The sequence below is a fragment of the Helianthus annuus genome, chromosome 12 (genome assembly GCF_002127325.2).
Source record: "Helianthus annuus cultivar XRQ/B chromosome 12, HanXRQr2.0-SUNRISE, whole genome shotgun sequence".
In the NCBI taxonomy this organism is placed as follows: Eukaryota; Viridiplantae; Streptophyta; class Magnoliopsida; order Asterales; family Asteraceae; genus Helianthus; species Helianthus annuus.
Window position 1 is genome coordinate 48,490,045 of NC_035444.2, and position 72,089 is coordinate 48,562,133.

A 72,089-nucleotide genomic window follows, 5' to 3' on the forward strand; every position below is an offset into this window, starting at 1 on the left:
TTAATTCCAACACTTAGGAAAGCGTTCAGGACCATTTAGTCAATACTCTGTATAACATGAGTGTGTTAAAAGCTGAATTGTTACAGAAAATTCAGAATTTTGTACTTAAATTGAGTTTTAGGCACTTTCCGGCACTCAAACCATCACCTAGTAACGCAGTCTTATGGTCCTCACTTCCCTACACTCCATACTGGTGTAGTGTTTTATCTCTAGCCCATACTGGCCTAAAATAGTGTCTATCTATGTTCTGGCATTGTCAGCATGTGTCTGAGTTATCCGCTCACTGTGCTAACTGTGCTTTGTGCATCAGATTTGTCACTAAGAGTCTGTACGAAATACATGGAGTGACTGTATGTAAAGAATGCACATGTATGTAACATAAATCAGTAAGCAATTTAAAGTGTCAGATGTAATCAAGCACAGTCATTAAGCACATAATTAGGGTTAATTAATTTGTACAGTGCCTGTAATTATGCGGGTAGTCACAAATTCCACACGGAATTAAGTAATTCCGTATGAACCTGTGATTTCGTTTGAGTCTACTTCAAGCGGAATTAACCACACTATATATACATGATCTGTCATGTTCATTTGGCACGGAATTAGCGTGTGAGAGCTGAGGTGCTGCCGGAATTTTGTCAGAATTGTTTGTAAAAAGCTCATGAAATCAATCAGAGAAGATAATTAGAAAGGAACAAGTTGTTTGACATCAATTACATTGATTCTGCCTTTGTTTTTGATGATGAACTACTCAGATTGACTTGTCAGGATCACACGACGATCCAACAAGGACTACGATTCTGTTTTTCAACGGAGATGTAATGCAATGATTCCTCTCAATTGAATAGAAAGACACTTGCTTCATAGGACTCACTTGAATCGTCTTGGATGTAATAACAGTATGTTTAGCATCCGTGCCTGCTTAAATTGTAGGAAACAAAGGATAATGAGGATGAACATTGTTGGTGCAGTTGTCTGACGACTACATCTTTGTTCGAGTCTTAGGTTAGGGCTGATTGTACAGTGAACGAAAGTCAGAAAACACATGAGTTAGATAGGTTCGCTTATCTGTCAAATCAGTAGGTTCGCTTATGTGTCACCATGATAGGTCCGCTTATATGATCATATGCTTGTAGGTCCGCTTGTTTGATCATATGAGGTCCGCTTATATGGACATGTCCATATAAGCGAACCCATCAGCCTATAAATAGGGGACTGATGAGCGGATCTAGGTAGAGCAGTGATTTGGTGTAACGACGAAGCCCTGCCAGTTTGTCTCCAGAGCTTGTAAATTGTCAGCAGATCAATGAAAGAGACGTTAAATAGTGAAATCAAGCTAAACAAAGACTGAATCAATGAATTCCGCCTCTGATTCAGTCTGAGCACTCTTCAAATCGACTCGTCAGGTCGTCTAACGATCCTACATGTGGTATCAGAGCTCAGGAGGAAGAGTTCTTACCGTTTAGCTCGTCCCACTCAAAAATTCTGATTTCTACACCTTCTTTTATCAGTTCAGGGAGTTTTACCGATCAAAATTGAATCAAAATTTCACAGATTGTGTGTTATTGGAGTTAGACAAAACCTGGAAAGTTTCGGACCAAATTATGGACTAAAAATGGGTCAAAACATCTTCGGACTTAGGTTTGCTCTTTCGGACATTTGAGTAGATTCGCTTTTGTGACTAAGTCAAGTTCGCTTATTCAGACACATTTTCAGTAGATCCGCTCCAAATTGCACTTAGGTTCACTCAAGAGGTTCCCTTCAAGGGTCATTTTTGTAGTTCCGCTCTTGTGTTTCGCTTATTGAAACATAAGTTGGTCCGCTTCAGTGAACATCAAACAGATTCGCTCTTGTGATCATCAAGTGGTTCGCTTATCTGTACTTAGTTGGTTCGCTTATTTGAATACAAGTTGATTCGTTCTTGTGGACTTGACTAGTTTCACTTTTGTGAACAACAAAGATTTGTCGGGATTATTTGAATGATGGCAGAAATGTTTGATGAAAAAGATAATGAGTTTGTTGAATGGATAAATAGATTTGGTTGGTATCATACGAGTATGTTTGATCAAGATGATAAGAATATCTGGACTCTTAGACTCGATAACTTTGCTTGTCAACAGAATGAGAACTTGAAAGAGATGAAAAAAAGATTTAATTACTTGATGGACAAGTTAAAATCGTTTGGAATAAATTTCACAGATACTGAAAAGATATCGAAGTTGGAAGATGCTTTGCCTGCCGAATGGGATGACGTTCTAAAGAAATTACAACAAAAGCCTAAATTTTCAAAATTACATCCATCTGATTTCATCGATAAACTTCAAAAACATAGTTATGAAAATTCTGATAAAAAAGAAAAAATGATGAATAAAATCAAAGAGAATCTATATGAACTAAATTTTAGAAATCTGGATAAAGTCAATTTGGATGTAATTACTGAGATTAATAAAAGAATTTGTATATGTTTCACTGCAAAACAAAATATGAAGTATGATTATAAGAGAGGATGTTATATTGATGAAAATTTGAACCCTCTGGATTTTGTTAAAATTGTTTGTGCAGGAACATACAAGACAGAGAAAAGGGAAAGAATGAAGAATTTGTGAAGAATGAAGCTTCAAGTTCTGAATCAGTATGCCCCAAATGTGACAGCTTCAAGACTGAGAATGAAAACTCTTGAAGGATGCTAAAAGTTTGACATTGAGAGTTAAGAAGTTGGAAGACGAGAAGCAAGCTGATTTTAAACAGATTCTTATGTTGCAGGGAAATTGTGAGAAACTGAAAGCTGAAAATGACAAACTATTGGATGGATTGAACAGTTTAAAATTTGAAAACAAAAGTGATAAAGAAAAGGCAAAAGTTTTTGAAGAGAAGATTACAAATTTTGAAATTGGAAATCAAGAATTGAAAAAGAATTTAAAAATCAAATGAAATTCTTGAAGATGGGAGAGATGTGTTTAGCAAAAACAACATTGAAAAACAAAAAAATGATAAATTCCCATCTTCAGAAAATTATAAAATTGGAAAAAGAAGGTGAATGTGCTCAAAGGAAAATCAAAGAGTTGGAAAAAGAGTTTGAAAGCAAAAAGAAATCTTCAGAAGATGCGGATTTTTGGATTAAGCTGGAAAACAAGAATCTGAAAGCAAATGAAACGAAATTTCAAGAACAGATAAAAGTTTTGGAGAATGAAAAGTCTGTTCTTGAAAACTTGAAGAATGAGAATGAAAATTCAATCAAGTCTCATCTTAAAAGAATATCTCAGCTTGAAAATGAAGCTATGAATTCAAGGAACAAGATTGATGAACTTGAGAAGAAATTGATAGGTTTTGTGACTACATCAGACAGTTTGAATTTTCCCTGTCCAAAACCAATCAATTCAGTTCCAATAAGTGACAGTGTCACAAACTTTGACAATGTCAAAGTTGAAGATTGTGATGAGAAATCTGATGATGAAAAAGAAAAAATTGAAAAACAAAAATTGTTTTTGAAATTAAAAGAGAAATTTCAGAAAACTGTTCTACAATCGACTGAAAAGGGAGAATGCTCTAAGCAAAAACCTTTGAAGAAGAAAGTGGAACAGAAACAAAAAGATAATAAAATTTCATCAGATCGATCATCCAATCGCAATGAAAAATTACAAAAAGTAAAAAATGAAAACTCAAAAATTGTTGGTAATAAGTGGTGCAGGTCGGACCACAGTGCTCAAAAGTCAAATCCAACAATCAACAGGAGAAAGGAATATCACCAAGCCAAACAATGTTTTGATCTGAGTATTTGGGCTGAAAATGGTGATTGGTACGATAACAGAGTGTGTTACCGATGCGGTTATCAAGGACACATTGCTGTTAACTGCCAAGGTTGGAGTTATGAGACAAGGAGATGCTTTAAGTGTCAAATCAGAGGTCACATTGCCAGAGATTGCCCAAGGAAATCGAATGACAGATTGAGGGATAAGTCTAAAAAATTGGCAAAGATTCCAGTCAATGTCAAGCCCCATGAACAGAAGGTTCTAAAACCTAAAGTTCAAGAACAGACAATTCAAAAAAAGAAAGTTAAACTTTCACAGGGGCAGAAAAACAGACTGAGGAAGAAGAGGAAGAAGGCGAGAGAGTATCTCGAGAAGATCTTGTCCTCGGGTTCATCTGTTGGTAAGAATAAGAGTTTTGATGAATCGACTCCTTCGATTGCAAAATCAAGCAAGATGAATTCATCAGATACAAATTTGAGGACAGAAGAGAGAAAGAAGAAGGTAAAAGTTGGTGGCAATGAATCTGTTTCTTCGGAAACAAAGGAGCCACATGTCGGCGATGAATCTGACTCATCAAAGTCAGACATGCCACGTTCAGGTAATGATTCTGGTTCATCAAAGCCAGAGGAGCCATGTGTTGAGGTAAAAGTTGAGAATTCAGGTTTAACAATGGATGATGCAAACTTTCCACCATTGTTAAACAAGAATTCAAAATCACCCAAGGACAGTCAGGCTTGGGTGAAACTGTTCAAATGAAAAACCTGACTTGTCGGAGTTCCCAGGTTGGTAAGCGTGGAACATGAATCGGCACATTTCTTGAAAAATTTCACTCTGGTGATTTTTCGTCTTACATGTGGTAAATCAGGGACATTAAGTTGTACTTGATTTTCTACAAGTGATGTTTGAGATTTAAAACTGAAGTTGTCAAATCTGTCATGTGTATGAAGAGAACAAGGTGATGAAGTAACCCCGAACCTACAAATGTTTGGTAAACAAACTAAGTTTTCCGGAAAAACCATTTTAATTAAAACAAACTTAAGTGTTTTGAAATCACAATGGGATAATAGTTTGTTGTGATGGGGAGTTGTGATTGTTTACGCCAGATGGATGGAGAATTGAGGTGATTCTCATTAAGTTGTCAAGTTTATACGGTTTGTTTCAAATTTTCCCAGAAAATCAAAATTGAAACATATTTTGATTTTAGGGGGAGAAAAAAAATAAAAAAAAAATTAGAAAATTTGAAAATGTCAAAAACATTAAAATGAAAAATGAGTTTAGTTGCGAAAAAGAGGAAATGATAGTACGTCAGTGGACTATCACAGCACGCTAAAGAAATGAAAAGTCAATATGTTATAAACAATCTTACTGCGGATGTGTCAGTAGGTTTTTGCACATTTAGTAAAGTGAAACGAGATATAAACCTAAATTCGAATTTGCTTGATTCGTGGGTAACTATTCTTGGATATATGGGTAACCCCCGAAATCTTATTTGAAAGGTCCCGTATTCTGAGATACTAGGTCTTTATACTCAGTGATATCTGGGGTATTATTCCGGGACTTCTGTTGTATGGAAATACTGACCTAGTCCCCGAATAATACTTTCTGCAAAAAGCTTTGAAATATAAGCTCGCCCTCAGCAATCTGATTAAACAATAAAATTGATAATCTTTGCTGTTGTAAGAAAAGATCCTCTAAAGGGGACCCACCAAAAGTCGAAGCCGTCATCTCTCTGCGTATACGGAAGTATCGACCTGAGCTCTCACGGCCCTCGCACATAATCCCTTTACAGATATCATCTATGGTATACTCACCTGTAAGACTGAACATTGGGATCTGGATACAGGAGTATATTCAAGTGGAGTGATACACAATTAAGTTTAAGTCTCTAAAACATTAATATCGTATCTCGAATCGATTGAAATTTGTGTGAAAATTTAAGTGGATAATTATACTGACAATCTAGGTAAATTTTTAAGAACTTAAAATGTAATCAAGCTTTACGGTGTTGATGATATGTCTCAAAACTGATATGATCCTCTTGCACGAACTCACAAAAATATGTTTGTAAATATTTCATTTCTGCATTTAATTTCTGCTATTGCATTTATGTTTCTTATTTTGAAAAATCCAAAAAGATTTTAGACAACTGATGTTGGAGAGCTGAAATTCAAAATCTCAAAGGCTAAACACGATGATCAGAGGTTTGGTTGAATTGGTTTGAAATGATTAAATCAATTTTTGGAAAGTTTAATAAATTGTTAAATGTGAAAATTCTTGAGTATTCTTAGATGATTAGTGGATTCATTAAGTTGAATCACAATTATGTTTGCTTGTAATAGAGTGTTTGATTTGTGCAGGTGTCTGATCCTGTTGCTACGAAAAGCCATGAGATATCTCAGAACCTGAGAAGAAGTTTAAACTGATAAAACCAGGATTTGATTTCTATGGTGATAACCAATTCCAGACGGCGATCCCAGCTCGATGATAGGGGGAGTCTGATGAGAGTTTGAGCCAGCGAAAGATCTGGGTACATGATTCCAGGAGGAAGTTCCTGAAGAAGATATGATTCCAGGAAGAGTTCCTGAAGAAGACCAATCAATACTCAAGAGTTGTCATATTTGAAGATTCTCACTAAAGATTCCGTCAACATCCAAGGGGGAGTCTGTTGGTGCAGTTGTCTGTCGACTACATCTTTGTTCGAGTCTTAGGTTAGGGCTGATTGTACAGTGAATGAAAGTCAGAAAACACATGAGTTAGATAGGTTCGCTTATCTGTCAAATCAGTAGGTTCGCTTATGTGTCACCATGATAGGTCCGCTTATATGATCATAAGCTTGTAGGTCCACTTGTTTGATCATATGAGGTCCGCTTATATGGACATGTCCATATAAGCGAACCCATCAGCCTATAAATAGGGGACTGATGAGCGGATCTAGGTAGAGCAGTGATCTGGTGTAACGGCGAAGCCCTGCCAGTTTGTCTCCAGAGCTTGTAAATTGTCAGCAGATCAATAAAAGAGATGTTAAATAGTGAAATCAAGCTAAACAAAGACTAAATCAATGAATTCCGCCTCTGATTCAGTCTGAGCACTCTTCTAATCGACTCGTCAGGTCGTCTAACGATCCTACAAACATTGTATTTATCACGAAAGTACTGAACAATCGAGATAACAGCTCCAGTTTCATTAGGTGCATTTGGAATAAGAAGTCCAACAATTTGTTCATTATCTGTTGTTGTCTCAACAATATGAATGCATGCAACGAATATCTATAATCCAATCAACGCACATTATGCGTATCAAATCAAGGGTCCCATCATTACAACCACTTGTTTGAAAATGGCCAAGAGAGTTGAAAAAACTGCAATTGGAATTGATCTTGGAACAACATACTTTTGTGTGGCAGCCTGGTTTGATAAGCACAATTGTAGGATCGTATTCACGACCAAATGAGTCGTTCAGAGACAATACACAACTGTTTGAGAGGCGGGAACAAACAAACAGCCTAGAATCAGTGTAGAAATGAGTAGAAAAGGAGTATGATACTTAAACAAGCTTCTCATTGATTTTAGACTTGAATACACGGTGAAAATCGGGCAGCACTTCGTTACACTTCACCTAATTTCATACCAAATGAGAAGCATGACACTCCTATTTATAGGCATCTAATTTCGCATGGAATTACCATTTGTAATTTCATTCGAAATTACACTAGGTAATTTCTTGCGAAATTACCATAAACAAACAAAAACTTTACATATTTGACATTTTTGATCCCTATACAAGCTACCGACATGACCTAGACTTTAGACGTAGGCTATAGACATTATGCACCAACAAACTCCCCCTTGAATATTGCCGGAGTTTTCATTCACGACTTCAGCGCTTTCTATTACAAGACTTGATACAAGACGAAGTCAACAGACATATGCACCAATAGTCTCCCCCTTGGATGTTGACGGAGTCTCCAGTACGAGACTTTAGTATGACAAAACTTCAGTCTTGATCAGTCTTCACGCTTTTTTCAAAGTATTTGACTCTGAAGCATCATTTAAACTCTCTCTTTCACTTCAATCACCATTATCAGCTATTCTTCCATAATCTGAGCCTGGTTCTTTCACTCTTCAAACTCCCCTTTGCTAACAGACTCCCCCTTATGTTGTACCGGGATCGCAGTCTGGAATTTGAAGCTTAGGATCGAAAACCTAGCATTAATCCTCAGGAATCGAAACCTAGCTTTTTCAACGTTTCCTGCACATTCTCTACCCAAAACATAAGTTTTTACCTATATCACTTTGAAAAACTTATTGATAGAGAGCATTCATTCACCAAACATTAATAGTTACATCAAGTTCAAATTAATGACCTTGATTAACTAAACATGCAATCATTCTCAAAAAACATTTCTCATGTAAACAAACTCCCCAACCCAATGTGGTTCATCATATTTAGCACTCGGAATTTTGAAAATCAACTCTTCAACATCAGTTGTCGAAAATAAGATGAAGTAAAATCTTTTTGATTTTTCAAAATTTTATGCTAAAACACATTCTTTTTGGATTTTTGTGTTTAAAGAAAAGCAGTAAAGAAATATTTACAGATAATATTTTTGTGAGTTTGTGTAAGAGGATCATATCAGTTTTTGAGACAAATCACCAACACCGTTGATCTGGATTTAACTTTAAAGCTTAAACAAATTCACTTTTGATTGTCAGTACTGTTATCCACTTAAACTTCTACACAAGTTTCAATCGATTCAAGATACGAATTAATGTTTTAAGAAACTAGTTTACTCACGTGTCCCACCTTAGAATATACTCCTTTATCAAAATTCCCTAGATTCAGTCTTACAGGTGAGTATACCAATCTGATATCTGTACTCTGGGTTGTGCGAGGCCTTGAGAGCTCAGGTACGAACTACCGTTCGATCAAAGAGATGAAGGCTAGACTTTTGATGTGTTCCCTTTAGGGAATCTTTTTTCAACTACCATTGATACATGTCTTTCCATATTTTTCAATTTTTTAGCAGAGGGAGAGCTTTAAAAGCGCATTAAAGTATTATACGAGGTCTAGGCCATTGCTTCCACAACATCAGAAGACCAGGTATAATACCCCAGATATCAAACAGTATAAAGACCTAGTATCTCAGAATCAGGCAATCTCTCAAACAAGATTTCGGGGGTTACCCATATATCCGAGAGATGTTCCCCACAAGATAAGTAAGTTTTGATATTTAGGTTTATATCTCGAATACAATCTACTATTTGTGGGAAGCCTACTGACATATCATTAGTGGGACTTGATTAAAATTATTTGACTTTCCATTTCTTTAGCATGTTGTGATAGTCCACTGATGTACTATCATTTCCTCTTTTTTCACAACAAAACTCATTTTTTATTTTTTTCAATGGTTTTTGGCCTTTTAGATTTTATCATGTTTTTGTTTTTTTTCTCAAATTTTAAAAAATTCTAAAATTTTTTACTCCCCCTAAAATCAAAACTATGTTTCAATTTTTGATTTTCTGGGAATATTGAAAAAAAAAACGCAGTAAACTGTACAAATAAACTGACAAACTGATGTAAAATGCTTCAATTCGCCATTCTCTTGGATTAAACAATCAGAACTCCCCCTGACAACAAACTATTTTCCTATTATGATTTCAAAACACTTAAGTTTGTTTTAATCAAAATGGTTTTTCCGGAAAATTAGTTTTGTGTGTCGTTTCACAAACATGGGGTTTAATTCTTCACACTATTTTCCACCACTTGTAGGTTTATCACAAAAACAATTTCCAATAATCATACCACTTGTGAGATAGTTAAATCAAGTACAACTTAATGTCCTTGATTAACCACTTGTAAGTCGAAATATCACTTAACAACCATCATTCACATATGTGATATATTTCAATTTAGATGCCGATTCCTACTCCCCAAATACCAACCTGGGAGTTCCAGCAAGTCAGGTTTTTAGACAAAGAATGGTGACACCCAAGCCTGGCCAACCTTGGGTGTATCCGAGTTATTTTCACTCGGTGTGTAAGTTTTCCTCTTGGATTCATAGAATTCCTTTACCTCTTTTGCCTTACCTTCAATCATCTTTCCAAAAATTATTAGAACATTAGGATTAAAGGCTTTTTCAACATCAAGATCTTTCTTTTCAGAAAAAAAATTGATTTGAAATCTCAACTTTATCAACTTTTTGTTTAAAATTTTCAGCTCGTAATGGTGGAAAGTTTACGTCATCCATTGGTGGCACTGAATTTTCACTTTTGAGCTCAACTTGTGGCTCCTCTGATTTTGACAAATCAGATTCATTGCCAGAACGTGGCTTGTCTGACTTTGATGAGTTAGATTCATCGCCAAAACGTGGCTCTTTTGTTTCCGAGGAAACAAATTCATCGCCAGAAAATGTAAATTTCACTTTCTTTGGTTTGTTAATCTCTTGATTAACCACTTTTTCTTTCTTTAATATCCCTTTTGTCCTCGGATTTGTATCTGATGACTTCGTTTTACTTGACTTTGCAGTCGAGTGAAGCGATTCATCAGAACTCTTATTAGACCCAACAGGTGTACCCGAGGACAAAATCCTTTCAAGATACTCCCTTGCTTTCTTTATCTTCTTCCTTAGTCTATCTTTATGCCCTTGTGAAATCTTCACTTTCTATTCTTTCACTTTTGGTTCTTTGGGCTTTTCATCAATTTTGACTGATTTCTTCACTTTTCCATGAGATTCAGCCCTCGATCTTCCCTTTGACCTCATTGAGCAATCTCTGGCAATATGACCTTTGATTTGACATTCAAAGCATCTTCTTGTCTCAAAACCTTGACTCTGGCAGTTAACAACAATGTGTCCTTGAAAACCACATTTGTAACACACTCTGTTATCATACCATTCACCACTTTCAAACCAAACACTTAGATCATGACATTGTCTGGCCTTGTGGTAATCTTCACTCCTCTTGTAAGCTTGATTTGACTTTTGAGCACTGTGGTCAAACCTGCACCACTTATTACCAACTTTTTGTGAGTTTTGATTTTCAACTTTTTGTGGTTTTTTATTATGATTGGATGATTGAACTGACGATCTTTTATTGTTGTTTTGAAGATTTTTCGGCTTTTTAACATTTTGTTTTTCTTCCACATTCTTCTTTACAGGTTTTTGCGTTGAGCATTTACCTTTTTCAGTACAATGTACAACAGTTTTTGAAACTTTTCTTTTAATTTCAAAAATATTTTCTTTTTCTCATTTTCATCATCAGTTTTATGATCACAATCCTCAATTATGACTTTGTCATAATTTGTGACATTGTCACTTATTGGAATTCCATTGATCGGTTTTGGACAAATAGTTGACGAAGAATTCTCAAAACCTTTCAAATTTTCTGCTAACTCCTTGATTTTATTTCGAGCACTTTCAGCTTCATATTCAAGCCGAATGATTTTCTGAAGATGAGAATTTATTGCAATTTGTTTTTCAATGTTATTTTTGCCAAAAATAGATTTCTCATCTTCTAAAATCTTTATTTGACTTTGAAAATCTTTTTCAATTTTTAATTTTTCATTTTCAAACATTTTTATTTTATTTTCAAAATCTTTTTCTTTTTCTTTCAAAATTTTGTTTTCTAATGTCAAACTCTCCACATTTTTCAAGAGTTTGACATTGTCTACTTCAGATTTGTCACAGTTTAAGCACTTCTCGGACATCATTTCAGCTTCAGCTTTCTTCTCAACCTTAACCTTGATAGCTGAAATTTCGTCAACTTGCTTCTCTACCACTTGAACATTTTCTTCAGATTTGACTTTTTCTTCAACAGTTGCTGCTTTCTGATTCTTCTCTCTTGCAGCTTGTCTTTGTTTGATCTCTTCATCTTACCTGCAAAATAAAAGTCATAACTTTCTTGTGATAATTCTCTTTGATAATTTTCAAGTATTCGAAATTTTTTCACTGTCATCATCACTTTCTTCATCTGATGATTGATAAAAAAATTTGAGCTATTTCTGAAACCTTTTCTTGTTTGTCAATTTTACTTCCGGGTTTACCAATCTCTCTAGACTTGGACTCAGACTCCTCTCCTGAATCAGACTTCATTTTTCTGATCTTTTGCAGTTCAAGTTCTTGAGCTTCAATCTTCTCGATGAGCGTGCTCAAATTGAATCCGAAATATTCGAAGTTATTCTTCTAAGCTAACAAATATGTGCCCCACTCATCACGCGGTAAAGCATTTGCCAACTTGTCAACCCATTAGTCATCTCTTTTGTTAATGTTCAAACGCTTCATCACTACATATAACTTGCAATACCTTTCGATCAACTCTTTTGTAGATGCTCCCCTGATAGCTGTAAAACTATCAAACTTCTGTTTGATACTTGCTGGAGTCTGAACAAGCATACCATTTCCAAAAGACGAGTTATAAAACTCAGAATACATGTTTCAGTATTGAAAGATTCACAAACACAGATTTTCAAATGATACGAAAATTCACTCAATCTAAGATTAGTTCAATCACTTTATCAAACAACTGAATCAGAAGGTGACAACGGATCGAGTTGGGATTCGCTCGGGTGGGTATCCGATGCTTGACAAATCACCTGAAACACAGACAAATAAAACTGATTAGGATCGGGTGGCAACTCGTTTGGATTGCCACTCGATTTATGGCACTTTAAACTTGAATAAACAAAATCCTTTAACTCGGATTGTGACCCAAACACAATTGATTGATGTCCAATATACACTAAACACAATTCTAATTGGACCGATGGACTAATGTATAATGATTGGGTCGAAAAATCACATGCAAACTAATATCGATGGACTTTAATGAATCTTGTTGACTGACCTCGATCACATGCAACACTTGAATCAAATTATGAACAATATTAAATTTCAATTTGAATTTTATTGGACCTCAATGTCCATTTAACCGACAATTAGTTTTTCTTTTTAATTCTATTGGGCATCTCAATCCTGACAATCACAACACTAAAAACAAATTTGATTAGACCGATTCCTTGATGCAATATGTATAGCAGATAAGAGATAATGAGATCACATGCAACAAGACAATTCCAAATCAAATGGCCGACAATTTATCTTACTTCACATGCAGATATTTTTTTTTTGAACGGCGATTTTATTATCAAAGCTTAAGCAAGTTGCTCAAGCGGGGAAATACAAAATACAGAAGTAAAATAAAGAAACGAGACCCCTATGTGTTTGCTACATTCGGGACAGCAAACACACTTACAGTGGAAACTTGTTAAAACTGAAACCTCGCCATTTCGCCCAATCCAGTTCCTGCACATGCAGATAGTTGGACCGAGATAATGAGATAATACACTCACATGCACACACTTAATATCAATGAATTTCAATTGGACCGAGAATAAGACTTTATCAAATCTAGTGCATCACGTGACTTGCAAGTTCATTGGGTCTCTCACCATTTTCGAAAGTAACCATCTTTTATGATAAATCGATTCTAGCCGACAACTATCTGTCAATTCTTGTGCATCAAATGACTTTTGATGTGATTTATTAATAAAGCTGACACGAATTGACAATTTTAATTAATGTTTCAGAGATGAACTTTTGATGATGTTGACTGACACTTTCAAACGAATTACCAATTTCACGCGGAACACATTCACACGAAATTATTCCCTTCAAACGAAATAGAGGACTTTTCAAACGAAATATGTGTATTTCAAGAGAAATCAAGTATTATTTCATACGAAATACTTAATTTCGTCCGAAATTAGCCAAACGAAAATACTTTTCAAACGAAATCAGATGTATTTCAAACGAAATCAGTAATTTCGTGTGAAATTACCTCAATTTTTTCAAACGAAATAAGATGCTCGTTCAAACGAAATTAACCTTTTGACCCATTTTTTGTCACTTTTAGTCTGAATTTAGGTGTAATTCTTTCAAGGGTTTGTTAAAACTGTATTTTACACACAATATCAAAAGATCAGTCCAATTTGTCCATGATTTTGTCCAGAAGTCCAAAAATAGCCACTGATTCAAGTGTATTGACTCATCCTGAGCTCTGATACCACTTGTAGGTTCGTATTCACGACCAAATGAGTCGATCAGAGGCAATACACAACTGTTTGAGAGGCGGAAACAAAAAAATAGCTTAGAGTCAGGTGTAGAAATGAGTAGAAACAGAGTATGATACTTAAAACAAGCTTCTCATTGATTATAGACTTGAATACACGGTGAAAATTGGGCAGCACTTCGTTACACTTCCACTAATTTCGTACCAAATGAGATGCACACATGCCTATATATAGGCATCTAATTTCGTGCGAAATAGCCATGTGCTATTTCGTACGAAATTACCAACACTAATTTCGTGCGAAATAACAACATGCTATTTCGTGCGAAATTACTACAAAACACATAAAATTTACATTTTGACCCCTGTAAACCCTATTACAAGCTATCAACATGACCTAGACTTAAGACGTAGGCTATAGACATTATGCACCAACAACAATCGATTTCGGAGAATGTATAAGGTAACGTGACCCAAATCGATTTCGAAGAACGTGTAATCCAAAGGTCGGTCTCGGGTGGGCATACATGATCCGTGGGCCATATTTTCGGATTTGTGACTCCATGGAAGATGTGATTAAGGTAACTACCGAATCACACAAATTCGTTGAAACCACATATTCGTGTGTTGCAGTTTGGAAAGATGACCGAATAGAGCTCTAAATAAGATTCTGGAATTGGAGAACCGTTGTGTCTAATCATAACAACTACTGCCTACCGCCTTGGTAGTTGTTACTATATCCATTATCCCCTTGGTAGTTATTACTATCACATGATAATTTTATAAAATAGCCTTAAATTAGAGATAAAATACATACAATGTCAACAACGGCATCAAAATACAGAGCTTCATCCTTATTTTTGTAAATCGTACAAACAAGCATGCCTTGAACTAGTCTAGAACACTTATAATCCTCAACCAGCTTTGAAACTGGACAGAATCTATGAAGAAACTGTGACAACCCGAAATCTAGAACCTTCGTTGTGTCTTGATGCGATATACTTGTACGTTATGTGACTAGTTAACTGATTAAACGTAATGATAAACGTGAACCTTTTTATGTGATATGTGCCTTGTTTATGTGTTAGTATGTATATATGTATGTATTATAAGTGAACCGAGAACCCAACACGAGACAGCGAGAACCCGACTCGAGACCATGTGGTCTCGAGTGAACCGTAACCATTAGGCCGGTTCGGGCCTTTGGCCGGTTGGGCCATTTGGGCCGTGAACCCTCACCCGAAACCCATTAAGGGTGCACCACTTGGAACTAGCATATATATATATATACCACCCTTAGTTATTTTTACCATTTGTTGAACATCACAACACACACACTCTCCTATTCTCTCTCACTAAAACTCTAGAAACACAAACACACCTCCAAGTTTTCGGATCCAATCGGTTGGCACAAGAACTCTCGGATTTGGACTTCGGATCGACACACACACACACTCCACCAACCGGTTAGTATTTCTTGATATGTTAGTGGTTCATGTTGTGTTTTGGTGTTTGGATTGATGATTATGACAATATGATTTATGCATGAATGTTTCTTATTAATTGTTGTCAAAAAGAATGATATCACATGTATGATGTTTTATGTGTGTTAAAAAGCTTTAATGTTGAATGTGTTGCTAAAGAACTCATGATATATTGTGACCAAATATGACACAAACCCTTGAGTATTGATGTTTATGAAAAAAAACCGGCTTGTATATGTGTAGTACCATGTTAATCGGATAGGTGTAGAATTGATTTTGAGATGTTTAGATGAGTATGTTAAGTATGTTACATTGTGGTTCATAAATTTGGTTGAACAAGGGTTGTTTATGTTATGAATAAACTTGATGAATGTGTTTGAATATATGAAGAACAAGTTGAATGATAGTTGAAGATGTGAAAACCCTTATGATTTAATCCATTTTTTACTAATAGACTGATTAGGAAAACTTGTTAGTGAAATCCTATTGGTTGTTTCCTGATTTGGGCCTGATTACATTGTACCATTAAGCTGACTATATCTGAATCAACACTGAACATGAAAACGACAACATTCCGACTCGCAATCACACAGTTGCGACTCGCAACCACAGCGTGATAACTCGAGACCACGCGGTTGCGACTCGCAACCACAGCATGACAAGCCGAGACCACAGGTTGCGACACCGGTTGCGACTCGCAACCATTTATGATCAGCACAAACAGCATGACTCGAGACCATGCTTGCGAGTCCGGTTGCGACTCGAGACCACACTTTTGGGCCTAAGATAGTGGGCCGGACTTATGAACTTCTGTGCTACTGTTGACGTGTTGTTTGGGCCTTGTTATCACGAGCCCAACTGTTTGGGCCTCACACTTGGACTTTGGGTTTGTATTTGACTGTTACCTGTGAACTGTTTATGTTAAACTTGTTGCCATGATTATTACCTGTGTACAATACGTGTTGAACATACGTGCACTGCTTGGCTTGAATCTGATACGAATAATACCTGTGATAGGACCTAATTGATTACCTGCAACTTAATTGACTTTCCGTGAATAACTGCCGAGCAAACCAAGGTGAGTTCACACCCTTTACAAAGCATGGGATTCCCTGGGTTGGGAACGGGGTTAAGGAACGTGGATTCCTCGTCCTCCTTGGGTAGGACGTCAGTGGTTCAGGAATGTGATTCCTCATCCGGATGGACGGATAACACGTACTAGACTAAAACTCTATCACGAAGTCCCTCCTTTTTGTATCGACTAATCGCCGGGCCAATGGCGAGCGGGTCATTAGTTAGATTGCGCTATTTAGGTCTGACAAGCCTCACACCGTGCCGCAGAGGACGGGCGTGAACTAATGGATCTGGGGCACGTCAATGATGATAGACATTGATGTTTTCAGGGCACATAAACATGACTACAGTCAGCAGTCGATATGGTAACGAGTCTAGTGTACGCATGGGGTAGCCCCCACGGCCGAAATGCCTGATAACTAACATGGGGTAGCCCCCACGGCTGGAGTGCCGGAGTAACTGGAAACGAACACGTCACGTTTTTAAACTATGGGGTAACCCCCACGGCAGGATGCCAGTTAAAGGAAAACTGTTTTCGAAACAACTAAAACGAACACCCAACTGTGAACTCACTCAACTAGTTGTTGACTCGTTACTACATGCTTTGCAGGACCATAGGTACTCAGCTGGAGCTTGCATGGAGGAGGGTCGTTGTGGGACACGGATTGCTACGTGCTATGTTAAACTTGAAACTTTTGAACTTATGTTATAACTTTAAACTGATGCTTCCGCTTGTAACTTAACTTGTTTGTTTTGAAACACCAATCGTATTGGTTAAACTTTTATAACTGCTTATATGCTTGTTCAGTATGATTGGTGGCTGGATCCTGGTCAGTCACGCCTCCAAGCGGTAGTACTCCGCAGGTGGGATTTTGGGGGTGTGACAGATTGGTATCAGAGCCATTGGTTATAGTGAACTTGGTTTTAATAAAGGAGAAACGTTTTTGTTAAAACCAGACTATAACCGGTTTAGTGCTCAACGGTCCACAACGACACTTCACTTCGCATGCAAGGCTCGACATTCTAGGTAATATGATGTGCGTATATTGCCTACTTGTTAGATACATAGTACATTGCTCATGGTATGCTTGATTAGTATAACTACTGTTGTTTGAACACGTGCGTGCTTACTTTATCCTACTATCGTACCTTCGCGAACCTCTCTCACACGTATTACTCTTATTATGAAGAATCATGTCTGGACGCGTTAACATGACACAAGCCCAGTTGACGGCTTTGATCAACGAACGAGTTGCCGCAACGCTCGCAGCTGCACACGCAGGAGGTATATCCTGCAGTCCGAAATTGTTCTAGGATCATTTGGATCCTACTCTCGTGAACCAACCTTTGTGTTAAACTCTGTCTTTCTTTCACCTACCTTAGGTCAATATGCTCAGGCACCGGTGTGCACTTTTAAGACCTTTATGGACTGTCGACCCACTACTTTTAGCGGAATTGAAGGAGCAGTAGGTCTCCTACACTGGTTTGAGAAACTAGAATCTGTGTTCGAAATGTGTGAATGCCCTGAAGCGCGCAGGGTGAAGTATGCTACTGGTACTCTCGAGGGTTTGGCCCTCACGTGGTGGAATGCTCAAGTGCAAATGCTGGGGTTGGTTGCTGCCAACGCCACCCCATGGGAGAATTTCAAGGAAATGATCAGGGAGGAATACTGCAGTCGTGACGACATTCACAAGCTGGAAGATGAGTTCTACAATCTCAAGATGACGGGGTCAGAGATTGAGGCGTACACTAAGAGATCGCATGAGCTTGCCTTGTTGTGTCCTACTATGGTGGACCCTCCGTATAAGCGAATTGAACTCTATCTCAAGGGCTTGGTGCCAGAGATCCAAAGTCATGTGACTTCAGCAAACTTGACTACTATCCAGCAGGTTGTTCAGTTGGCTCACCGTCTTACTGATCAGGCGGTGGAGCAGAACAAGTTACCGAAGCGTATAGGTGCTGCAACTACTTCTGGTACTTCTAGTGGGGACAAACGGAAATGGGATGGAACTTCAAGCAAGGGTTCAACTTCTGTGCAATCTCAGTCTCAGCAGAGAAAGACGGACGATCACAAGAGCCCCAGTCAGCAATCGTCTGGTGGTCAAAGTCATGGTGGGTACAAGGGGAATCACCCCAAATGCAATCGCTGCAACTTACACCACAGTGGGCCATGCACCAGGGGCAACTGTCATCGGTGCAACAAGCCTGGTCATGTTGCAAAGGATTGCAGGAGCGCATATCCCGTCAATCAGAATCGTCAGCAACATCAGCAGAACCAGCGACAGCAGCAGGGTAACAACAAAGGATGCTTTCAGTGTGGAGCTGAAGGCCACTTCAAGAAAGATTGTCCCCAACTGAACCAAAACAACAACAACAACAATCAGGGGAATGGTAACAATGGGAACCACAACAACAATGGTGCTAGGGGACGAGTGTTCGTGATTGGTCAAGGTGAAGCAAGGAATGATCCCAACGTGGTGACGGGTAAGTTCCTTCTCGACGACTTTTATGTTACAGTCTTATTTGATTCGGGTGCCGATACTAGCTATGTGTCACTAGAAGTTAGTAAGATGCTTAAGCGTATTCCAACACCCCTGAGCGACAAGCACACTGTAGAGCTAGCTAATGGTAAGAGTTTGGAAGCCTCACACGTAGTCAAAGGTTGCCAGCTTATTCTCGCTAACCAGACCTTCTCTATTGATCTTATTCCTATCGTCTTGGGTAGTTTCGACGTCGTCATTGGGATGGATTGGTTATCCCAACACCGAGCAGAGATTCTTTGTAACGAGAAGATCGTCCGTATTCCTGGTTTAGGTAGTGAACCTCTCATGATTCGTGGCGACAAGAGAAGTGCTGTTGAGAACATCATCTCTCTTCTTAAGGCCCAGAAGTGCTTACGAAAGGGCCACACTGCGATTTTGGCTCTAGTTACTGATACCACAGAGAAAGATAAGAAGCTAGAAGATTTTCCTGTTGTCCGTGACTACCCTGAGGTATTCCCCGAGGAATTACCTGGTCTTCCGCCCCATCGCCAAGTCGAGTTTCAGATTGAACTAGCTCCTGGAGCTGCGCCTGTAGCCCGTGCACCTTATCGTTTAGCTCCATCTGAGTTGGAAGAACTCTCCACGCAACTACAAGAACTCCTGGATAAGGGTTTTATTCGTCCTAGCTCATCGCCTTGGGGAGCTCCAGTATTATTTGTGAAGAAGAAGGATGGTACCTTCAGAATGTGTATCGACTATCGTGAACTCAACAAGGTGACTGTGAAGAACCGTTATCCTCTACCGCGCATTGACGACTTGTTCGACCAGTTGCAGGGGTCGAGCTACTACTCAAAGATCGATCTAAGATCGGGATATCACCAGTTGAGAGTTCGAGAAGAGGATGTCTCTAAGACGGCCTTTAGGACTCGATATGGGCACTATGAGTTTTTGGTCATGCCGTTTGGGCTGACGAACGCACCCGCAGTTTTTATGGATTTGATGAACCGAGTTTGCAAGCCGTACCTGGACAAGTTTGTTATAGTCTTCATCGACGACATCCTGATCTATTCTAAGAGCAAAGAGGAGCACGAACAGCATCTACGGCTTATTTTGGAACTTCTTCGAACAGAACAGCTTTACGCAAAATTTTCGAAATGCGACTTCTGGCTTCGCGAAGTCCATTTCCTAGGGCATGTGGTGAACAAGGATGGGATTCACGTTGATCCATCCAAAGTGGACTCTATTAAGAACTGGCCTGCACCTCGTACACCAAAGGAAATTCGCCAATTCTTGGGATTGGCAGGTTATTACAGGAGATTCATCAAGGATTTTTCTAAGATCGCGCAGCCTCTCACCCTGCTAACGCAGAAAGGCGTTGTCTATCATTGGGGAAATGCACAAGAGTTGGCTTTTCAGCATCTAAAGGATAGACTTTGTAGTGCACCTATCCTTTCACTGCCAGAGGGCACAGACGATTTTGTGGTTTACTGTGACGCATCAATTCAAGGTCTTGGTTGTGTATTGATGCAACGAGATAAAGTCATAGCCTATGCCTCACGACAACTCAAAGTTCACGAGAAGAACTACACTACGCATGATTTGGAACTGGGCGCTGTTGTTTTCGCACTTAAGTTATGGCGGCATTACCTGTACGGAACCAAGTGCGCCATCTACACCGACCACAGGAGTCTGGAACACATATTCAAGCAGAAGGAACTGAATATGCGGCAGCGACGATGGGTCGAGCTGCTGAATGACTACGAGTGCTCCATCAGGTATCACCCGGGCAAGGCCAATGTTGTGGCTGACGCCCTCAGTCGAAAGGACACTGCGCCTAAGCGCGTAAGAGCTCTACAACTCACGATCCATTCTAGACTACCTTCGCAAATACGAGCTGCTCAGATAGAAGCACTGAAACCAGAGAACGTTAGAGCTGAAGCTCTACGCGGGTCAAGGCAACGCTTAGAACAGAAGGAAGACGGTGCTTACTACGTAACAGGACGCATTTGGGTCCCACTCTATGGCGACTTACGAGAACTCGTGATGGATGAAGCGCACAAATCTCGCTACTCGGTACACCCTGGTTCGGACAAGATGTACCACGATATTAAAACTACGTATTGGTGGCCTAGCATGAAGGCCCACATAGCAACTTACGTCAGCAAGTGTTTGACTTGTGCGCGAGTCAAGACGGAATATCAGAAACCCTCAGGCCTACTTCAGCAACCAGAGATACCACAATGGAAATGGGAGCAAATTTCCATGGATTTCGTTACTGGCCTACCTAGATCACAGCGCGGAAACGATACTATCTGGGCGATCGTGGATCGACTCACAAAATCCGCACACTTTTTGGCAATTAAGGAGACGGATAAGTTCTCCACTCTAGCGGAGATATACCTCAAGGAAGTTGTTTCGAGGCACGGGGTGCCCACCTCTATCATCTCTGATCGAGATGCACGTTTTACTTCGGAACTGTGGCAGGCAATGCACAAGTCTTTTGGCTCACGTCTAGATATGAGCACAGCGTATCACCCACAGACGGACGGGCAGTCCGAGCGCACTATCCAGACATTAGAAGACATGCTTCGTGCTTGTGTAATCGACTTTGGCAACAGCTGGGAAAGGCATCTGCCACTCATGGAATTCTCGTATAATAACAGCTACCACACCAGCATTAAAGCTGCTCCATTTGAGGCATTGTACGGACGTAAATGCCGGTCACCTCTTTGTTGGGCAGAGGTGGGGGATAGTCAGATCACTGGTCCAGAACATGTGGTAGACACTACTAAGCGGATTGCTCAAATACGACAACGCATGGCGGCCGCTCGTGACCGTCAGAAGGCCTACGCCGATAAGGGCAGGAAACCACTTGAGCTCCAGGTTGAGGAGCGGGTATTACTCAAAGTTTCACCCTGGAAGGGTGTGGTTCGTTTTGGTAAACGAGGCAAACTCAACCCACGGTACGTTGGACCTTTTGAAATCATTGAGAAAATAGGCAAGGTGGCCTACAGACTGAACTTACCAGCAGAACTCGGTGCAGTTCACAACGTTTTCCATGTGTCGAATCTGAAGAAGTGTCGAATCTGAAGAACTGTCTGTCAGATGAGACGCACGTAGTTCCTCTGAAGGAACTCACGATCGACGAACAGTTGAAATTCGTAGAAGAACCAGTCGAAATCACGGACCGGGATGTTAAGGTCCTCAAGAGCACTAGAATACCTCTTGTTCGAGTTCGTTGGAACTCACGTCGCGGCCCAGAGTTTACCTGGGAGCGCGAAGATCGGATGAAACAAAAGTATCCCCAACTGTTTGAGAACAGTACAACCACTACTGAGGCTGAAGCTACGGAATTTCGGGACGAAATTCCAGATCAACGGGGGGTGGATGTGACACCCCAGGAAAACCATGCAACTTGACTAGCTTTCTCAGTGAGTGCCATCAAATTTCGGGACGAAATTTCTTTCAACTTGGGGATGATGTGACAACCCGAAATCTAGAACCTTCGTTGTGTCTTGATGCGATATACTTGTACGTTATGTGACTAGTTAACTGATTAAACGTAATGATAAACGTGAACCTTTTTATGTGATATGTGCCTTGTTTATGTGTTAGTATGTATATATGTATGTATTATAAGTGAACCGAGAACCCAACACGAGACAGCGAGAACCCGACTCGAGACCATGTGGTCTCGAGTGAACCGTAACCATTAGGCCGGTTCGGGCCTTTGGCCGGTTGGGCCATTTGGGCCGTGAACCCTCACCCGAAACCCATTAAGGGTGCACCACTTGGAACTAGCATATATATATATACCACCCTTAGTTATTTTTACCATTTGTTGAACATCACAACACACACACTCTCCTATTCTCTCTCACTAAAACTCTAGAAACACAAACACACCTCCAAGTTTTCGGATCCAATCGGTTGGCACAAGAACTCTCGGATTTGGACTTCGGATCGACACACACACACACTCCACCAACCGGTTAGTATTTCTTGATATGTTAGTGGTTCATGTTGTGTTTTGGTGTTTGGATTGATGATTATGACAATATGATTTATGCATGAATGTTTCTTATTAATTGTTGTCAAAAAGAATGATATCACATGTATGATGTTTTATGTGTGTTAAAAAGCTTTAATGTTGAATGTGTTGCTAAAGAACTCATGATATATTGTGACCAAATATGACACAAACCCTTGAGTATTGATGTTTATGAAAAAAAACCGGCTTGTATATGTGTAGTACCATGTTAATCGGATAGGTGTAGAATTGATTTTGAGATGTTTAGATGAGTATGTTAAGTATGTTACATTGTGGTTCATAAATTTGGTTGAACAAGGGTTGTTTATGTTATGAATAAACTTGATGAATGTGTTTGAATATATGAAGAACAAGTTGAATGATAGTTGAAGATGTGAAAACCCTTATGATTTGATCCATTTTTTACTAATAGACTGATTAGGAAAACTTGTTAGTGAAATCCTATTGGTTGTTTCCTGATTTGGGCCTGATTACATTGTACCATTAAGCTGACTATATCTGAATCAACACTGAACATGAAAACGACAGCATTCCGACTCGCAATCACACAGTTGCGACTCGCAACCACAGCGTGATAACTCGAGACCACGCGGTTGCGACTCGCAACCACAGCATGACAAGCCGAGACCACAGGTTGCGACACCGGTTGCGACTCGCAACCATTTATGATCAGCACAAACAGCATGACTCGAGACCATGCTTGCGAGTCCGGTTGCGACTCGAGACCACACTTTTGGGCCTAAGATAGTGGGCCGGACTTATGAACTTCTGTGCTACTGTTGACGTGTTGTTTGGGCCTTGTTATCACGAGCCCAACTGTTTGGGCCTCACACTTGGACTTTGGGTTTGTATTTGACTGTTACCTGTGAACTGTTTATGTTAAACTTGTTGCCATGATTATTACCTGTGTACAATACGTGTTGAACATACGTGCACTGCTTGGCTTGAATCTGATACGAATAATACCTGTGATAGGACCTAATTGATTACCTGCAACTTAATTGACTTTCTGTGAATAACTGCCGAGCAAACCAAGGTGAGTTCACACCCTTTACAAAGCATGGGATTCCCTGGGTTGGGAATGGGGTTAAGGAACGTGGATTCCTCGTCCTCCTTGGGTAGGACGTCAGTGGTTCAGGAATGTGATTCCTCGTCCGGATGGACGGATAACACGTACTAGACTAAAACTCTATCACGAAGTCCCTCCTTTTTGTATCGACTAATCGCCGGGCCAATGGCGAGCGGGTCATTAGTTAGATAGCGCTATTTAGGTCTGACAAGCCTCACACCGTGCCGCAGAGGACGGGCGTGAACTAATGGATCTGGGGCACGTCAATGATGATAGACATTGATGTTTTCAGGGCACATAAACATGACTACAGTCAGCAGTCGATATGGTAACGAGTCTAGTGTACGCATGGGGTAGCCCCCACGGCCGAAATGCCTGATAACTAACATGGGGTAGCCCCCACGGCTGGAGTGCCGGAGTAACTGGAAACGAACACGTCACGTTTTTAAACTATGGGGTAACCCCCACGGCAGGATGCCAGTTAAAGGAAAACTGTTTTCGAAACAACTAAAACGAACACCCAATTGTGAACTCACTCAACTAGTTGTTGACTCGTTACTACATGCTTTGCAGGACCATAGGTACTCAGCTGGAGCTTGCATGGAGGAGGGTCGTTGTGGGACACAGATTGCTACGTGCTATGTTAAACTTGAAACTTTTGAACTTATGTTATAACTTTAAACTGATGCTTCCGCTTGTAACTTAACTTGTTTGTTTTGAAACACCAATCGTATTGGTTAAACTTTTATAACTGCTTATATGCTTGTTCAGTATGATTGGTGGCTGGATCCTGGTCAGTCACGCCTCCAAGCGGTAGTACTCCGCAGGTGGGATTTTGGGGGTGTGACAGAAACTGTTCGATTTCACGGTGAGTGGAGAAATTAGCGATGGAGAAAACTTCGTCGTAGACACTTAGAAACTTTGAACAAGATAAGAAGGATGGGATATCGGCAGTTACCTCAAAGAAGTTGTTACCATATGACACATGATAAAAGCGTTTCTCTAGACAATCTGGGATTATGTTCCGTTTTAGGGTTTCATCATCACCTGTAACAATATCAATATCGATAAACGTTGATCGGACAAGGGTGCTGGTTGTGACAACCCAGATAATAAAGGCTAACATTGCTTGAAATACCACAACTTTTAGCGTATGCTTCTATGTTTATCTGCCTATCTCGTGCACCACTAAACGATTACATGATTTCTTATGTTTAACTGGTTAATTATATGTGATTACGTACGTTTAACTAATTAACCTTACATGATTACGTATGTTTAGTGTGCGTGTCATGCAACTGATTTAGAAAACTAAACGATTTGGGCTGTGTACATTTGGGCCACATAACCACACTTCATTGGATCACAACATTCATAACTTGAATCACCCATCATCTGGATATCGGCCCATTATATACTTTGGACTGCCGGCCCACTTAAGCTTATTTAGCACTTGATTAAGATGTTACGTAACCTCTATGTACATATCACATTATCACCACAACAAACCCTATCTTTTTCCCTGATCAACGACTGGCGACCGCCCCCTCCTTGTGTGTTAGCCTTCTAGATCGTCTTGTTCGTTCGTCGGGTTAGTGTTTTATCCCTGTTTCACTTATATCTTTATATAAATACGCTATATGATGTTGTTATGAATATGCATCCTATGAGTGTTCTCCTTTCTTTTAGTTTGTGTTGATTGGTGTCGATATGTGCATGTAATAAGGTGTGATTTCCTGGGTTAATGTATGTCTTCATTGTTAGTTCTTCAAATGATTGTATGTATTGTATATGATGTAGTGATAAGTCAAGTATGAGGAACTGGGGTTCAATTGATGATGTTGAACTTAATTCAATAAATAATGAATTAGGGTTGCATATTAATCAATCTCCTTCGTCTCTTGGCAAAATTCAAAGTTCCATTTGCACAAAGTCATTTGATACACAGTAGATCACGTCAATATATTTGATTAGTGTTAGTCTATTTCAGTTGTGCGGCCCAATTATATTCGAGGATTATGAATTGTATAATTAGATTGCATGTGTTAATAAATTAAATGGCAGCCCACTAACTTCCAATGATAATTGTGTGCATGTAATAATTGTCGGTCATTAAGTACTTAAAAAAATTCAACTTGCCCACTAGCAAATTGTAGTCAATAGTTTACTTTCTTTGGGTATCATTGCTGGCACCATTTGAGAGGATTGTAGGTTGGACAATTGGACCGTATGGGGGTTACAGGTCCACGAGTAATACATGTTGGGTTTGGGAATGGATGCAAAACATTAGGCCGGTACCTGGCTGGGTTGCATAGCAAGTGTATCGGGCTTGGTGTCATCAATGGGCTGCACACCCTGTTGCTGGACCGTAACTGAACGAAGCCCATAACCGACCTGATTGCATATTTGGGCCTTGTTAGCACAGTAATTGGTAATACATGAATGTCTATGTTTATACCTTGGTTTATGATTACATGATGATGTTAGAGTTTTAATGAAGTTATTATATGTACTAACTAATAAATCTAAGGGCATGCTTAATGATAAATGATCTAGAAACCGTATGTGTAATCATTACTGATTGGCTGTGTAATATGTAATCTTGATTGACCGGAACTACATGTATGTTGTATAGATATGAGGAATCTGATGTATAGAGTTGTAAGTAGGTTATGTAATTCAAATAAACATTAGAAGTTCACATTTAAATAGGCCAGTACTTGTTATACTTTACATGTTTGAATTTAAGAAATATTAAGCTTAAAGTATCCGAATTTAGTAGGGAACCGATAATTGATTTATAGAAGAATGTGTTGATCTGACATATATATTAAGCTAATGTATGAATGTTATAATTGTTGTCCTTTCAGAAGGCTATATTTGATATATGGTTCTTGTGCATTATTTCAACAGTTTGCATATATTGAATTATTTGGGAGTCCACACTTAGGGTATTGCATGACCCAACTCGATACGTACTTACATTCATTATACCTTAGGTCGCGTGTAACGGACCTAGCATTCATTAAACACTAGAAGTACATTAACATACCGAGCACTCTAAGGTGAGTTCATCTCTCTTGATCATGCGTCCCGGTGGTTGGGACAGTCAGTGGGTATCCCAGGGAGGGATAAGTCTTTTGGGTAAAAATGGGAATGTTGGATAATATACTCTTCCTATCACCTTTTAAGTCCCTTCGTGTTGTTTGGTTACCTGGGAGGTAACATGGTATTAGTTAGTAGCGCTACTTAGGTTTGGCAACCTCACCCCGTACCTGGGAGGACGGGTGTTGAACTAATGACCTAGTCATGACTAATGCTTTGATAGGAGCATTGGAGAAAGGGCAAAATAATCAGAAGCCGTCTTGTATTTAGGGTATTATCAACATTACTTTCGGAATTTAATTCAATGGATTAACTAAACACTTGGTAACCAAAGTTTTCAGAAAACTATGAACTCACCAGCGTTGTCTGGTACACTTATTGCATGCTCGCAGGTCGTTAGGTATCTTGGATTTGGGAACTTGCTGTCTGGCGTAGCAGGAGTGGTCATGGGTCGACTGAAGAGATTCTTGTGATTGAATTCTTGACATTATACATTGGTTTTGAAATAGTTTAACATTGGTCTACTATTTGCTTCCGCTGAACATGTTGATTTTTATTTAAACTAGTTGATGGTATCTTTCATTAATAATTAAGGATTTTATTTTGAAACTTGTACGTGTTCAATGTAATTAGTGGCTCGTTGTTGGTACGCCAGGGACTTTCCCTAGGTGGTATTTTGGGGGTGTGACAGTTTGGTATCAGAGCCACTGGTTATAGTGAACTTGGTTTTACACGTTAAAAAAAAAACCAGACTATAACCGAACAGATCCAAAATCGTCCATGACACTCAGCTCCAGATTGCAAGGTTCGTCTCTCGTTTACTATTGCGTAGTATCTCTAGTGTTTGCTTATGAATAACATCCCATGTGAATACACACTTGGCACCATAGTATGAGTTATATGTTGTCAACCCATGTTACGTGTTTTAAGAGTGTGGCTCTTCTTGAACTTTCATGATCTATGTTGTGGTGTCATCTGTCTTATTGCTCGAATACGGTGAACCTTTTAGCGCGAGTTAAGAGGCACTGAGATAAGCTTGCAAATTACCTTATTATTATGGGTGCACACATAATAATAACGTGGGGTGCATGTGAGTCCCAGTGAGGCTTAACGAGTGTGAGGGGGGTTTCGCTCTGTTAATTGATGTTATGTTAGAACTCAGCAGTCTATAGGAGTCATAGCAGTGATTGTCTCCTACTCGAACATGATCTTTTCACCCCTTTCTGAATCCTTACGAATCTCGATGCTATCTAGTATCACCTGATCACACATTTGAACGCCTAGCGAACTGTGTAGAATGTTAGGTGCTAGTACGAACGTCCCCCATTTGGATGGCTCAGCGTCAAATGACTGGACCATACTTTCCTCACTTATCTTTGTTTGCTGGAACTTAGCGTGTTGACGCCTTAGACCCCGAAGTGCGATCACTTCTGCAACACTCTCGGGACATACCGTGTATTACTCAGTCAAGTTGCAAGAACGATGGACAAGAGGGTAAACGTAATACCTTACCAAGTTCAGCATTTGAACGACCCTAGTTACCGGCAACGAACAACAGTGGACTCCAATCGAATCCTTAATCCCAACCAGCGACTCATGGGAGTCGACTCTTACGAACCAATCGGGACAAAATCGATGACGATTGACTGTAGAGCAGATTGTGTAACCGCCCGCACCATGAGTAGTGCCTTAGGACGTGGCACGGAATGTGAAAAGATGGACCTTGTTGGTGAAAGGACGCAGGACACCGTTACCGGCAACAATATTAGTGGCAACAGTCGCGGCAACATCAAGGTACGCGTGATCGTAGCTTACAGTATGGAAACGAAGGTGACCTCGACAAGGATTGACTATGTTAAGACAAGGTGACAACAACCAACGGAACGGCGGCAGTACTGGAAATTCTCATGACGAAAACAACACTGGAAATGAAGCTCATGGATGGATATTTAATATTGGCATAGGCTATACTAGGCGTAATAGAAACACGATAGCTTGGATAGGTAGCTATTCGCTTCGTCTCTGTTCTGTTTAACCTTGAAGCTTCTTGAAACCGAACCTGTTGTGGAGTCGGCTGATGCAAGTCAATTGAAGCCTTATATGTTCGCTGGGATGCAAACTCGACCTTGGGGGACAGGTGTTTGACATCGACCTTCCTTCTACTACCCCTGATGGTTACAATGCAGTAGTTAGTGTGGATTGGTTATTCGGAAATCGTGCAGACATACCTTGTGAAAATTTCATGTGGAGAATCGTTATTTGTTCTAAAGCAACAGAGTGGTGCAAAGGTTAGCACCATATCAACTATGAAGGCCCAGAAGTGTCTATGGAGGGATCACCCCGCTACGTTAGCAACCGTTACTGATGTTGAGGCTAAGGAAAAGAGGATCGAGGATCCACCAATTGTTCATGATTCCTGTCAGTGTGCTACCCGAGGAGCTTTCAGATTTACTTCCATCACTGTTAGGCAGAATCTCACTTTGATCTCACGATAGGGGCAACCCTAATTACTCGTGCTACATACCGTCTTCCACCAGGAGGGTTGCAAGGACTATCTACAGGAACTGTTGTACAGGAGTTTTATTGGACATAGTTTTTGTTCGCTTTAGGGAGCCCCAGCTATATTCGGGAAGATAAAGCCTTTTCGTATGTGTATCGATTATCCATACCTCAGCAGGGTGACAATCAAGAACTGTTTGCCTCGACCGTGTATTGACGGAAGACCAACAGGAGAATGTTCCTGAAACGGCATGTCGAACGCAATACGGCCATTGCGACTTTATACACCATGACCATTGAGTTAATCAACACACTAGCAGCTTTATGGACCACATGAATCGACCGTATTTATGGACGACGTTCTGGATCATTCCAAGAGGAAGGAACATCATGGGCGGCATTTGTATCTTGTTTTAGAGCTCCTGAGGGAGGAGCCACTCCGCGCGAAGTCTTGTTAAAGGTAACTTCTGGATTTGAGAGATACCTTTTTGGTCATATGATCAACAAAGTGGGAATACACGTGGATCTCGCTAAAGACCCATTTCGTTAGATATTGTTCGGCACCAAAGATCCCTTCGAGGATGCAGCAATTTCTTGGTCACACTAGACTCTATCGCGGATTCACCACAAGATTTTCGAAGACCGTGCCGCTTAAATCTCTTTAGCACAGTAGGGTGTTGTGTTCGTGAAAGACAAAACAGGAGGACGTCTTTTCAGCTTTCGAATCCCAATTCGGCAATGTTTACACACCGATGCAACACGAGAAAGTGATGACTTACGTAATGGACTTACAGGAAGAACTGCACGAGTCATCACCTGCGGTGGAAGCCCTGGTCTTTGGATTTAAGTTGGAGGCATTACTTGGACGGTACCAAATGCACTACCTAGACCGATCACAAGGGTCTCCCGTGTGAGCTAAACATGTGATGGCACCGCTGGATGGAACTTTTGAATGAATACGACTGTGAAACCTGGACGTGCACGAGCTTTGCAGCCTGCTTTCGACTCTAACATACCTGATCAGACTCGCCTTGCTCAAACTGAAGAACTGAAGGAAGATAGTTCTCAAGATTAACCCATGCAGGGCATGGGGAAGCAACCTTTGGCAGGTCGGATGATATTTGCTACTTCATGGAACGAATATGAACCTCACTATACAACAACCTTAGGAAACTGGTGCAGGCGAAGCACATGGGTCTCGATATCCTATTCATCTGAGTTTTGATAGCATGTATTAAAGCCTGAAGACCATGTACAGGTGACCGGGCCTGAAGGCCCATATAGCCACGCATGGGAACGAAGTTTGACATGTGGGAAAGTCAAGGTGGGATATTAGCAACCAGAAACACATGTATGGAAATGAGAACAGACTGTCATGTATTTGGTCACTAGTCTACTTACAACTCGAAACGGAAACATTATCACCTAGGTGATCATAGATGTACTCAAGTTACCAGCACACTTTCTTGCAATCAAGAAAACTGACGAGACTTCACAGTTGTGAATGTTCCTCTGAGAGAGGCGACTTTTAGGCACGAGGTGCCATCTCCTGTTACCTCTGAATTTGATCTATGCATGATCTGTGTCAGGCAATACACAACACATTGGTAGGGTGTGGAATGCTTGGGAAGCATGGCGAGCTTAACTAACGTCACGATGGACCATTCAACCGTCGGGGAAGAATCGGCAGCGTAACCTACAAACTCGAGTTACCCGACGAATCGGGTAACGTACATGATGTCATTTATGTTTCGGATCTAAGGCAGTGGTTGTCTGATGAAACACGTGCGATACCTTTACTGGAGGAATTTATCGAACACATGGACCAGGAAGTCAAGGTTCGTTAACTTAGTCGAATTCCAAGTGTTCGTTGGAACTTAAGACGTGGACCAGAGTCACATGGGAACGCAAGGATCAGAGGAGATCCGAGTATCCTCGACTGTTCAAGCTGCCGAATCAAACGTTGACGCAACCGGTGGATTTCGAGACGAAATTCCTTTCAAGTTGGGGATGATGTGGCACGTGAGGAAAACCAGCAGCAATCTTGATTTCTCATCTCACTTCTTTGTACTGCTTGTCAAATTTCGGGACGAAATTTCTTTCAAGTTGGGGATGATGTGACAACCCAGATAATAAAGGCTAACATTGCTTGAAATACCACAACTTTTAGCGTATGCTTCTATGTTTATCTGCCTATCTCGTGCACCACTAAACTTACATGATTTCTTATGTTTAACTGATTAATTATATGTGATTACGTACGTTTAACTAATTAACCTTACATGATTACGTATGTTTAGTGTGCGTGTCATACAACTGATTTAGAAAACTAAACGATTTGGGCTGTGTACATTTGGGCCACATAACCACACTTCATTGGATCACAACATTCATAACTTGAATCACCCATCATCTGGATATTGGCCCATTATATACTTTGGACTGCCGGCCCACTTAAGCTTATTTAGCACTTGATTAAGATGTTACGTAACCTCTATGTACATATCACATTATCACCACAACAAACCCTATCTTTTTCCCTGATGGACGACTGGCGACCGCCCCCTCCTTGTGTGTTAGCCTTCTAGATCGTCTTGTTCATTCGTCGGGTTAGTGTTTTATCCCTGTTTCACTTATATCTTTATATAAATACGCTATATGATGTTGTTCTGAATATGCATCCGATGAGTGTTCTCCTTTCTTTTAGTTTGTGTTGATTGGTGTCGATATGTGCATGTAATCAAGGTGTGATTTCCTGGGTTAATGTATGTCTTCATTGTTAGTTCTTCAAATGATTGTATGTATTGTATATGATGTAGTGATAAGTCAAGTATGAGGAACTGGGGTTCAATTGATGATGTTGAACTTAATTCAATAAATAATGAATTAGGGTTGCATATTAATCAATCTCCTTCGTCTCTTGGCAAAATTCAAAGTTCCATTTGCACAAAGTCATTTGATACACAGGAGATCACGTCAATATATTTGATTAGTGTTAGTCTATTTCAGTTGTGCGGCCCAATTATATTCGAGGATTATGAATTGTATAATTAGACTGCATGTGTTAATAAATGAAATGGCAGCCCACTAACTTCCAATGATAATTGTGTGCATGTAATAATTGTCGGCCATTAAGTACTTAAAAAAATTCAACTTGCCCACTAGCAAATTGTAGTCAATAGTTTACTTTCTTTGGGTATCATTGCTGGCACCATTTGAGAGGATTGTAGGTTGGATAATTGGACCGTATGGGGGTTACAGGTCCACGAGTAATACATGTTGGGTTTGGGACTGGATGCAAAACATTAGGCCGGTACCTGGCTGGGTTGCACAGCAAGTGTATCGGGCTTGGTATCATCAATGGGCTGCACACCCTGTTGCTGGACTGTAACTGAACGAAGCCCATAACCGACCTGATTGCATATTTGGGCCTTGTTAGCACAGTAATTGGTAATACATGAATGTCTATGTTTATACCTTGGTTTATGATTACATGATGATGTTAGAGTTTTAATGAAGTTATTATATGTACTAACTAATAAATCTAAGGGCATGCTTAATGATAAATGATCTAGAAACCGTATGTGTAATCATTACTGATTGGCTGTGTAATATGTAATCTTGATTGACCGGAACTACATGTATGTTATATAGATATGAGGAATCTGATGTATAGAGTTGTAAGTAGGTTATGTAATTCAAATAAACATTAGAAGTTCACATTTAAATAGGCCAGTACTTGTTATACTTTACATGTTTGAATTTAAGAAATATTAAGCTTAAAGTATCCGAATTTAGTAGGGAACCGATAATTGATTTATAGAAGAATGTGTTGATCTGACATATATATTAAGTTAATGTGTGAATGTTATAATTGTAGTCCTTTCAGAAGGCTATATTTGATATATGGTTCTTGTGCATTATTTCAACAGTTTGCATATATTGAATTATTTGGGAGTCCACACTTAGGGTATTGCATGACCCAACTCGATACATACTTACATTCATTATACCGTAGGTCGCGTGTAACGGACCTAGCATTCATTAAACACTAGAAGTACATTAACATACCGAGCACTCTAAGGTGAGTTCATCTCTCTTGAGCATGCATCCCGATGGTTGGGACAGTCAGTGGGTATCCCGGGGAGGGATAAGTCTTTTGGGTAAAAACGGGAATGTTGGATAATATACTCTTCCTATCACCTTTAAAGTCCCTCCGTGTTGTTTGGTTACCTGGGAGGTAACATGGTATTAGTTATTAGCGCTACTTAGGTTTGGCAACCTCACCCCGTACCTGGGAGGACGGGTGTTGAACTAATGACCTAGTCATGAATAATGCTTTGATAGGAGCATTGGAGAAAGGGCAAAATAATCAGAAGCCGTCTTGTATTCGGGGTATTATCAACATTACTTTCGGAATTTAATTCAATGGATTAACTAAACACTTGGTAACCAAAGTTTTCGTAAAACTATGAACTCACCAGCGTTGTCTGATACACTTGTTGCATGCTCGGAGGTCGTTAGGTATCTTGGATTTGGGAACTTGCTGTCTGGAGTAGCAGGAGTGGTCATGGGTCGACTGAAGAGATTCTTGTGATTGAATTCTTGACATTATACATTGGTTTTGAAATAGTTTAACATTGGTTTACTATTTGCTTCCGCTGAATATATTGATTTTTATTTAAACTAGTTGATAGTATCTTTCATTAATAATTAAGGATTTTATTTTGAAACTTGTACGTGTTCAATGTAATTAGTGGCTCGTTGTTGGTACGTCACATATCTAACAGGGACTTTCCCTAGGTGGTATTTTGGGGGTGTGACGCTTTTCTCCCACTGTACAAATATGAAGAATCTCACCATAACACATTGTAGACAGGTGGGCTTGAATGGTTTTAATATATTTCATCTTGGATTATCTAGTCTAACATATGAAAATGGATATGATCGTGTCAAGATCTATATCTATCATGTCATCGACCAACTGCTCGAAATCTCTTTCGTTTCTCGGGCTCACATTCGAAGATCCCTGCATTGGACACAACATACCAAAAATAAAATTCAAAAATTATGAAAATAATACCATACTTAACGATAAAAAAATAATAAAGATTTTAAAACTCACTAAAACAAAAATAACCAATAATAAACACCAATAACAAACCCAAAACACTAAAAACCAAACACAACACACCAAAAAATAAACTTCAAAAATTCAGGGCCTTAATATGCATTGTATAGGCCTATACGATGCGTATTAGGCCAGCCACCAGACAACACCTTCACCTGTCTGTCTGCCATGTCTTTTACTTTATTGAATACGCATCGTATAGGCCTATACGATACGTATTGAGTTGAAAAGTATGCCAATAGACAGGCCGGTGTGCCAATAGAATTTCCGATGTTTATACCAAATTTCAAATATTGTCCTTCTTCTTTAAGATTAATGGGATTCGTACTTTATGTTTACAACTCTTACGCATTACGTCGTTTGTTAAAAGGACTTATTGACTTATAACTTTTTGAAAAGTAGTTTTTAGAAAAGTGTTTGGATTAGCTTATGTGGTGGGAAAAGCCAATAAGTCAAAAAGTTTTGAAAAGTCAGGATATTCTAGCTTTTTAAAATGATTTTTCGACCTTAGCCAAAAAGTTATTTTGAAAAGTCTTTTTTTCCTTTATCCAAACATTATTTTGACTTATTGGCTTTTTGGAAAAACCAATAAGTCAATAAGTTGTTTTAAAAAGTAGTAAATTACAAAAATTGTCCTTTATGTTGATACTAGATTACAAAGTGTGTCCTTTATCTTCAAAATGTACAAAAAAACGTACTCGATGTTTGCAAATTTCTACCCATTATGTCCTTTATCCCTAACTTAGTTATTTTTAATTGTTAAGTGGGTGTGAAATGACCTAAATACCCTTACTGTTAAATAAATAACTAAAAAAATAAAAGAAAAATATAATTAATATTTAAAAATTAAACGTACTCGATGTTTGCAGATCTCTACACATTGATTTATATGAGTTTCTGTCTTCAAAAGGAATATTATTGTGATTTAGATGGAAGTGATCAATGGCTCAAGAAGAGCATACCTCTAGGTGTAGTAATTGTAGTGGATGGTGGGAATGCTAGTTCTGCGTCTGTAGCGACGAATTTGATCAGTGTTGGTGGTTGGTGGTGGTGTTGGTAATTGGTCTAGGTTATGGAGTGATGTGAGAAGCAGAGTCAAAGTTATGGGATGGACCACCCAAGATACGCTGCACCTGCACCGTTTTCAGGAAATATTCGGTTTTTATCGGAATTAGTACTCACGATCGTGTGATTTACCGGCGGGGTGAGGTGACGGTCACAGTGACAGTGGTGGATGAGGTTGAAGATGATGGTGAGAGGGTGAGGTGGTGGCGTTTTTTTCGGCGAGTTGTGGTAGTGGTGGTGGTGGTGGAGGTGGAGGTGGGGAAGATGAAGAGGTTGGGGTGGGTGGTGGGTCCCATATGAATTTTTAAATATGAATTATATTTATTTTAACTTTTTAGTTATTTATTTAACTGTAAGGGTATTAAGTCATTTCACACCCACTTAATAATGAAAAATAACTAAGTTAGGGATAATGACATAATGTGTAGGGGTTTGCTAACATTGAGTAAGTTTTTTTAAACTTTTTCAAGATAAATGACACACTTTGCAATCTAGTTTGAACATAAAGGACGATTTTTGTAATTTACTCTTTAAAAAGCTTAGCCAAACATGCCCTAAGCCTACCAAAATGTTTTTCAAAAAAAAAAAAAAAAAAACTCAAAAATCTTTAAAAATCACTTGTTTCAACCAAAAAAATAAAAAAATCTCAAAAATCACTCTGACTCTTCACACCCCTCTTCTACTCTAGTTGTTTTCCACCACCATCCACCGACCCAACACCCTCAAAAATCCAATATGCCCTAAAATGGGTCCTAAGAGCATTCTCATCAAATCCATCAAATTATACATACATTGCACTAAAAAACAACTCCTATATCAATATATTTTCACTAAAAATAAATACTTTTTCTCTCAGCTTTTCAATTAAATAATATTATCATTACACTTTTCTCTCTCATTCACTCAAAACCACTTTCAATATATATTAAAAAAATTATACTGGGTGAACAGTGTCCCCACAAATATACAGATGAATAGTAACATTTTTCTCTCTCCTCCACTCACAACCATTTTTTATACTCTTTATAATATAAAGCCTACCCCTCATATATTTTGTATTTTAATGGTTTGGATGAGAATGCTCTAATAACCACATTATCGAACACACACACCCCAAACATGAATAAAAAACACCTCAAAAGCAATTTCCAGTTACCCCTTCCGATGAGCTGACATACCCTGCCAAAAGAAATTTCCAAGACACTGTAGCACCCAGCCAACCAACACAATAGAAACCTGGCCTCAATACGACTACCACAACCATTCCATCAACATCACGATCTCGAACGACCAAGATCTGCGATTTTACAGATCTGGGTTCTTGACGCCCCCCATCAAGATCACCGAGTGCACCATCTAACAACCAGCTCCTTATATTAAAACCAACCACCACTCCACCCCCGTAATCGAACAAAGAAAGGAAAGGTAAAAGAGAGAATGTTCAGGCGTTGATGGTGCTTACGACAGTGGTTTTAAAATCGCACAGCTGCCACTTCACGCTGCAATTCAAACTGACAGATTGTTTTTTCCACACGTTTCAGAATCTCTTATCCTACTCTTTTCTTTTGTAAAATAGTTTCTTGCCAATTCGCTTACGAAACCGATTTTTCATCGTAAGAATCGGAAACAAAACCTAAGTTTTAAGGTACATACACAAAGTTTGTTACAAAACTGAAGAAGTTTTACTAGACTCCAGATTGAAATTGGATATGAATAAGGGGTTGTGATGACCTAATCTATGGAATTTGAAAAGGGTAATGTTTAGAAATATGATGTTAGGGGTAATAAAAGAGGGATATGGTCGGGGTGGTGGCAAGTATGGGTAATCTACCAGTGGTGGTGAGGAGTAACTAAGATACTTTATTTATTACATTAAGTACATGTAGTAAAAGTAAATCAATTTTTTTTGCACTTGTAGCATTGACACATTTTCTTTTTCACCCTAGATCCCTTACAATCTCCATATATGGATACTTTTTTTCAAACTACGCTCGAGACAATCCAGCGCAGACTCACAAGAAGGATCTTCAATCAAATACCTGCAACCTGGTTCTACCTCTTGCATCATCCTCTCTTCTGCAACTATTAATTTTATATATTTAGTATTATCAAAATTGACAATCTAGTCTCACATGTTTTTAAACGGTCGTTTGAAGGTTAAGTCTTTCGTGGTAGCCTTCCTACTTTTAAACGACTCTTTGAAGGTTAGGACTGTGTGATATTTCTTACCTTTAGACGATCGTTTAAGTTAAGAGGTGGGGTATTTGAGTTTGAGGGTAGCGTATTTTAGTACGGCGCTTAATCCCTTACTAAGACCATAACAAATAATTGTTTTCGTTATATTTTAGATGATCATTAATAGATTAGTATATCAACGCTTTTAATGCAACAAAATCATGTCTATATATAATGTTTTTTGTGTGTAAATATGTAATAAAGAATATCAAATCATAGTATGATTTTGGGTATAAAGATTCACTTGTGTAAAACTATAATCTTACAAAACAAATTACCCTTTCTTCATTTGCTCTACACATAAGGGTTAGAACCAAAAAAAAAAATAGTAATAATATTCAATATGATTGTCACCAATCGGTCTATAAGTATGTTTGTTTACACTTAGACATTCTTGTTCATCAAATAAATACTTACATACCCTTCTCTTCCCTGAGACCTCATTGATCTACCTCAAAAATTATATTTGTGTACACTATAAACTTATTGTATTTAACTTACAAAGCATACGTGAAGCGAACAAATGAGCATTAACATAATTAGGGGTGTGCATGGGTCGGTTTGGTTCGGTTTTTACTATTAACCATAACCATAACCGCTAGTTCGATTATGGAGTTTTGATAACCATAACCATAACCAAACTTCGGTTATGGTTAATCGGTTATGAAGTCGGTTTCGGTTCGGTTTTGGTTAATTTCGATTAAGTAACCAAGCAAGGTTTGAAATAAATATGGTTGTGCACGATTTGAACTTAGCTTGAGCCTATTTTATAAGATAACAGAGACTAAACTTTTTGGTTAAACTACCGATTTAGGGTTCTTTTTAATAAGGTAATTCTCAAACGAAAACAATTATGGCCATAACACCTTAGTTCTTTATCAAAATAAATGGCATCTACATCAAGATTATTTTGTTCCTAACATACTTTTATCTTAGTAAAAACCCTCTATATGGTTTTGTAAAATACAAATCCATTATATAAAGTTAACATCACAACTTTGGTTCGGTTTCGGGTTATATCGGTTAACCAAAGTTTCATAACCATAACCATAACCGATTGAGCAGTTATACAAAGTTTCATAACCATAACCATTGGTTATATTGGTTATCGGTTATTAGTGGTTCGGTTATGTCGGTTGTGGTTTGGTTATCGGTTATGGTGGTTAATTTGCTCACCCCTAAACATAATCATGAACAAACTTTTTCTCATTTTAAACTTGATAACGAATTTATAAGTAATCAATACAAATGGAAATTGGCGACTTATATAATGTAAAATATAGGTGGATGTCTTTATATGATATATAAAGAAAGTCTAACATGTTATGAATATAAATATTATTATTGTGGTTATCAACTCCTAAAATAACTTAGCTTCTTTTCCAAGACTCCATCTCCTATATATATAGTCATTGTATTCTCTTGTATTTTACACACCTATCAGTGAAATATTAATCTCTTTTTCTCTACATCTATTCTATATTCTTTAGCTATTAGGCTTTTTGTTTCACAACACGTTATCAGCACGATTGCTTTGGATCACACCATCATAAGGTATATCATATTCTCTAATTAGTTTACCATTATTCATTATTCTCTTATACATGATACATATTGTAATTCGTACAATTTTGGTTGTGTTAGAGATTTCTTTTATTCTTCCAAGGTAATCTTATAAAAATATTTGTAAAATATTCATACAATATTTGCCATAATATCATACACAAATATTACCTATAATATTTTATTATGACATATAAAAATATGACATATTACATATTTCAAGTTATCAATATTTTATATTTGTGCTATTATAAAATATTTGTATAACGTTCATATACAGCGTATGATGTTATTTTACTATTCATACAATTTGGTTGATACCAAAAGCATATATTTGTTTCTGCCTTTTTTCGTTTAGTAGTTTTAGAAAGAGTATACGATCTACATATGACTATTGATTTTCTCAATTCACATATTCATTTTTTCTTTGTTAATTATAAATATTAATCTTCTTATTAAATGATTTTTAAGGTGCAATTATTAATCTTCTGTTATCTTATTTTTATAATAATTATATTACAATTTTTTTTACTTGTTATGTCCATAATAATATAGCTAAACAATATTATTGTAATATTAATAATCTTACATATGTCTCAACGAAAGCACCAATAACACAATATATCTCAAGTATTTTAGACAATTATTACTGTGTTCAATATATCCTGTTATGAAAATTGATAATCAATATTTATTTAATATTTAATATATCATGATACCTTTTAGTGTTACAACATTGAATGTAATTTATGTGTTCAATAAAAATACTGGTAGAGTAATATATGATAATGTCATTATCTGTTTGAAATCGTCGGTAGATTCTTGTAGAGTAATATATGATAATTATTTGTTTGAAATCATTAGTGGATTTTAATGGTTAAACTCTTTCAAAATATTTTTCTCCGTTAACATCATAACATGGTTTAAGAAGATAAATGAAGACATATTTTGAATGAGTTTTATTGCATTATTTGAATTCTTTCTTCTTATCAAAAGAAATGAGGTTATGTTTTTATATGTTAAATTCTTTTATTAAACCAGTGGTAATCATATCATTCTCAATTAATCTTTTGGGTTTATAAAATATGAATTCAAATTATGTTATCATCATTTATCATCTATTATATATCTATTATATGATATTTGTGGATGTTATCTTTATATTTTAATATAATTAAAAGTTTATGCATCGTATAAGGTTTGAATATGTGATATGCTTTGTGGGAAAGGATACTTTTGCAAATTAAGAAGATACTTCTCGATATTTTTTTTATGTAGAACATATTAATAATTAATTTATAAGTGATAAAAAATATCATTGCCTAAAGTTTTTATTATAACTTGTTTTATATGTGAAATGTTATAATGTTATATATTGTATAATGTTACGTTATGCCTTGTTGGTATGAAATCATTTAACTATATAGATAATACAGAATAATTAAATCAACGTTATGGTTTATTATAACTTTCATGAAAAAGTATAAATATGCATAGACATGAAACTCTGAGCTGTCGATCTCCCAAAATGTCATTACTAATCTATATAAGGTCGTAAGATTTAAGACCAATAAATCATACATGACTCGATTATATAATTACTTCTCAATATATATTATGTGGTGAGAAGATTAATTATAAGGAAAAATCAGATAAACTAATCTCATTTGTCACACTTGGGATATGCTCCTGAAGTAGTAGTACCATTAGAGAGTACAAAAAGTTTGAAATGATTCTACATTTGTGTGACCGAGTAACGAATAAAAGCTATAAAGCTTGTTTCAGTTAGACTACATTCTTTGAAGAGAATGTGACTTTGTATTGAATGATGTAAAGATAATGATCATATTATGATGATGAGATTGATCATGAGAATTGTAATGATGTTAATAATGAGATTGACCACTAGAAGTGGTAAATTAAGGGAGTGGTTATATGAGAATAAAATATGAAAAACATGAAAGTGATATAACATGATAGTGTGAAACGATAACACTAAATTCTCTCATACAATGCATATAGGATCCTAAACTAAAAGTTTATGGATCATGACTAGTTGATTGATTGGCATGACCGGTTAGACCACACCAAGTCAATGATGATGTGCAACGTATTGAAGAACTAGAGGATTATTCAAGTTGGTAATTAGCATGCAATATTTTTCTCTTAAGGGAAGTTAAATATAAGCGAAAAAAAAAGTAGGGTGTGAATCCCTGAAATATTCTGGAAATGATTGAAGGGTATAAATATTCAACATGATATCATTTAGTATTTAAAATCGATGCATCGTCTAAATGAATATCAAATACATAACTTAAGGATTGTGGCTTAGCTAATGATATAGCAAGTACATTGTTCCAGATTGGTATATTTATTTTGGTAATAATGGTGAATTAAATTCCCAAAGTTCACAATTGATTGCAAAGCCAATGATCATAAGAGAAATAGTTCATATTTTTGTACTTGGGTATATGTGATTTTACATGTACAACGTTAATTCACATCAAGCCAACATGTCATCATACTTCCCCCGTTATAGTTGGTTTTTGGTCAGGAACCAAAGATGTCTCATCAAAGATTTTGGTTGTGTGACATATATTGAAACTCATCCACCACACCGCACAAAGATGAGACTTCTAAAAAGTTTGAAAATATGTTGGGTATTAATAATCGTCTATTATTGAATACTTAAATCCATTAGTCAGAAATTTGTTTATGGCTCATTGTTTTTCACTTTAGTGAATGAATGTTCTCAACATTAGGGGGAGATAACAAGCAGTTGGAAAGTGTAAAATCGAATGAATTATCATGTTATCTTGATCCTTAGACTATAAATGGTGAACCAGAAGCTCAAATGATAATTCATTTACCAATATTAAAGAACAAATTATCAGACAAGTTGACTGACCTAAATAGTGTGACTAAGTAAGTCACATAATCAACTGCTTATGCTCCAGTTATATTTGTGTCCCAAGAGGAAAACCACATAGTTTGTAATAAGTCTATTGCACGCCTAAAGCGTGGTAGATTAGTTGATTCCAATAATAAAATTCCTCGAAAATTGGAGCAAGTAATTAAGATGGTCAAGTCGAGGTTATAGTAATAAGTTCTCCTCAGGAGACAGTAGACATGATGGTTCAAGAAGAACCTAAGGTACCTGAAAATAATGAGATCTCGATAAGTTGTATCATGTCTAAGATATGTATGGAATCGAAACAAAATCGACGTCGTTATACTTTTGTATATAATATAGCGCTTGAAATGATGAAATGACGAGGATCAAGATTTAAGATCTGCCTATGAATGAAAATACATAAATGATTGGCCAAAATGGAAAGACGCAAAGTATGGCAGATGAAAATTCTCTAATGAAATGGAAAGTTTTCGGACCAACAGTCCATACAACTGAATTTGTAAAGTATATTGGATATTAATAGGGCTTTTATGCGAATGATGTGAAAATCAAATTAAATGAGATAAGGCAAATATGGTGCACAAGGATTTTCGCAAAAACCCATGATTGATTATAATGAGACACATTCTCTAGTGGTGGATGTAATGACTTTCCAATATTTTATTAGTCTGGTAATATAAAGAGAAAATTGATATGCGTCTTATGAATGTTATGTATCACTTGATATTGATACTGAAAGTTTACATAAAAGTGCCTCAAGGATTTGAATTATCAAAAATCATGTAAAATGAGTTCTTGAGAACGATATGATCGTTGTATACAAATTCATATTTGAATACGTTGAATATAATTGGAACTCCTCATGAGTATCGTAAAGCATTTAAGTGCTTATAAGGTTAGTTGAAACATCTTAAGGATGTAATTCTTGTGCACCAATAACTATACATAGAAAACTTGTGCCTGGTTATTATGGCATCTTAATGTACAATGTATAAGCATGGTACAATATGGATTAAATATTCAAGACATCCTTGCATATGATATAGAAATCAAGGGGGAGATATATGTAATAGAACTCCTAAAGAGTGAATGCACATACATTGTTTTTCAAAGTTGAAAGAAGTATGTATATGATTGCAAATGCCCGAAGCATTGATTTCAAGTCCTCAAGAATGTATCTTTATAAAGTTAAAGATAGTATGAACTAAAATAGTCAAGTTACGTGTTGTACAACTCATGATATATTCTGATAAATAGCAATATAAGTTTGATAATATTATCCATCTTTATCAAATGTCCTTTCTTAAAAGTTCACTATAATCACAATTTATAGTGATGATGTCTGAGCATCATCAAGAGAAACTAGCGAGCTTTTAGAAGGGGAATTTTTTTAGTGACCCTAGCACAGTCTAATTATTATTCGACTTGCAGTTCGAGTATATTTATAATCATACTTTTATTTATCTATCAAACTACATCTCGGAGATGTTGGTGGGACATTTTAGTATGTAGAGAGCTCAACTTTATAGTATGTTAAAGGTTGCTCAGACACTTTTTATAAGAAATGATTATTATCATCTCCTACCAAAGTAGAGATTCTCATTTCAAAAGTACCATGGCTAAAGTGCAATTGTGCATTAACTTAACTTTCTAGCTATGCATGATAATATATATTTTTTATTTGAATTTATCAACATGATATAGCACATGTCCAATGAGGAGACATTTGAATGGTAAAGCAGATATGTCGATACCCTAAAGGTAAGAATGAAATGTGTCTATATTTTACTAAACCATGAAAGCTAGTTTTGTTAGTCTTGTAGATATAAGGAATGTAACACCAATAGTCTTGGATCTTATGGTATTTGTTCGCAAGAGGAAGCACTAGAAGTCTCACAAGAAGATTTTACAATATTACTCAATATAAAGGATTGCACTTCAAGGCATCAAACGACAAATCATTCTACAAAAGTTTTGAGCAACTTTCGAGGATGATGGACACACTTACTTAAAGGATACATATTATATTAAGGGGGAGATTTATTCAAGTTGCACTCTTTTTCCCTTGACTAAGTTTTGTCCCATTGGGTTTTCTTAGTAAGGTTTTTAATGAGGCGACATACCTGATCCAAAAGTATCAGGGAGAGATAATGCGCATTACACGTTGCACTCTTTTTCCCTTAGCTATGGTTTTGTCCCACCGGGTTTTCCTAGCAAGGTTTTTAACGAGGCAACATCAAGCGTATTATGTTGATAACCAATGGGGAGTGTTATGAATATAAATATTATTATTGTGGGTATCAACTCCTAAAATAACTTAGCTTCTTTTCCAAGACACCATCTCCTATATATATAGTCATTGTATTCTCTTGTACTTTATACACCTATCAGTGAAATATTAATATCCTTTTCTCTACATCTATTCTATATTCTTTAGCTATTAGACTTTTTGTTTCACAACATAACAAAATTTGTTCTACTTAGTTACCTAAATTATTGACTAAATTATAGAAGACGTCCTTTATGTTTATACCAAACTAGACTATAGACCCCGTGTAATACGCGTATTTAAAGATAGAATTATGTAATTTTAGATTTAATTACTATTTTCGTCCATGTGGTTTGTGAAAAATCACTATTTCAGTCCATTAGTTTAACAATTGCGATTTCAGTCCATGTGGTTTCACTTTCGTAACCATTTCAGTCCATTAGTTTAAAAATTTACATATTTAAATTTTATATATTTAGTATTATCATAATTTTATAATAAGTTGTACACAAGTTTACTTAACTAAATTATTTTTATTACATACTTCAAACCATAGTGATTTAAATTTACATATTTAAATCTATAAACATTTTCCTATGCTTAATTTTATATATTTAGTATTATCATAGTGATTTAAATTTACATATTTAAATCTTCAAACCATAGTGATTTAAATTTACATATTTAAATCTATAAACATTTTCCTACGCTTAATTTGTATTACATACTTCAAACCACAGTGATTTAATTTTATATATTTAGTATTACCAAAATTGACAATCTAGTCTCACATGTTTATGTTTTTAAACGGTCGTTTGAAGGTTAAGGCTTCTGTGGTAGCCTTCCTACTTTTAAACGACTCTTTGAAGGTTAGACTATGTGATAGTTCTTCCCTTTAGACGATCGTTTAAGTTAAGAGGTGGGTATTTGAGTTTGAGGGTAGCGTATTTTAGTATTTTAGTACGGCCCTTAATCCCTTACTAAGACCATAACAAATAAATTTTTTTCCTTATATTTTAGATGATCATTAAAAGATTAATATATCAACACGTTTAATACAACAAAATCATGTCTATATATAATCCTTTTTGTGTGTAAATATGTAATAAAGAATATCAAATCATAGTAAGATTTTGGGTATAAAGATTCACTTGTGTAAAACTATAATCCTACAAAACAAATTACCCTTTTTTTCATTTGCTCTAGACACAAGGGTTAGAAGAAAAAAAATAGTAATAATATTGAATAAGATTGTCACCAAACGGTCTATAAGTGTGTTTTTTACACTTAGACAATCTTGTTCATAAAAAAACTAAAAATAAAATACCCACAGACCCTTCCCTTCCCTGAGACCTCATTGATTTGCCTAAAAAATTACATTTGTGTACCCTTTAAACTTGTTGTACTTAACTTACAAAGCATACGTGAAGCGAACAGAACGAGCATTAACATAATCATGAACAAACTTTTTCCCATCTCAAACTTGATAACGAATTTATAAGTAATCAATACAAATGGAAATAGGCGACTTATATAATGTAAAAATGTAGGTGGATGTCTTTATATGTTAGACAATTGCACTTTTATTAACACTACCATTCATAATGCAATACTTCTTTACATTAACAATATTAGAAATGCACATGTGCATCTATGTGTATGAACTTGTTATAGCATTACCAATATTAGAAATGCACATGTGCATCTCTATGTATGAACATGTTAAAACGTGTTTTGATACACTACTTTGAATACACTTTCCCTTTCATTAATAATACACTTTCCCTTTCATTAATATACTGTCACGACCCCCGACCCACCCTGGACGGAATCGGGTGCCGTGAGCAGTCCAGTGGTACCGCTGATTATTTTGAAAAACATTGCAGCGGAAATTTCATCAGGACCGTGAGTTAGGAAAAAATATCAGAGTTTAAAAACACCGGATTTTATTTATTAAATAGATGGGATAAAACCCATGTTTTACAATGGTAGCTTTAATATAGATAAATTTGATTTTATAAAACAATATTTCTTAATTTGATTTAATTAATAAAATAAGCCACTTCTTGAAGTCCTTCAGTGCTGGATCCAATCCTTACTCCAATCTACTGTAATTACCTGAAACGCGTTTTAAAAAGGATTTGTCAGCGGGAAATACTGAGTGAATCATTCTTTTTATATGTAAAAATCATGTTTAGTTATAATTTACAGTATTAAGAGCGATTGCAATGTTTCTGATATCAAACCAACTACCCACAGTATTTGTCACTCGACCCATTGGCCCTCCTGTTGTCCAATGGTGTCTGTGACTATGGTCATTATCAAGTAATGTATACAAAACCCCACATACCGGCTGTAATTTGGTGATTACAAAGACTTAATCCCTGTAGTTATAACTTTTGAAAATAATTTGGAGTTTTGTAAAACAGTTGATAAAAAGAGAATGACTCACTTTATAAGCACACAAGATTGAGTTAACAAGCTTCTTGATTCTACTTCTTCCGATAATTAAGCATGCACTTTATTATTCTGGATCTTCTGATGATTTAATAGTTTGTTTGATTGTGAGTGTGTAGTTGGGAGTATTTTTGGTAGTTAAACATATAGTTTAACAGAATGGAATACGTATTTGTGTAAAACCCAAATCAAACCTTAACGGTAGTCACGAGATTCAGACCTTAATGAATTTCACAAAGTGTAACACTTTGGATTCCGTTTACTGTTTACTGAAATCACAAAGTATAGTCCTTTGGCATCCGTTTAACGAACTCTCAAAGTATAGTATTTTGGCATCCGTTTAACGAACTCTCAAAGTATAGCACTTTGGCATCCATTAGTTGGTTCCTGAATCGATCAGATAGAACATCGCATCGGTGATTATTGGTTAGAACACCAACGTATAGAGAGAAGAAGAAGAGAAATGAGCAAGGAAGAATGAAATCCTAAGTTCTTATTTAAACAAGCAAGCAAGCACCTCAACTATTATTCTGATCGATGTGGGATAATTGACATGCCTACCTACCTACCTGCTTGACCTGCTAGCTTGCTTGCTTATATATATTAATTCAGCTGCTTCACTCGTTTTTCTCGTATAACTTTTAAAATATGACGTTTTATAAAATGACGAATATGTCATTAGGATGAGCCTATTTTTATCTATGTTTTAACCTAAGTTTCATTAAAAACGGAGTAAGGTAAAAAAATAATATATTTAATTATTAATATTAAACGTTCTCATACGACCCCATATATATCTATTTTTAATAAATCTTACTTAGCTTAATTAATCTTGTTAGCTTAATTAATATTGATTAACTGATTAGTTAATCATACTAAACTTAATTAACAAATTAATTAATCTATTCAGCTAACTTAACTGCTAAGTTGATTTAACTTATTAAGTTTACTTAGCTATTAAGTAATCTAGCAGCTCCTTGCTTACGAGTTCTAATTTTTAGATACAAGGGAACTCGTATTAGTGTATTAACTCAATTCAACTTTAACGATAATCACGAGATAAATCCCTCACAACGAATGACAAAGTAAAATCACTTAAACATCTGTCAGATTCACAATGAATGACGAGTATTCTCCGAATTCGGGTGGTACTCAAACATTCTGTCGGAATCACGACTAATGACAAAGGATAGCACTTAAACATCCTGTCGGATAGTTTCAATCTTTCGGATAGAGTATCGTACCAGTGTTTAGAGTTATTACTCTAATAACGGGCAGAGTTTCGGGATTTTAGAATATAATACCCGAGCTATTGCTATAATAGAAGCTGAAGGCAAGAAAAGAATTGAACCGTTTGAAACGTAGCAGTGATCGAGCAGAATTCGAGCTTATGTGTGTGGTTGGTAGTATTTGGACGATATTTCTGCGTACGATTTGAATTTTATCGTCGTTCAGTTGCCAGAATTCAAGTCCCAATGTCTGCTATTTATACACAAAAATTGACATGCTTACGGACCGTAAGCCTTATCCCTTACGGTCCGTAAGGGAACCAGTCTATTTACGGTCCGTAAGGGAAGCAGTCTATTTATAGGGTAGCTGGGTTCGGGACTAGCCTTGCTGACTTGACAGAATTTTATTTTAAAATTTTGACAACGAGTTATTGTGATAATCGTTGGCTAGGTTTTACCCCCCCCCCCCAGAGTTTTAGGGGCCCTGATCCTGATTCCGATTGTTCTGAAAATTTTAGGGTTTGCGCAGAATTACTTGGGTGTCTCAATTAGGGTTTCCTTATGGGATAATTATCATACTAAGTATTAATTTTAGTGAGAGTTGTTACATCCTCCCCACCTTAATAAAAATCTCGTCCTCGAGATTTGGACTATGATATTTTCTTGGGGTTATGTTTCTTCTTTTAATGAAGAGAAATAATGTATCGTGGAATGGAATCAAAAGATATTTCGAGGGGTATGAATTTTGAAAATAAAAATGATTTGTTAATGATTATCCGAAAATCAATATCGTTTACTTAAATGGTAGTGGACAATAGAATTTAGTGTATCGTAATCTGAGTACATAATTGTACCAAGAATATGACAAATCAAACGAATGGCGTATGAATAGGGTTTATTATTAGCACATGCTACAAATGTATATGGATACTGCAAGGTATTATTATGATAAATTTACCGTTTTCGAAATTAACTGAGAGTTTCAAGGAAGCGAATTTAGATATTTCAAAAGATGAGACATTCTGATGAAATGATATAGTTTCCAAGGTGATAATGTTCAAGCCAAAAGATATATGATCAATAGATTTTTTTTAAATGAATGTGAAGAACTTTTTAGAATTAATAAAATTCTTTGTCAGAAGAAAACTTACTTGATTGGTACCTAAGGAAAACTTAAGATTGACAGGTTCAAAATGAAATGAAAACATGAAAATGATTCGTTAAATATTGAATTATGATATGAGAAAATCAATGTGCTGTAATGGGTGATTTGTAAGAATACATGAAAAGACAATAAAGTTAGTGTATTTTTGTCTTAATACATAATTGTATTCAGATGATTTTAATCAAAATGTTTGATTAAAGATAGGTGATATTTTGATTTACTAAATACCTTTTCCTTTTATGTTATCAAAAAGTAGAATAATAAATAAATATAGATAGGTTTAAAATATCAAACCCGTGGTAATTTTGAGAAAATAATGATATATGTTTTATAAATAGGTTTACCCAATATTCTAGAACTTACGATTATCATTTTTAAAATCAAGTATGTTTAACTATAAGATTTAAATCATAAAAGTAAAATAATAAATGTTTATTTTAATATCAAGCATACTTAAATATTGGCTTGCGTAAATGACTTTTGATATTTTAATGTGTATATATATATATATATATATATTATAAAAGAATATTTCTATAAATATTTAATAGTTGTGAAATATTAATCAAGATGAACATTTAGTTATAATATGTCTTGTTTATGAATACTTAGACGATTATTTAGATAATTTTATTTATCCCTTTAATTGTTTTATGAAAATATGTTTTCTCTTTACAGTACGAAGTATATATATATTTCTATATATATAATATAAAAATATTTTTACATATAATTGAAATTTACTAAATAAGTATGATGACTTAATTAACTAGTCATTATCACGGCAGATATTGGTTAGTGCTGCCTTGTTTAAGCATAGGTGGCCAGTCCATGCCTAACTTAGGCTAGGCTATTCAATACATGCCCTTGATAATAACTCTAGTATCTAAAAATAATAATACTAATAATATTACTAATAATAAAACTAATATTAATTGCCAATAATAAATGCATAAACTTAAATGAGAGTATACTTCAAACAAAATTTTATACGTAAAAATATAAATTCTTTACCTTAATGGTTTTAATAAAAATTTTAAATACAGGAATACTATATTGGAAGTTTCTATATATAATCAATTAAATTTATATAATGTTTTTCGATCAATGATGAAAGGCTCGATTTAGGTTGTAAGGACTACGGAATTAGGACATGAAATGGTGGATCATTATCTTAGCACATAATTGTGTTAAGATTGCTTTTATAAAATAAATCAACAAAGCGGATTCAATATAGCTAAATAAATAATTAAATCCTAGATTAGCACAATCTTCAAATTTTGTGAAAATGTCATCACAAGGTGATCGTGATCAAAGAAATAATTCAGTGTAGTCGAAGGCCAAGAAAGCATGTTATGGTTCAAGAGAATCGAAGTGCTTGTTGGATTCATTTTGAATTCGAATATTGATGGCTTAAAATATCATATGGGACTTTGAATTGAATACGGATTGTGAGCAAGTTCAAATAATTGAACTTGGTTTAAACAAAACGAGTTCAAGAAAGTTCTGATATGGTTACAACAAAACCATGTATACCATAAAAAGGAAATCGAGTTTTTCAAGAAATTTATTGATCAAATATCAAAGAGTAATCATTTTGCAAAACGCGGTTTACAATGCAAAGATCAAGTATAGCGAAATGATATTTGAGTTTAGATAAAACAACAAATAGGAATGAAGCCTTCCTATGTTCTTCGTAACTCAAATGAACCATATGTACAACAAACAGTGCATGTGTACCCTGTAGATTTACCAAGAAATGATATAGATCAATATTCGCCACTATAAAAGAAATCCTCATTATGATGACTATTAGGGGAAGTAGCAAAAGTTTATTCATAGAGGTCAGAATTGCAACGAAGGGAATATAAGAGCTTTATCTGGAATTTTGTGTGATAACCGTTGTTAAGTGACATTATCAGGGAATGTCAAATAAAATGAAATAGGGGAATTGTAAAGGTATGGGATTCCTTTTGCAGTGCTAATAATTATGACAGATTGGATTCTTGTTCTAACGTATCTCAGTGAAATTTAGATCGTTTGTAAGATCACGTGGCAAAGTGCCGCTTTTTGATTAGTAGTACTTTTACTGACGGAATTAGTATTGGTGTCATCGTGCCTAATTTATATTTTTCAAAGGTCTTGCCTTGGAAGTTGTGTGTGATAAACTTTGACGTCAGTGGACATATAATTTAAGTTTCATGTGTTTTCTTGTGCATTAGCACAACTTTACACGCTTCTTACTGGCGTTAATAGTTTATGGTAATGTATTGGAAATTCTTATATTTTTGATGGTTTTCCAACTTATAGAGTTTCCACTGTTTTATGTTGACGCTCGAGTTACGAGGTAGATGATCAAACGAAATAATGTTTGATATCGATATATGTAAGAGATTCTTGATAAAGGAATCTAGATTTATTATTGACACATATACTTGTGCTTTATTCTTAATTATCAATCGTTATGGCTTTTGGAATTTCTTATAGATATACATATCTATATAATCGTATATTTCACATGCTGTAATATACATATCCTTTATAAGGTTAATGTATTTAACAGATTCTTATTTCCAAAAACAAGTCTGATATCAGGCCATGATACTATTTAGGGAAATCTTGTCACTTGTTTGACATTTTATATACCCCATCTTACCCGGTTCGCGCCGGAGAGGTAACTTCAGTATATCCGGACAAGCTGGAGAGTCTGCTACACCATACCCAGTTGTGCCGGAGAAAATTTTCTATTTCCCATAAATAGTATCTTTTCAAGCAATTAAGTGCTATTGCCTGCTAATCGTCATTCTTATGGAATACTAGTATCCATTACATTATATTTATATAAGTAATTTACCTTAAAGTTTATTTTAAGGCAAAATTCTTAAGTTCAAGTCTAAATAGAGTGTTATCAGATAATATTAAGTTCCTAGCTCTCTGTTTAAACTTAGGTATTATTACAACACCTAATTGCTGAAACAAGTGGCTTAGCTTATACTAAGGCATCTTTTCTTATGTTCAAGTCTAACTGCTATGAGTTGTGCTACCATTTAATAGTAATCTCCTAACTCTTTTTATTTAAGCTTAAGTATTATTATCACAACACTTATATGCTTAAAGTAGTGGCTCTGATACCACCTTCTGTCACGACCCCCGACCCACCCTGGACGGAATCGGGTGCCGTGAGCAGTCCAGTGGTACCGGTGATTATTTTTGAAAACCATTGCAGCGGAAATTTCATCAGGACCGTGAGTTAGGAAAAATATCAGAGTTTAAAAACACCGGATTTTATTTATTAAATAGACGGGATAAAACCCATGTTTTACAATGGTAGCTTTAATATACATAATTTGATTTTATAAAACAATATTTCTTAATTTGATTTAATTAATAAAAAAAGCCACTTCTTGAAGTCCTTCAGTGCTGGATCCAATCCTTACTCCAATCTACTGTAATTACCTGAAACGCGTTTTAAAAAGGATTTTGTCAGCGGGAAATACTGAGTGAATCATTCTTTTTATGTAAAAATCATGTTTAGTTATAATTTACAGTATTAAGAGCGATTACAATGTTTCTGATATCAAACCAACTACCCACAGTATTTGTCACTCGACCCATTGGTCCTCCTGTTGTCCAATGGTGTCTGTGACTATGGTCATATCACCCATTGGCTAACTCGTTGTCCAATGGTGAAGATTATCAAGTAATGTATACATAACCCCACATACTGGCTGTAATTTGGTGATTACAAAGACTTAATCCCTGTAATTATAACTTTTGAAAATAATTTGGAGTTTTGTAAAACAGTTGATAAAAAGAGAATGACTCACTTTATAAGCACACAAGATTGAGTTAACAAGCTTCTTGATTCTACTTCTTCCGATAATTAAGCATGCACTTTATTATTCTGGATCTTCTGATGATTTAATAGTTTGTTTGATTGTGAGTGTGTAGTTGGGAGTATTTTTGGTAGTTAAACATATAGTTTAACAGAATGGAATGCGTATTTGTGTAAAACCCAAATTAAACCTTAACGGTAGTCACGAGATTCAAACCTTAATGAATTTCACAAAGTGTAACACTTTGGATTCCGTTTACTGAAATCACAAAGTATAGTGCTTTGGCATCCGTTTAACGCACTCTCAAAGTATAGTACTTTGGCATCCGTTTAACGAACTCTCAAAGTATAGCACTTTGGCATCCGTTAGTTGTTTCCTGAATCGATCAGACAGAACATCGCATCGGTGATTATTGGTTAGAACACCAACATATAGAGAGAAGAAGAAGAGAAATGAGCAAGGAAGAATGAAATCATAAGTTCTTATTTAAACAAGCAAGCAAGCACCTCAACTATTATTCTGATCGATGTGGGATAATTGACATGCCTACCTACCTACCTGCTTGACCTGCTAGCTAGCTTGCTTATATATATTAATTCAGCTGCTTCACTCGTTTTTCTCGTATAACTTTTAAAATATGACGTTTTATAACATGACGAATATGTCATTAGGATGAGCCTATTTTTATCTATGTTTTAACCTAAGTTTCATTAAAAACGGAGTAAGGTAAAAAAATAATATATTTAATTATTAATATTAAACGTTCTCATACGACCCCATATATATCTATTTTTAATAAATCTTACTTAGCTTAATTAATCTTGTTAGCTTAATTAATATTGATTAACTGATTAGTTAATCATACTAAACTTAATTAACAAATTAATTAATCTATTCAGCTTACTTAACTGCTAAGTTTATTTAACTTATTAAGTTTACTTAGCTATTAAGTAATCTAGCAGCTCCTTGCTTACGAGTTCTAATTTTTAGATACAAGGGAACTCGTATTAGTGTATTAACTCAATTCAACTTTAATGATAATCACGAGATAAAACCCTCACAACGAATGAAAAAGTACTATCACTTAAACATCCGTCGGATTCACAATGAATGACAGAGTATTCTCCGAGTTCGGGTGGTACTCAAACATTCTGTCGGAATCACGACTAATGACAAAGGATAGCACTTAAACATCCTGTCCGATAGTTTCAATCGATCGGATAGAGTATCGTACCAGTGTTTAGAGTTATTACTCTAATAACGGGCAGAGTTTCGGGATTTTAGAATATAATACCCGAGCTATTGCTATAATAGAAGCTGAAGGCAAGAAAAGAATTGAACCGTTTGAAATGTAGCAGTGATCGAGCAGAATTCGAGCTTATGTGTGTGGTTGGTAGTATTTGGACGATATTTCTGCGTACGATTTGAATTTTATCGTCGTTCAGTTGCCAGAATTCAAGTCCCAATGTCTGCTATTTATACACAAAAATTGACATGCTTACGGACCGTAAGCCTTATCCCTTACGGTCCGTAAGGGAAGCAGCCTATTTATAGGGTAGCTGGGTTCGGGACTAGCCTTGCTGACTTGACAGAATTTTATTTTAAAATTTTGACAACGAGTTATTGTGATAATCGTTGGCTAGGTTTACCCCCCCCCCCCCCCGAGTTTTAGGGGCCCTTGTCACACCCCCAAAATCCACACACGGAGTACTACCGCTTGGAGGCGTGACATGACCAGGATCAAGCCATCAATCATATTGAACATAGTATATAATAATCAAAGAAGTTCGTAAAACCCAATTCAATACAATTGATGTTCAAACCAAACATAGTTACGTAGCGGAAGCATACGTATGTAAACACGAAGTAAATCATAAGTTCAATTATTCGAAACGTTAAACATAGTATTCATGATCTGTGCTCCACAACGACCTGCTCCTTCCTAGTGCAAGCTCCAAAAGTACCTAAGGTCCTGCAAGGCATGCAGCAGAGAGTCAACAACTAGTTGAGCGAGTTCACAGTTAATAGTTCAGTAATAATATAGTGTGAGTAGAAGTATGTTCGTTCGTTATGTCACATATCGTATTAGTTTCCATCGCGGCCTCCCAGGCAGGTGTGCGAAGCTATTAGGGGATGTTCTTCCCAAGTATTCTAGACTAGGTTTATTCGTATCGCGCCCCCCCAGGCAGGTGTGCGAAGATTAGTAAATTTAGTTCGCGGCCTTCCTAAGGCAGGTGTGCGAAGTCAGTCATAATATCGCGGCCAACCCTTGGCAGGTGTGCGAAGATCAGTTCAATAAGTGTTACTAGTCTAGTCGTATCTTGTCGTTAGGTTCTATCATCCGAGTATATACAATAAGTCATCCAATCTCATTCCCACCCGGGAACCCATGCCTTGGCTGTGTGAACTCACCTTGGTTTGCTCGGCAGATACACAGAAAGTTCGAGTAAGCTATAGGGTGATCAACCACGTCCTAGCATGGTTATCATACAAGTCAGGTTCGTATTCGAATATAGCACATAGGTTCTACACGTATTGTACACAAGTAAAATCATGGCATGCACAAGTACTTCTTAGCAGTCCAATAGCAGGCACGTAAACAAGTCCAAGTATCCGGCCCAAATCAATTGGGCTCGTAACAGTGAAAGTTCCAAACAGTGTGCATGTGTAGCTGGTCTCGAGTCGAGACTAGTCGGTCTCGAGTTGTACTGGTTTCGAGATCTCGAGTCGCAACAAGGAGGTCTCGAGTGGTCATGGTCAAGTCGAGACTACACGGTCTCGAGTCGCAACGGGACTCGCAAACGCTGGTCTCGAGTTGTGCTGTTTGTGTGCGAGTGTTGTGGTCTCGAGTCGAGACTGAGGGTTCTCGACTCGTAACCCGTGTCGAGACAAAGTGTAACAGATTTCCTTAATTAATCAGTAACAATCATTCCGTAATTTCAGCTAACAAGTTAGGCAGTTTCACAATCAGATCAAATCAGCAGTTTATTCGACAATTATGAACATTCATATCATCATCATCAAGAACAAACAATCGGATCATCATACAAACCTAAACCGAATCATTTAACTATCATGTAACCGGATTCTAGACTAATCATGCCATCCTAACCCAAAATCATATTATCACAGCCAGTTTAACAAGCATATATTCGGACTAATTATCATATTGCCAATCATACATGCAGCTGATTTCATGAACACTACGAATCAACAACATAATAAATCATGCTAACAAGAACCCTAGATCATGTAACAATAGCCCTAGATTATCATGCAAGAAACATCATCAAACATGAAATCATATAACAACAACCACTTAAAACACTAACCGGCTTAGAGATGAAACCCGTGAGGTCTCGAGTCCAGGTGGTGTTGTCGCCGGCTTCAAGAGGAAACGAGAGAGAGAGGAGGAGTTCTAGGGTTTTGTGTGTGTGAGGATGTTTGGCAAGTAAATAAAAATCTAAACCCCTAATGGGTATGTGTTTGCGAATCAAGGGGAGTGGGCCGAACCCTTTACACCCTTTACCGGGTTGCCCTCTTGGTCTCGAGTCGGCCAACCATACATGGGCCGATTGGGTTTGTGTAGTTGGATCATGCAACCATATAAACATAGCATATCCTTCACTTAATCACATATAGTTCATACAGTTAACACGTAACACAAAAAAAAGAGTTCAAAATACGAGTTGTCACATTATCCCCAACTTAAAAGAAATTTCGTCCCGAAATTTGGTATGCACTCACTGAGGAAGCTAGGTAAGTTGTATCGTTCACTGGTTTTCCTGGGGTGTCACATCCTACCCCCGTTGATCTGGAATTTCGTCCTGAAATTCCGAAGTAGTAGCTTCAGCCTCAGTAGTGGTTGCATTGGTTTCGAATAACTGGGGATACTTTTCTGTCATCTGGTCTTCGCGTTCCCAGGTGTACTCTGGGCCACGTTTGGAGTTCCAACGAACTCGGACAAGAGGGATTCTCTTGTGTTTGAGGACCTTAACATCCCGGTCCGTGATTTCAACTGGTTCCTCGACGAAGTGCAACTGTTCGTCGATAGTGAGCTCTTTCAAAGGAATTATGAGGGTCTCATCTGACAAGCACTTCTTCAGATTCGACACGTGGAAAACGTTGTGAACTGCCCCGAGTTCAGCTGGTAGGTTCAGTCTGTAGGCTACTTTGCCTATCTTCTCAATGATTTCGAACGGTCCGACGTACCGTGGATTTAGTTTGCCCCGTTTGCCAAAACGTACCACACCCTTCCAGGGTGAGACTTTGAGTAAGACCCGGTCCCCGACCTGAAATTCCAATGGCTTCCTACGCTTATCCGCGTAAGCTTTCTGACGGTCGCGTGCTGCCGCCATGCGTTGTCGTATTTGTGCAATCTTTTCTGTGGCGTCCACTACAATTTCTGGACCCGTGATTTGACTATCCCCCACCTCTGCCCAACAGAGAGGTGACCGACATTTACGCCCGTACAATGCCTCGAATGGAGCGGCTTGTATGCTGGTGTGATAGCTGTTATTATACGAAAACTCCACCAAAGAGAGATGCTTTTCCCAGTCGTTGCCGAAATCGATAACACATGCCCGAAGCATGTCTTCTAGAGTTTGTATCGTGAGCTCAGACTGTCCATCCGTCTGAGGGTGATATGCTGTGCTCATGTCTAACTGTGAGCCAAAAGCTTTGTGCATTGCTTGCCATAGCTCTGAAGTGAATCATGCATCGCGATCCGAAATAATAGAGGTGGGCACCCCGTGCCTCGAGACTACTTCTTTCAAGTATATGTCTGCTAGTGTGAAAAACTTGTCTGTTTCTTTGATTGCCAGGAAATGAGCAGACTTGGTGAGTCGATCCACGATCACCCAAATAGTATCGTTACCACGCTGAGATCTAGGCAGGCCTGTAACAAAATCCATGGAAATTTCCTCCCATTTCCACTGTGGTATCTTTGGTTGCTGAAGTAAGCCTGCTGGTTTCTGATATTCTGCTTTGACTCTTGCACAGGTCAAGCATTTGTCGACATAAGTGGCAATGTGGGCCTTCATGCTAGGCCACCAATACGTTGTTCTGATGTCGTGGTACATTTTATCCAACCCTGGATGTACCGAGTAGCGAGACTTGTGTGCTTCATTCTTCACGAGTTCGCGTAAACCTCCATAAAGTGGGACCCAAATACGCCCTGCTACATAGTAGGCGCCGTCTTCCTTTTGTTCCATTTGTTGCCTTGAGCCGCGTAAGGCTTCAGCCTTAACGTTTTCGGGTTTCAATGCTTCCATCTGAGCAGTTCGTATCTGTGCAGGAAGACTGGACTGAATAGTGAGCTGCAAGGCTCGTACGCGTCTAGGTAGAGTGTCCTTTCGACTGAGAGCGTCAGCCACAACATTGGCCTTGCCTGGATGGTACTTGATGGCGCATTCGTAATCGTTGAGTAACTCAACCCATCGTCGTTGACGCATGTTCAAATCCTTCTGCTTAAGAATATGCTCGAGACTCCTGTGATCGGTGTAAATTGTGCAGTTGGTACCGTACAGGTAGTGTCGCCATATCTTAAGTGCAAAAACAACAGCTCCCAGCTCTAAATCGTGCGTCATGTAGTTTCGTTCATGAACCTTGAGTTGACGAGAAGCGTAAGCAATAACCTTGTCGCGCTGCATTAACACACATACAAGACCCTGTATGGATGCATCACAGTAAACCACGAAGTCGTCGGTGCCCTCTGGCAATGAGAGGATAGGTGCACTGCAAAGTCTATCCTTTAAGTGCTGAAAAGCAGTTTCCTGAGTATTACCACAACGGTAGGTGACACCCTTCTGTGTCAGTAGCGTAAGCGGCTGAGCAATCTTTGAAAAGTCCTTGATGAACCGTCTGTAGTATCCCGCCAAACCCAAGAATTGGCGTATTTCCGTTGGTGTACGCGGTGCAGGCCAGTTCCTGATCGAATCTACCTTGGATGGATCGACATGGATCCCATCCCTATTTACCACATGGCCTAAGAAGTGGACTTCACGAAGCCAGAAGTCGCACTTAGAAAACTTGGCGTACAGTTGTTCCTTTCGAAGGAGTTCCAAGATAAATCGTAAGTGCTGCTCGTGTTCCTCCTGACTCTTGGAGTAGATCAGAATGTCGTCGATGAATACTATAACGAACTTGTCTAGATAGGGTTTGCACACCCTGTTCATCAAATCCATAAATACGGCAGGCGCGTTCGTTAACCCAAACGACATGACAAGAAAATCGTAGTGACCGTAGCGAGTTCTGAAGGCGGTTTTGGAGACGTCCTCATCCCGGACTCTCAGCTGATGATACCCTGACCTCAAGTCTATCTTGGAGTAGTAACTCGACCCCTGCAACTGGTCGAATAGGTCGTCTATACGTGGAAGAGGATAACGGTTCTTCACCGTCACCTTGTTCAGTTCACGGTAGTCGATGCACATCCTGAAAGTGCCATCCTTCTTTTTCACGAAAAGTACTGGAGCTCCCCAAAGCGAAGAGCTTGGACAAATAAAACCCTTTTCCAAGAGCTCTTGTAGCTGCTTTGACAGTTCTTCCAGTTCAGTTGGAGCTAAGCGATACGGTGCTCGAGCTATGGGTGCTGCTCCTGGAGCGAGCTCGATTTGAAATTCGACCTGACGATGAGGCGGTAGACCTGGTAGATCTTCAGGAAACACATGAGGAAAGTCGCGTACAACTGGAATGTCCTCTAATCTCTTTTCCTTCGCTGATGCATCAGTAACGAGTGCCAAAATAGCGGTGTGACCCTTGCGCAAACATTTTTGCGCCTTCAAGAAAGAGATGATGCCAACCACAGCACCACTCTTGTCGCCTTGAACTTCGAGAGGTTCTTGACCAGCACGTGGAATACGAATGATCGTCTCGCTGCACAAGATCTCTGCCTGATGTTGGGATAACCAATCCATCCCTATAACGATATCGAAACTTCCCAAGACTATGGGAATAAGGTTAATCGAGAAAGCTTGACCGGCTAAGACAATACTACAACCCTTGACTACTTGCGTGGCTTCTAGACTCTTACCATTAGCTAATTCTACTACATGTTTGGTGGGTAAGAGTGTTGGTGCACGTTTTAACAATTTACTGACTTTTAGCGATATATAGCTTGTATCAGCACCCGAATCAAACAAAACAGTAACATAAATATCGTCGAGGAGAAACTTACCCATAACCACATTGGGATCGTTCATTGCGTCTCCTCGCCCCAGCACGAAAGCTCGACCCCTTGCCTCGTTGCCATTGTTGTTGTTTCCCCAGTTGTTGTTGTTCCCGTTGCCCTGGTGATTGTTGTTATTGCGGTTCTGGTTCAGGTTCAGTTGAGGGCAATCACGTTTGAAGTGACCTACAGCCCCACACTGGAAACATCCCCGGTTTCCACGCTGTGGCTGCTGCTGCTGGTTCTGTGGAGCTGGCAGTGGGAGTTGCTGGTTCTGATTTGCTGGTCGCGCCCTTCTACAATCCTTGGCCTCATGACCCATCTTGAGGCATCTTTGACAACGTTCCCTGCGACATCTTCCACTGTGGTGTTTGTTGCACCAACTACACCATGGGTGATTTCCCCGATATCCACCATGTCCCTGACTGCCTGATGATTGCTGATTCGGACTCTGGTAGTCATTTGTCTTGCGCTGTTGTGCTTGAGACTGAACAGAAACTGATCCCTTGCTGGAATCCCCCTCCCATTTTCTCTTGTTGTCACTGGGAGTAGCAGAAGTAGTGACAGCAGTAGTGGTAGCACTGATGCGTTTGGGCAGCTTGTTCTGTTCCACTGCCTGATCCGTAAGGTGATGAGCAAGACGCTGAATGTCTTGGATGTTGTCGAGGTTTGCCGATGTAACATGGCTCTGAATCTCTGAGGCTAGACCCTTGAGGTACAATTCGATACGCTTGATTGGAGGGTCCACCATGGTTGGACACAAGATGGCCAGTTCGTTCGACCGTTTCGTGTAGGCTTCAATTTCTGACCCCGTCATTTTCAGATGGTAAAACTCATCTTCCAACTTGTGGATGTCATCCCGCGTGCAGTATTCTCGTTTGATGAGTTCCTTAAAATCGTTCCAAGGTGTGGCGTTAGCAGCTGCCAACCCTAGAATCTGAACTTGGGCGTTCCACCAGGTTAGCGCGATTCCTTCCAACGTGCCAGTGGCGTACTTGACCCTGCGAGCCTCAGGGCATTCACACATCTCAAATACCGACTCGAGCTTTTCAAACCAATGGAGGAGTCCCACTGCCCCCTCGGTGCCACTGAAAGTGCTTGGACGACAGTCCATGAAGTTCTTGAATGTGCAGACAGGTTGCGGAGCGTTTTGACCTGCTGGTGCAGCTGCAAGTGCCGCAGCTACTCGTTCATTGATAAGTGCCGTCAACTGGGCTTGAGTCATGTTCACACGTCCAGACATGATCTTCATAGTAAAAGTAGAGTAAGTGAGAAAGGTTCGCGAGTAGTGCGATGACAGAAGAGTGTAAGCACATCGGTATTCTCATGTAACGACGTTTAGTAAGCAATGTAATCGAGCATACTACGAGCAAAATTCTATATAGTTCTAGCAAGCAGGTAATAAACGTAAACCTTATTACCTAGGGTGTTGAGTCTTGCACGTGGAGCGAAGCGTCGTTGTGGATCGTTGAGAGCACTGTTCTGGTTATAGTCTGGTTTTAAAAAAAAACGTTTTCCCATATTAAAACCAAGTTCTCTATAACCAATGGCTCTGATACCAATCTGTCACACCCCCAAAATCCACACGCAGAGTACTACCGTTTGAAGGCGTGACATGACCAGGATCAAGCCATCAATCATATTGAACATAGTATATAATAATCAAAGAAGTTCGTAAAACCCAATTCAATACAATTGATGTTCAAACCAAACATAGTTAAGTAGCGGAAGCATACGTATGTAAACCCGAAGTAAATCATAAGTTCAATTATTCGAAACGTTAAACATAGTATTCATGATCTGTGCTCCACAACGACCTGCTCCTTCCTAGTGCAAGCTCCAAAAGTACCTAAGGTCTTGCAAGGCATGCAGCAGAGAGTCAACAACTAGTTGAGCGAGTTCACAGTTAATAGTTCAGTAATAATATAGTGTGAGTAGTAGTATGTTCGTTCGTTATGTCACATATCGTATTAGTTTCCATCGCGGCCTCCCAGGCAGGTGTGCGAAGCTATTAGGGGATGTTCTTCCCAAGTATTCTAGACTAGGTTTATTCGTATCGTGGCCCCCCAGGCAGGTGTGCGAAGATTAGTAAATTTAGTTCGCGGCCTTCCTAAGGCAGGTGTGCGAAGTCAGTCATAATATCGCGGCCAACCCTTGGCAGGTGTGCGAAGATCAGTTCAATAAGTGTTACTAGTCTAGTCGTATCTTGTCGTTAGGTTCTATCATCTGAGTATATACAATAAGTCATCCAATCTCATTCCCACCCGGGAACCCATGCCTTGGCTGTGTGAACTCACCTTGGTTTGCTTGGGAGATACACAAAAAGTTCAAGTAAGCTATAGGGTGATCAACAACGTCCTAGCATGGTTATCATACAAGTCAGGTTCGTATTCGAATATAGCACATAGGTTCTACACGTATTGTACAAAAGTAAAATCATGGCATGCACAAGTACTTCTTAGCAGTCCAATAGCAGGCACGTAAACAAGTCCAAGTATCCGGCCCAAATCAATTGGGCTCGTAACAGTGAAAGGTCCAAACAGTGTGCATGTGTAGCTGGTCTCGAGTCGAGACTAGTCGGTCTCGAGTTGTACTGGTTTCGAGATCTCGAGTCGCAACAAGGAGGTCTCAAGTGGTCATGGTCAAGTCGTGACTACATGGTCTCGAGTCGCAACGGGACTCGCAAATGCTGGTCTCGAGTTGTGCTGTTTGTGTGCGAGTGTTGTGGTCTCGAGTCGAGACTGAGGGTTCTCGACTCGCAACCCGTGTCGAGACAAAGTGTAACAGATTTCCTTAATTAATCAGTAACAATCATTCCGTAATTTCAGCTAACAAGTTAGGCAGTTTCACAATCAGATCAAATCAGCAGTTTATTCGATAATTATGAACATTCATATCATCATCATCAAGAACAAACAATCGGATCATCATACAAACCTAAACCGAATCATTTAACTATCATGTAACCGGATTCTAGACTAATCATGCCATCCTAACCCGAAATCATATTATCACAGCCAGTTTAACAAGCATATATTCGGACTAATTATCATATTGCCAATCATACATGCAGCCGATTTCATGAACACTACGAATCAACAACATAATAAATCATGCTAACAAGAACCCTAGATCATGTAACAATAGCCCTAGATTATCATGCAAGAAACATCATCAAACATGAAATCATATAACAACAACCACTTAAAACACTAACCGGCTTAGAGATGAAACCCGTGAGGTCTCGAGTCCAGGTGGTGTTGTCGCCGGCTTCAAGAGGAAACGAGAGAGAGAGGAGGAGTTCTAGGGTTTTGTGTGTGTGAGGATGTTTGGCAAGTAAATAAAAATCTAAACCCCTAATGGGTATGTGTTTGCGAATCAAGGGGAGTGGGTCGAACCCTTTACACCCTTTACCGGGTTGCCCTCTTGGTCTCGAGTCGGCCAACCATACATGGGCCGATTGGGTTTGTGTAGTTGGATCATGAAACCATATAAACATAGCATATCCTTCACTTAATCACATATAGTTCATACAGTTAACACGTAATACAAAAAAAAAGAGTTCAAAATACGAGTTGTCACATTATCCCCAACTTAAAAGAAATTTTGTCCCGAAATTTGGTATGCACTCACTGAGGAAGCTAGGTAAGTTGTATCGTTCATTGGTTTTCCTGGGGTGTCACAGCCCTGATCCTGATTCCGATTGTTCTGAAAATTTTAGGGTTTGCGCAGAATTACTTGGGTGTCTCAATTAGGGTTTCCTTATGGGATAATTATCATACTAAGTATTAATTTTAGTGAGAGTTGTTACATATACCATCCATAATACACTACCATTACCTAGGCCTGTCTTTTTTAACCGAAACCCGAAACCCAAACCTAAACCGAAGTCACCCGAACCCAAAGTAGACTAAACCCGAAAAACTAGTAATCGAATAACTGTAAACCCGAACCCGAATATAGTTCCATGGATTGGTTAATTGGTTGAATAAAGGGTAAACGGTTTAACCCGAAAAACCCGAAATAACTTTAAAACAATTAGCATATTTTCTACGTATAGTCATATCTTTTAAAAGGAACTAATAATCGTTTCCTATTGCATGACGCAACCAACCATATCTTCTAAAAGTTTTAAATGACTAATTCCATCCATATCTCCAATTTTTAAAAGTTTAAAATCACAGCATATATCTTCAATTCAATATCCTCCCTTCTCAACGACGTACTCATCCCATCTCATTGCCATTTGTTGGTGCATGTTTTGTGACACACATCTTAGATTTGGTCTTTGGATATCTTGTAATTAGTAAAATGATAAACAGTTAGCGGGTTTAGCTTTGTAATAGTTTGTAATAGTGAAGTAAGAGTGATTGGGCCAAACCAAACCCATATATGGGGGAGGGTTTGTGAAATGGGCCTTGCCCATGACCTAGCCCATATGCAAAGCTTTGTCCTATATAAACAAAGCTTAGCATTAGGGTTTAGGTTAATCTTCTAATCACCTTAATCAATTGGAGAGAATTCGTGAAAGAGAAAGGCTTGGACGAATTAGGATCTTGATTGATTGTAATCGTTACGAAGATAATCAATAAAGATCGGGTTTAAAATGATTCGTGTTCTACTCGTTTTCTGTGAAATCTAATCTAGGGGATTCCGCACTCTAGGTTGGATCGAGGATTCTGTTACGATTCGCACGTGTTAGGGGACTTACAATTGGTATCAGAGCGTTCGACTCTTGATTGGCTAGGTTCAGAATCATTTCTACAGAAAAATCGGCGTTTTTGGAGTTTTTTGAAGCTGAGTTCGTGTTCTGCTGCTGATTTCGGATAAGATTCAAGCATTTCGGATCATTACTGATCAAAAGGATTGAATTTCGGACCATTACTGATAGAAATCTTGCATTTCTGATCAATTTCGGACCAGACTACTTGCATTTCGGACAGAAAACAAGCATTACGGACCATTTCGGATTTAAAAACTTGAATTCCGGATCAAAAAGTTGCATTTCGGACCAGGGTGACTTGATTTCGGATCCTGAGAGTTGCATTACGGATCAGACTGCTGCATTTCGAATCAGAAAGTGATTGATTTCGGACCAGAGTGTTACATTACGGATCTGACTATTGCATTTCGGACAGAAAGGTGTTCATTTCGGAAAATCATCTCCATTTGGGACCATTCCGGATAAGCATCATCATTCCTGACCATTTCGGACCTTTTCTGATCATTTCGGAAGGGGTAGAATTTTTCTTGGCTTGCGTAAGAAAAATTTCACTGTGTCGCGTTTAGAAAACTATCCGTAACTCATTTGGACAAACCGTTTGCACCGTTGGAATCCTTGGATTTTTAGGACAAAAAAAAGGTTTTTGACATTATATATCATTGGAATCGTAATCTCGAGACGAATCTAACGGTATAATTTGATAAAGACAGATTTCAGACATAGTTTGTATGGTTTTACCAGTCTGCTTACGTTAAAATGTCGAGCATGACTAAATTGAACGAACTATTAAGGATGGAGCATGAGGTTGGCACAACCAACAAACCACCTAAGATGATGAGGGTGGAAAACTACTTGACATGGAAGGATAGGTTTCAATCCTTCATTGAATATCAGGACACTCGCATGTGGATCTGTATTGCTAATGGGTACACAAACCCTACACATGACTTTGAAGGCAGACCTCGTGTCACAGCCTATGTGAACATGCAGGAGAATGATAAAAAGATGTATGAGGCTGAAAAGAGAGCCTTGGCTGCCATCAAGATATCCCTACCTGATAGTATCAAACATACCTTTAAGAAGTACACTACTTTAAAGGAAATGTGGGATGCTCTAGAGAAGAAATATGAAGGAAATCCTGATGTCAAAAAGAACAAAGTTGATCTTCTGAAGAAGCAGTTTGCTGTGTTTAAGCACATGAAGAATGTGTCACTTGAGGACATCATCACTCGATACTACCATCTGATGTCAGAGCTGGATAATTATGATATAGACTGCTATTCTGACATAGAGAAAAATGACAAGCTGTTAGATGCCCTGCCTGCTAAATGGGATATTTACACTCTCATGATAAAGGGAGAAGCTGAATATGAAACAAAGGAGCTGGAAGAAGTTGTTGGAAAGCTAAGAGCTTATGAGCTCAGCATGAAGAAGAAGGACACTGGATATGATCAGGTTCAAGATCCAGGGATCAACAATGGGCTTGCATCTTCTTCATCTCATGATGCGTCTAGCGACTCTGCCACTACTTTTCTTTCGTGTGATAATGAGCAGGTTACTGTTAATGAGGATGGTGATGTGTGTTTTGTAGCAGCTGTAGGAGGATCAACAGGAGTCAAGAGAACATCAACCTCAAAGCAAAGTAGCAGTGCAAAGTCAATGCCTATGAGTGTAAAGTCTGCTGAAGAACATCTCGCACTACTTGCTTCGTATGAGAACTACATTCAGGGGAAGATATCTGATCCTGCTACGTTAGATGAAGATTATGTTCAGATTGACCTTGATGACTTAGAAGAGATGGATTTGCAATGGCAGATGGCCATGATTTCGAGACGTGTGAAGAGGTTCATGAACAGAACTGGAAGGAAGTTTGTGGGGAAGAGTGTAGGTTTTGACAAGGCCAAAGTCAGGTGCTTTAACTGTCAGAGTTATGGTCACTTCGCAAGGGAATGTCAGAAACAAAAGCATGAGACTTCAAGTCAGAGTTCAAACAATAGAAACTCATCAAACAACTCTAACTCAAGGGCGTTGATCTCTACTGCAAGAGAGGGCTCATATGACTTGAGCATTCACTTGGAAAATGATGAGAATGTTAAACAAGCATTTATGGCAGAGATCATGCCAGTTGATAAGAGTGAAGCTACAGTAGATGATGCTAAAGTTGAGAAAAAGACTGAAGCTAAGGAAGATAAGGCTGATCAGACAACTGATGCTGATAAAGAAAAGCCAGGGTATGAGCAGGAAATGGAAGCTGATGAGAAAGATGAAATTATCAAAAGAATGGGAGCTCAACTTGCTGCTCTCATGGCCAACTCAGACAAAGCGACAGGAGAGGTAAGTAATTCTTTTACTTCTATTTTTTTAAAGTGTCGTGAACTATAGGGTGAAGTTGACAAGTTGTCAACTCAAAACAAAAGTCTGGTGAGCGAAATGTCTAACGTAAAAGAATCAAATTTCTTTGCTAAAAGAAACGAGTCATCATATTTGTGAAGCTGAAAATTGATGCTTTAACCTGCAAACTGAATGAAAAACTTCAAGTCATTGACTTAGCTCATGACATGATGGCTGAGAAAACAAAAGAGATTTCTGATAAAAACAAAGAGTTGTCAGATGCACAACTTAAAATTGTTGAACTTGAAAAGAAATTAGGTCAATTCAGCGATTCTACTTTTGTTATGAAACACATGATGGGTGGGTTAAAGAAAAGTAATGACAAGACAAGTGTGGGATTCCAGGGCTTTAATGAAGTCCCACCTCCTCTTAGTCATGACTATTCTTTCTTACCTGATGAAGATGAGTTCACAGACTTTTTGTCAACATCACCAAGTAGTTTCACATCCAGTCAAGGTGATGTTTTTGTGGATAATGATGCTAAGAAGGAAAATAACAGCAAACCTGTTTTGAAAAAGAAAAGTACACCTTCTAAAAACAATAATCAAACTTTTGTTAAAAAGGTTAATTTTGTTCAAGGAAGTGATATGAAAACCGAAACAGCTGTTATTGAAAAGGAATCAAATGTAGAATTTGCTAAAAACAAAAACATAGAAAAATCTGAAATTAAGCAAACTGAACAAAATCCTTCCAAGGCATCATCATCAGAACCAGAATCCAGTTCAAAGGCTTCAGTTGAGAAGTTTTCGAAAAGGAGATCGTGCTTCAAATGTCACACAAAGGGAGAAGCACAGGTTAGTGAGAAACAAAGAGGGAAGTCACCAGAAAAGAACGGTGATAAAAAGGAAAGAGAGTCTAACTCTCCAAAGAAATCTGCTCCAAAGCAACAACAGGGTGTTGCTAGTGGTGTAGATAAGGCTGAAAAAGGAACTCCTCAAGTTCCTCGTTTTCAACGAAATCAACCAAGATTTCAGCCTGAATCTACATCAGGCAGATATGAGAGACCTAGAAGCAGTTCACCAAGAATGAACAATCAAAATTCAAATAATTTCAGAAGTCAAGGTCAATATCAAGATCGATACCAAAATAATGGTGGTCGAACTTTTTATAACAATGGCTTTAGAAATTATAACAATCAAGCTTCTTGGAATCAAAACTCAAGATTTCAAAGGTCACATAGTCCAAACACATATAGGAACCCACAGGACCAGAGACCTTATGGAAATCAAACCCCATTTCCATCAACAGGTCCAAGATCCAAGACTCCAGTTAGGAGTGATGGACATTGGATGGATGTTCCTGTAGTTGATGATTCTGGACGACCCAAGACCATCAAGGCTTGGGTCCCCCACTCTAACTAATCTTTTGGTTGGTGTGTGCAGGAGCTGCTAAGGAGGATTATCAACTTATGGTATGTTGATAGTGGCTGCTCCAGGCACATGACGGGGGATGCGAGGTTGTTTTCTGAATTTGAAGAATATGATGGTGGACATGTTAATTTTGCTGGTGCTAAAGGTGGTAGGATTACTGGAAGAGGAAAAGTGACGAATGGGAAGATCACATTGGACAAAGTGAACTATGTTGAGCAGCTTAAACACAATCTGATGAGCGTGTCACAAGTCTGCGACAAGGGTCACTCGGTCCATTTTACAAATATTGAGGCATTGGTGTTGAAACCGGGTTTGGTCATTCTGGACGATTGGATAGTGATGCGTGCACCAAGGAAAAATGATACTTATGTCATGGACATGGGTGCCAAAGATCCAACTGCTGCGGTGGCGTGTTTACTGTCAAAAGCATCTGAAACTGAATCTATGTTGTGGCACAGACGCATGGCTCATATTCACTACCGCAAAATGAATTACATTATTAAAAATGAGCTAGTGAAAGGAGTTCCATTGCTGAGGTTTCAAGTGGAAGATAAATGTCTTCCATGTCAAAAGGGAAAACAACACAAAAAACCTCATAAGTCTAAAACAGTAAATTCCATTAAGGCCCCTTATGAATTACTTCACATGGATTTATTCGGTCCAGTGAACGTAAGGAGCATTGGTGGAAAGTACTACTGTCTTGTTGTCACTGATGATTACTCACGTTATTCATGGGTTTTCTTTTTAGGTACTAAAGATGAGACAGCAGAGATGCTGATTGATCTTTTTACAAAATTGGAAAACGTTCATGACGCAAGGATCAAGAGGATAAGGAGTGATAACGGCACGGAGTTCAAAAATCAGATTCTGGATCTCTACTGTCTTCGAATGGGAATAGAACATCAATATTCTACTCCTTATACTCCTCAACAGAATGGAGTCGCAGAGAGGAAAAACAGGACGTTGATTGAAGCCGCTAGGACTATGCTTTCAGATTCAAAGCTACCAGTTCTTTTCTGGGGAGAGGCTGTGAATACAGCTTGCTACGTCCTAAACAAAGTTTTAACCGTTAAACGTTTTAACAAAACTTGTCATGAGTTGATGTTTAACGAAAAACCAAACTTAACAGGCTTTGAACCATTTGGATTACCCTGCACCATTGTGCGAAACAAAGATAAACAAAAATTCGGTGAGGTGGCAGACGAAGGCTACTTTTTGGGCTACGTGCCTGGCACACCGAATAAAAGGGTTTTCAATTTAAAAACTGGTAAAATTGAGGTTGTTTTTAATGTGGAAATTACTTCCTAAAACCTCAACAATCAAGAGTGGTCCTGCTATATTATATGATTATGAAAGTGTCTTTAAATCATTTAGTATTCCTGAGGGTTCTGATGCAGATGATTCTCAGCTGATTCAAACAGTGGTTGGTGGTGACGATGAAGGCGAGTTCATGCCTAGATCGAATGTTGATATGTCAGATGCTCCGGAAACTTCCCATGGCGCTGCTGATCCTGATTCAAGTGATAGTGAACCTGAACCTAATCAGGGGGAGGATTTCATTAATCCATTTGCAAATCAGAATATTCAGGGGGAGGTTGGATCAAACCTGGGTGACAATCTGGAAGTCGATGCTGTTGCTACTACACGAGCAAATAGAGATCATCCAGTTGACATGATTCTTGGAGATCCTACTGCAGGTGTTCAGACTAGAAGAAGCATTGCAGCGAATTCTGGGTTTTAGTTTCGATTGAGAAGACTGGGATAGTGAATGAATGCTTGTATAGTTGCTTTATTTCCCAAGAGGAGCCGAAGAACATTCATATGGCTCTTAAAGACAATTCATGGGTTGAAGCTATGCAAGAGGAATTGGCCCAGTTTGCGAAGTTAAAGGTTTGGGAGTTAGTGGACCTTCCGAAAGGTGAAAGAGAAATTGGCACTAAATGGGTATTTAGGTGCAAGAAGGATGAACGAGGTATTGTCACGCGCAACAAGGCTCGGTTAGTAGTCAAAGGTTTCAACCAGCAAGAGGGGATTGATTACAATGAAGTGTTTGCACCAGTGGCAAGGTTGGAGGCAATTCGTTTGTTCCTCGCTTTTGCTTCATTCAAGGGATTTAAAGTTTACCAACTAGACGTGAAGAGTGTATTTCTTTACGGGAAAGTCCAAGAAGTGGTGTATGTCTCACAACCAGATGGGTTTGTTGATCCAGACTATCCATATCGAGTGTACAAACTTGATAAGGCTCTGTATGGGTTACATCAAGCTCCCAGAGCGTGGTACGAGACACTGTCTACACATCTGCTCAAGAATGGTTTTGAAAGAGGTCAGATTGACAGTACACTGTTCATTAAGCGAAAGAAGGAAGATTTTCTGCTGGTACAGGTATACGTGGATGACATCATCTTTGGGTCATCTGATGAGAACATGTGTAAGGAGTTTGAACAGGTGATGAAGAGCAAGTTTGAAATGAGCGCTATGGGTGAGTTGTCTTACTTTCTGGGATTACAAGTTGATCAGAAGGAGGATGGGATGTTTATTCATCAAACGAAGTATGTGTATGACATTGTGGATCGGTTCAAAATGAATGATTGCTCTACTTCCAACACACCCATTTGCGAAAACCACAATCTCGGCCCAGATCATGAAAGCACTGAAGATGTTGATCCTACTCAATACAGGGCGATGATTGGTTCTCTGATGTACTTGACTGCTTCAAGACCTGACATCATGTTTGCCGAATGCTTGTGTGCTAGATATCAGGCGAATCCGCAAGAGTCACACATGAAAGCAGTGAAGCGTATTATTCGTTACTTGAAGGGGAAACCTAAACTTGGTTTGTGGTATCCAGTTGATAGTGATTTAAGGTTCGTTGCTTACACTGATTCAGACTTTGGAGGATGCAAATCAAACAGAAAGTCTACAACAGGTGGTTGTCAGTTCTTAGGAGGCAGGATCGTGTCTTGGCAATGCAAGAAGCAATCCTGTGTGTCTACCTCTA